Source organism: Schistosoma haematobium, chromosome 4 (genome assembly GCF_000699445.3).
Source record: "Schistosoma haematobium chromosome 4, whole genome shotgun sequence".
NCBI classification, from domain to species: Eukaryota; Metazoa; Platyhelminthes; class Trematoda; order Strigeidida; family Schistosomatidae; genus Schistosoma; species Schistosoma haematobium.
The window spans coordinates 7,126,182-7,198,270 of NC_067199.1; the positions used below are offsets into that span (position 1 = coordinate 7,126,182).

Sequence of the window (72,089 nt, forward strand, 5' to 3'; positions counted from 1 at the left end):
GTAGAATCTGGGATACGTAAACGGACCCATTTGGGACTCGTCAACCGGATGTTGCTTCATTTCAATTCTGACGTTGACACTTACACTTTAACTACATATTTGTTGCCAGATGTAGTGGACAGATAACTGGTAATTAATAGAAATTAAAATAATTGACATCTGGCCTCATACATTGTTACCGTTCAACCATCAAATGATAACGAACAGTGCTCTTCGGAAATGTATATACATCTCTACTCTATAATAATTCACATAAGTAATTTGTTGAAGTCGTTGTGAAATTTCAGTTTCGTCTCCATCAAACATTAGGTGGACCCAACAAATGTCTCTCATTTTATAAATTTTAGTAAGCTGAGTAAAACAATCATTCTGGAACAACTGAAATTCATTCATCTCACATAGTCTACACATCTGTTGACAATTTAAAACAGTTGTACTGATTAGTCGATATGTGAATATCACGTGATTCATATCACGTTTACGTAATAGGAAGTTTGAGATGACATAGCGGAGGGTCAATAAACGTGATCCAATAGGGAGGTGCTCTCCGTGTTGGTAATGTAGTGGGTAGTTCATGTGATGAATGTTTATTCTAACATATAAAGTGTTGAAAACTGACGGAGACAAGTGATGTTTAGGAATGAAAATTTGGCGTTATTGATTAAGTGATTTCTTCTGTTAGAATTTCGACTTGAGGTGGAAAGTGAGTTAGATCGTTAGACCGTAGCTGCTACCTTGACACCATGGTCGGGCATGCTTGTCGTGATGACCCAACCGAGCTATATTGGCTGGAACATATGTTCCTGTAGGTCCTACCATGCCAGACAGGTCGATTGGAGAACGGTAAGACTAAAAGCAGCAACTCAAGGTCTGAGGGCGAAGTCGTACTGCTGACTAGAGAGAGGTGTGACAGCAGTAGGGTGTTTATTTCGGACAACCAGCATCTGCAGCGATGCTGCCTTCTCACAAGGAAGGAAGGGGTTAGAAAAGGTCGACCCTAAAAATGTCACACCTCACCTTACCCCACAGATTTGCGTCTCCGGCGGTAAGGCCCTTCGAAGAACGGAGCTAACACATTAAAAACCTTCCACGAAAAGGCCGTGCGCGACCGGCCTCAAGCAGTTGTCCTTTGGACTCTGCAGTCACGCTCCCAGGTTGTTAAGACCGACACTAATCCAATTTCCTCTCCAGGTTCTTCAAGCAATACCCTTCCACGGTGTGGGCAACCGGAAAGTGACATCAGCCCTCATACCCTAAACAGCACATTCAAATCCTTCCCACACCTTCTAATACCACTCTTATCTCTACGACTAATCCTTCTCACGTCCCTTTATAACCTCCACTGCTAGGGCAAACGATTTGGGTACGCGTAACGTTATTCCTGGTCTCCTGAACCCACGCTCTAAACTACACGTATTAGCTTTCAACGTCCGAACACTGTGACAAATAGAACAACAGGCTTCCTTAGCTAGGACTTCAGGATCTCGCGCCATCGATGTGTGCTGCGTTTCCGAAACGCGCAAACAGGTTCCAAGTGGCGTCATTCACTTGACCTCACCATATCAAAGTAACGAACCGACTGGATTTACGCTTCGTGTATCTGGAAGTACCGGTGCTGCTTTCCGTGGCCTCGCCGGCGTAGGTATAGCACTGAGTCCTAGGGCAGAACTGGCTCTCTTAGACTGGATCCCAGTAGACAGTATACACTAAATGTGCACACGTGTGACTCATAGAACGTAAATCCATAATTTTATCGAATGTAAAACAAGATATTTGAAAATATCTTCACATACCTTTTTTAAGTTTATACCCTGAATCCCCTTTCATTAATAATTTCAAGCAGTTCACATCTAAAATTCACCAACGTCATTGAAATACTAATATTTCGTACACATACATTTGTTGATCGCTCTACGATCCACTGGGGAGTTCTTGATAACGGCAGCTAAAATTTAATATAGACAGGAAATATATAATTATCTATAGAGATGGTGGTCGGGTGGAAATGAAGGAAGCTTTAAGATGTCCAGAGAGCGCCAAAGACATTCCATCCAATCATCTTTTGGGAGACCAGTTCACAGTCTAGATATCTAGCTTCCTTAAACACCACTGTGTGCAGATTGGAAGACTGTAACAGTCATCCCTTTTTTACTTGAAACTATGAATGCCTGAGAGTTTTATACCAAATTTGAAAATGTAAGTATTATTACCAAAGTCTGACTTGATAATAAACTGAGCATTAGGTAGATTGTTATAAATGAATAAAACAATATATTTGTAGAATCCCATTGAGTGAAAAATTATATTTTCTGACGTTTCATGACTCCTTGTAGGGCTCTCCGTCAGAGAGTAACATTTGTTATTGTGAAAGAGGTAAGTTGATTTATTCACTGAACATGTGTCCAGGTAGTCGTCGCAACCTACCATTAGAATTTCACTGTTCATCTTAATCACTAGTGCATACCAAATATTGTGGTGAGTACAATCAACAAACAACTACAATACAATGTTTATCGAAATCAGCTTATAAATATGAACTATCTATTCTGAGAAATGCAACATGTTATTAACATGGATGAGTTCGTGAATAAATTACTTGTTAGCTTCTTTATTTCTTTGTTAATTCTGGAAAGACCCAATTCATCTCTCTTCAAATTCTCTAACAATTGAACACAAGATACAGTTGAAATAGACAGCGATTACTCAAATGAAAAGTGTGCAAGTTCAAACAGGTGAATGTACATACATAATGTCTATCAAGCGATTCAAACATGGTTAGAAGTTAAAATGCGAACAATAAAAACTGGACACTTTTTGCACAAATGCAAAGATCATAAAATCCGCAAAAACTATCGACACACTATCTATCTACACATCTATCTATCTGTTTATCCACTTATCTATCTATTTACCTATCCACAAATATATCAATCTATCTATCTATATTTCTCTCTCCCTATCTAACACTTAGTTATAAATTTATTTCCTTCCTTACCTATCTGCTAGGCATCCCCATTGATGTACTCATATTCATATTTTAATTGAAATCTTCCTTTTATCAATTCACACAAAACGTCATTCCGTACTTGCCCATTCTCTTCATACATTCCTTTAATCTTTCGTTTCATTCCATCAAATTCAGTCATTTTAAATATCTGGAGTATTCGGGCCTTGTCATCTCTGCATATTCTTATTTATTCGTAATTTCAATTGGATGGGAACAATGAACTCAGTTAGAAAGTAAACATGAATTCTCACTTGTGTATGCAATTTGCTCATTCACATATGATAAACTAGAATATCAAATATTTATGAGTCCAGTGCACAGTTACCTGTTAAACTTTGTGAACTATCCATAATATCATTCAGAATAAGTGGCTGCTCTTCTGTACTATCTACACTGCGAACATAATTACGTTTCGTTGAAAGTGCCAACAAATACACCAGGTGAAAGTGCGAAATCAGGAACTGTTCTGTGTTTTATGTTTCATCGTTTACGAATACGTTATAGAGCGCAATTCGCATAATGCCAGTCCAAAGATGTGTTCAATATATTCCAGTTTATTTGTAAAATCAATGAAAATTTACAAGATGCAGACTATACTGTTACTATCAAAGAGTTCTCGTCGAGAAACACGTCTATCCTATTTTTTCTTCACACTAACATACGATGATCAAATTATCATTCTGAATTTTACATCGGACCAATATATTTACTTTCAATTTTAGATAATTCCTTTGTCATCGTATTAAACTAACTGTATTTTAAACAAATCAGATGATAAATCATCAGACATCGAGAGCTTGCATCAACCCATACATCGATTAAGAAGGGTTTTCACAGCCATTCACTAAACTTTAGGCGTGTATTTGTTCCGAATCGTTATCTGCTGACTTCACGGACTTAAACACTCGAGTCCAAACTTACATTGCAAATGAAAAATATCAATGTGGATCTGAATGTTAACTATGATATATATTGACATGCATTCGATTGTTTCAACTCAACTATCAACATTTTCATTCATTCCCATTAATTGATATTGATAAAATATATGTACCATAGAAATGTAAAAAAAATCGCTAAAGATATCGTCAATAGTATGCACATGAAAATCTAAAGCAAAATGTAGAACGACTTACGAACTTGCATGGAGTCATGTAGAAGTAAACACAACACGTTTATATGAAATAAGACGACAAGCTTCATACTTACTGCTGCTGTTCGCTTGAATATTTACTCCTTATATATTGCAAATTATTCAATGAAAAACTGTTATTATTAATGATTTGCTTAGTGTCGACAAATATGATAACAAAAATAACTAACCATGATTTCTTTGAAATTTTGTGGAATTCAAGGTATTTTAAGGGCGTGATATTAAATACTCTTTTGATTATTACTGAGTTCATTTCCGTCAAGTATGCATTTACAGTTTTAATAGACAACATCATTATCTACAATTAAATTTGTGTTGGCGTTATGAACTTGAAATAAATTTGAAAAATGGAGAAAAATATTCAGATTCCACTGTAATGATTATTTTCACATTCAAGGTTCATCAACAAAATAGATGTTGTACAAATACAAAGTGAACAGTGTCAGCTATAACTATTACTACAATTATTACGATAGGCGTTAACACACCTACGAAGACTATTACCACTACAACCACCAATATAATTTCTACTACTACTGTGGTGTGTGCAATTTATATTGATATAAGTAGTATATGTCACGAGTTAAAACGTAATATTTGGCAGCAGAAAATGAGGTGAAGATCAAGGAAGGAAGAGCGAGAGCACAATGGAATTTGTAAGAAAACGCATGTAAAATGGAATGGGAGACAATGGATTAGTGTTTGCAACGGAAACAGTCTAGATTAATATGATGCATCAATATTTTGCAAATTGACGATTGACTTTATGGTATTCAGATTTTATTTAGGCAGTCTGTAATTTTGTGCTAAATACATTCGATTGTCCCCACCCGTGTTCTTGTTCACTACACTACTTCTGTTACTAACACTCCTACGGATGCTTATGGTACTATTATGACAAACAGACATTCAGTATCTTACAAAGATTACTGTTTATACGTATTTGTATTTCTTTGATGATGGTATTTTCACCGTGTTGTATTTAAGGAACTTGCTTTTTCCCAGGTGTGTGTTGAGACCTACTGCCGCAAAGGCTTCTGCTATACTGTTTTTCATGACCTGCACTCTTTGATGTGCAAAGAATAGAAGGATCAGGTCACCTACAAAGTCCGAATCGTCTAGTTGCATCCGACCTGTCTTTTGTATTCCGTGCTCTTTCTCAAATGTTGAGGTCTTCATAATCTTACTGATGACCAGAAGAAAGAGAAAGGAGGGGGCTGAGCAGCCTCGTTTGACTGTAGTCCCTAATTGCAGTCCGTCTGTCATCTGTTCTCGATGAACTACTTTGCAGTGTAGTCTGTCGTGTGAACTCCGTATGTTGTTGACATTTTTCTTGGCTACGCACTCCACAGCGTTGAAGAAGTCTCTGTGAGATCCTCGTATCCGCACTGTCAAAAGCTTTCTCATGATCAAGAAAATTGGTGTATGGCGACGCTTCGCACTCAATTGACTGCTGAACAATGACCCGTAATATCACGACTTGGTCTGTATACGACAAATGCTTATGGAATCAGGTCTGTTGATCTCGATGTTGGACATCTAATGAGTCATTCACCTTTTTCGGCAACACTCTGCTAAGTATTTCCCGTGACACTGACAATAGAGTGATTCCTCTGCATCTAGGTTCTTACATTTGCTCAGATCTCAGGCCCTTGGTATCTTGGTGAGGTATCCTTCCTCGCAGTCCATCGTCACTTGGTCCTCCTCTCCAATCTTCCTGAATAAAACGGGAAGAATTTTCGCAGTTACTTCTATGTCTGACTTGGGTGCTCCTACTGGTATATTGTCGGGTCGTGCTGCTTTCCCACTGTTGATTTGTCTGATAGCCATCTTGATTTCACCGGTCGTTGGTGGAGTGACATCCATAGTTAGATCTGCAAGTGCTGCTTCAATGTTCGGCAAATTCAATGTAGCTGGCCTATTCCTCGAAGTGTTCCATTCGTCTGTTCCTCTGTTCTTAAGTTTCAGTTGTTATCTTATCTTCCTTGTCATTGACCTATCTCTCTGGTTAACCAAGTTTCTCTTCGTTGCGTCCTATAGTTGTCTAATATTTCCTTCTTTTTAGCTTGTTTCACCGTTGATGATAGTTATTCAATGCATTTCCGCTTGTCAGCTCGAATTCTCCTCTTCATTGGCTTGTTTGCCTAGCACTTCCTCACACGTCAAAGTTAGCGCTATTTGATCCCTTTCCCGTTGTCCTCCGAAGTAGTTTCTTATTCTTTAAGTTGATCCTGTAAAGCCTGGTGTTTTGAATTTAAGTCCGTCTAATTATCATTTGATTTATTCGCCCATCGAAGTACGATTTATTCAATCTTAGTACTGTAGCAAACCAATGACGTTCGACAGGTATGAACAACCTATCGTCCTTATTGGTCTTTTGTTCTCCTAGACCGTCCAGTTGGGTCCAGAACGCCAATAACAGCTCTCATTATGGGAGTAACTAATTTAGAACATACGTGGTTGATACACCAGCCATACAGACTGCATCACACCACAAAACAGGAAACAAAATTTATACAAAATCGGGTGGCTGTGAACCTCGGAGACGGCATTTGATAGACTGAGTATAATTTAAGAACAGTAATAATTTTATATTCGGAAAAATAATAATAATTACAGAATTCACGCCAGTTTACAGGCATGATCAATTTGTTATAAATATCAACGTTAGACGTGCAGAACAAACATGTGATAAAAGAAAGTTTTAAGTATACTGGTTCAGCAGTTGTTTAAGTAGTAAATATATTACAGCGATCCAATGCATCAGCCGGGAATTTTTAATATTTCTTAAATGGACAGCCTGTTGATTTATGAACGGTGTAATTAAGGTCAATTCGTGTGCCAGACCGAATGAATGATAATTATCTACAACTAGAGAAGTTAAAACGAAAACAGAGAGCACGGAACAACAAAAAAGTAATCACCAAAACATATCAATCAGGTCTACGTAAATGCGTGTGTCATGTGACACAGTGATATACTGTTTATGTTATTCAAATTTTACTAAGGGAATTCACTAATAAAGATGGCTAAACATTTAAGGTTCCTAAATTATCACTTGTGGAATGAGATACACTTAAAGGCGCTAGAACATTCAATGCATTTTCAGAGGAGCAGTATGCATTGATGCAGCGAACAAATAATGGGAGTGATTTTATCGTGTGGATAGATTGTGGTAGGTTACTCCAGAGTCTAGAAAATTTACAGGTGAAGTAATTCATATAAAGAGATGATTTAGGGTGAGTTTGTTTAACTAGTGCCAAGGGATTACGGATGTCATAATGAGAGGTTTCTGCATATTGAATCGCGTGATCGGATGTAAACGATAGTTTATGAAGTAGTTTGAAGAAAAAGATAAGATTTAGTTTGAGTCTCGTCCCCTATTAAGGGTCTAGCCCAAGTTTATTACATCTAGAATTATAAGTTAAGGTACAATCAGCTCCAAGAATACTAAGTGTAAATCGTCTCTCTATTGATTCCAGCCTTAATTTATCCATTATGCGCGCACTGATAAGAATAAACGTGCAATATTCTAGAAGAGGTCGAGTATAAACTTTGTACATTAGAATACGTGACTCAGTGTTGTAAGGATTTCGAGTTATGTAACCTATTAGACGTTGAGACTTAGAGGTCTGTTTTAATATATGTTCTGTAAACGACAAGTCTTAGGAATATCTAAGTCCTAAGTCTACTACTGTATGTAACCTAGATAACACTTCTCCATTTATGGTAATGTCTAGGTTGAGTGATGTATCGCCGAAGCACATCCATCCACATTTAGCCGTATTCAGCTCCAGTTGCCATTTTAAGCACCACTGTGCTACCTTTTTAAGCTCCATGCTGATGCAATTTTGCATATTTTTCAGGTCATGTGGAGAAAATGAATATACTACTTTAAGATCATCTGCATATAGAAGGGGCTTACCGACACAAAAACTTTCACAGATATCATTGATAAACACTAATAATAGCAAAGGACCCAAGACACTACCTTGTATTACACCACTTCTAACAGGGACAGCGTTAGACAATGAAGAGTTAATTTTATCTATTTGATGTCGATTGCTGAGAAAGGAATCAAGCCAAGCAAGCAAAGGATTTTGAACCCCATAAGATGCGAGCTTACCTATAAGAAGTTGGTGGCTAACCATATCAAAGTCGTATAATGATAATAATCTGCAGGCCAAAACGAAACTTATAATAAGAGAAATATAGATATATATAATTTAATTATTGAACAGTCATACAATCGGAATATATGTATTATAAGTCCATTAATAGTTCTCAGAAGTTAACCATAATTTATTCTACACTAGTATATAACACTTGTTTAAGCATCCGGTATGGTATCAATCTTTAAGATTTATTATTATTCGATTAGATTTTTGCCGATGCGTTTCGACCACCTTGGGAGTGCTGTCTATGACGTCCTATCATTCGGGTCTTTTTCGATTTCATTATCCGACTCAGTTAATATGTTCAATGGTATATCCGGCAATTTAGCATTTCCCTTCTCCCACTCTTGTCTGGTTGGCTGTATCTAGTTTTCACTTCGTACCCATATCCTTTGCTCATATTTTACTTCACAGATGACTTTCTTTTTTTCGGATTATGATACCGAGCTTCCAGGTTGGCTTTGTTCTCTGGAAATCTCCTGTTGTTACGGTTCGCCCCACAATGAACCTTCTGGGTAGTGCACCATGTCACTTTTTGGGTTGTTGATCCATTCTTTTATTTTTACAGGGGCCGGTTTTAGATTTTGGTATCATTTGTTCCATAGATATCCTAATTTTTCTTTTAAAAATAGCCCCTGCGGGACTTTCTTCATTATTTGTTGCTAGGTTGGGTGTTGCGCAATGGCTTAGTGAAAATCTTTAAATTATATCTTTTTCTCCCTCTCCCTCAGCTTTAATCATTGGAATTTTCAACGTGCATACAATTATTTCAAGCTTAGGATTGTAGTGAGTCAGCAGCAGTATAGAAGATGAAGTCCTTTTCCTTTCATCGAAACAATTTTGGCATTCTTTTTTCCAGTATCGTATTGCATCATCCTTTAAAATGTGATTTAATGAGTGTCGCATTTAATACATCTAGGGTACGAACGTACCATAATAGCCAATCAGCTCCAAAAATGAACGAATGATTGTAAAATCAGTCGGTTTGAACATATTTTTGATGTCATTTATATTGTCTGCATCTGGCCGGCGACGATCTTTATCAAATACATGTCCAAGGTAGTTAACGGACCCGAGTGGAACTTCTAACTTCTCTTTTCGCAACCAAGATCCAGCTTGTGATATCTTATTAAGCAGAACTTCCAACCGGTATATCAGTTCCTGAGTAGAAGAACAAACAACCACAATGTCATCCATTGATTTTAGACATCGTAGTATCTATCATCTGGTGGAAAATTTAATGAAAATTCCCATTGTGACATTTGGTAAATAAAGAATGAATGGATTGAGCGAAGAAATTTCTTTTCAATTAGTTTTTCACCGTGGCTCTGCACTAATATATATATATATATATATATATATATATATATATATATTAATGTAGAGCCACGGTGAAAAACTAATTGAAAAGAAGTTTCTTTGCTGAAAATTTGCTGGAGCTGGCTTTACACGAAACGGTGATCCGTTAAACTGATAGAGCCCACGGTGAGTATTAGTGGTTAATAAGTCCTTTGACTCATTGTCAACTTCCACTTGTAAGTAGGCTTCGTTTAAATCCAGTTTAGGAAAATAAAGTCTACCGTTTAGGTTAACAAATAGGTGCTCTGGTGAAGGTAGTGGATATAAACGGCTTTGTGAAGCGTCATTTAACTCTGTTGAAAAATCTCCACAAAGGCGAATAGCTCCGTTCGCTTTCTGAAATGCTTCAATTAGTGCTGCCCATGCTGAATAATTAATAAGTTGTATAACATCGAGCTTCTCTAGTCGGTCTAATTCTTTGTCAACTTTGTTTATAGCTGCGTATGAAACTTGACGTTTTGGACGAAAAACGGGTTATACATCCATCTGTAAGTATGATTTTGCCTTCCCAAATGTGCAGCGTTCTAACTTATCCCGGAACAAGGTTTAATGTTTCTGCTTAAGGTCCTCTACCGTTTTAGTTTTCATAGTTACATGAACGACGGTTAGATGGCTTGTACTACTACGTGACTACCTTCGCCTTTTACTCCTCGTGAAGGAGCATAGGCCGCTCACCTGCGTTATCCATCCAACCCTGTCCTGGGCAGTCCTTTCTAGCTCCTTCCAGTTGTTATTCATCTTTTTTCATATCTGCTTCTATTTCTCGATGTAATGTGTTCTTTGGCCTTCCTCTTTTTTGCTTCCCTTCAGGATTCCAAGTTAGGGCTTGCTTCGTGGTGCAGTTTGATGATTTGAGTAATGTATGTCCTATCCATTTCCATCGTCTTTTTCTAATTTCTTCTTCAGCTGGAAGTTGGTTTATTTTCTCCCACAGAAGGCTGTTACTGATGGTATCCGGCCAATGGATGTTGAGTATCTTGCGTAGACAGCTATTTATAAATACTTGTACCTTCTTGATTGTGGTTGTTGTAGTTCTCCATATTTCAGCTCCGTACAGTAGAACTGCCTTGACGTTCGTATTGAAGATTCTCACTTTGATGTTGGTTGAAAGTTGTTTTGAGTCCCATATGTTCTTCAATTGTAGGAATGCGACCCTTGCTTTGCCGATCCTCGCCTTTACGTTTGCATCTGAACCTCCTTGTTCATCGATGATGCTTCCCAGGTATGTGAAGGATTCTACATCTTCCGGAATTTCGCCGTCAAGAGTAATTGGATTGCTGTTCTCCGCTTTGAATTTGAGGACCTTAGTTTTCCCTTTGTGTATGCTGAGGCCTACTGATGCAGAGACTGCTGCTACACTGGCTGTCTTCATCTGCATCTGTTCGTGTGTACGTGATAGGAGGGCTAGGTCATCTGCGAAGTCCAAATCGTCTAATTGATTCTGAGCTGTCCATTGTATTCCGTGTTTTCCCTCAGATGTCGAGGTCTTCATAATCCAGTCGACCACCAGAAGAAAGAGGAAGGGAGAGAGTAGACAGCCTTGTCTGACTCCGGTCCTTACTTGGAATGCATATGTCAGCTGTCCTCCATGCACTACTTTGCACTGTAGTCCGTCGTATGAGTTCCGGATAATATTGACAATCTTCTCAGGAACTCCGTAGTGTCGAAGAAGTTTCCATAACGTCCTCCTGTCTACACTGTCGAGTGCCTTTTCATAATCAATGAAGTTGATGTATAGTGATGAGTTCCACTCAACTGATTGTTCGACGATGATCCGTAGTGTTGCAATTTGGTCTGTGCACGACCGATCCTTACGGAATCCAGCTTGTTGATCTCGAAGTTGGGCGTCTACTGCATCCTTCATCCGGTTCAGCAACAATCTGTTGAAGACTTTGCCTGGTATTGACAGTAGTGTAATGCCTCTGTAGTTTTCACATTTGCTCAGATATCCTTTCTTTGGAATCTTGACGAGGTGTCCTTCATTCCAGTCCATCGGCACTTGTTCCTCCTCCCAAATCTTTTTGAATAGAAGATAAAGCATGCTTGTGGTTGCTTCGATGTCTGATCGCTTGTACTACTCGAGTTTTTTAACGTACATATTATGCTCAGCGGTATATCTCATAAATTTAGTTTTTCTATCTAATCTATACCAACACGGTCTCAATCATGTTCGTTCGTTAAATAACAATTTCCTGTGAATTACTTATCTCGGAATAACAGAGTATTTTATTATTTCGACGAGCTTTAATGTTTTCGGATGCATTCCGAGTTACGTGCCCAGTTGGCAATACATGTGGACAGCTAGTTAAGCGCCATGTTCGTTTAGAGATCAAAGTGATATATGATGCTGTATCTAGTTATAATCGAATATGAACACCATTAACCATTAATTCCACATACTCTCTTTTATCTATTATGCTTAGTGACAATGTGTCATATATACTGTTTATATACTTGTTTTGACACTGGTAAGGACGCTTCGTTGGCTTTGATCTAAAGCGTTCTCTAGTTTGGCAAATTGTTTCTTTATGACCCACTTTATTGCATGTTGTGCATATAGGGTTTCTAAACCAGCAAACTTTTGAGAAGTGCCAGGCACTACAGTACCAACATTTAGTTGAAGGTTTCACATTTCATTCTCTTGCAGATTATCTTGTTGTCGTCAATAGGTCATCCATGTATATCCGCTTGTCAGCTGGAATGCTCCTCATCACTTAGGTGCTTACTTCTGTGTATTCGGTTTATGCTTTGACTGTCTTTGTTCTTGTTCGGCTGTTGTTAATTGCTGTCTTCTTGTTTTCTCCTCCTTGAATCTTGTTCACACATTCCTTACAGATCCATCCCTTGTGATTGATGACGTAGGTTGTGCTTCTTGGATTTTTTTACAGTTGTCCTCCATAGTGGCTTCTTCGCGAGTCTTCGAAATGCTGGTTCTCCAGTTGTCCAGTGTTTCTTTGGCTCCAGTTTCATCTTGTCCACAACTGGCTAATGGTGATTCGAAACTATGTCAGTGCGTCTTCTGGTTCTCACGTCCTATATCGAGCTTGTGAATTGTTTACCGATGCAATATGATCTACCTGGTTCTCCGTAGTGTGGTCAGGTGAGTTCCATGCAGCTTTGTGCATATGTACAAGAGTGAATTTTGTGCTGCCTATAACTAATTTGTTGAGTGCACATAAATTGCTGAGTCTTTCGTCATTCTCTTCCCGTTCCCTCATTCAGTCCATGTCATCCGATGATGTCGTCAGAACCCTTATTGTCCATTCCGACTTCGATGTTTAGTTCTCACATCAAGATTGTCACGTCGTTTATTTCGCACTTCGCTATCATCGATTAAGGCCTTTCGTAGAACCGATCTCCATGGTCGTCATTGTTTTCATCGGTGTATGCACAACATTTTTGTTTCGAAGGATGAATCAATGATCCTGAATCCATGAGATCCTCATCCCATGAGCGTATTTGATGCTTTTTGTACGGAATCCGAGCACATTCTAGAGCTTTCAGAGCATTGTCCTCTTGTGATCAGAGTACAGCAGCATCTCTCCTGAATGTGTTTTCCCTAGCAGTTGTGGTGGTCGGTATTCGATATATCCCTTAAACTTCGTATACAATTCGTCTTGATAACCGTCCTATTTAACCCCAACGGTATATTATTCAGAAGTCGAATACGAAGCGTTGATTACGTTTATTTCGAGACCACACACACAGATGTCCAAAATTTACAGATGCATTAAACGAGAATTAAGAGTTGTGTCGAACGGCAAACAGGCAAGCGAGCGACTGAGCGAATGTAAGTAATCGAGTACAATCAAGCGAGCGAAAAAGCAGAGTCAACCATATGAATAACATGGACATATATATAGCATGTGAAATTAATGAGTAATCGAATCAAATAAGCGGTTAGTAGTGAGACTAGCAGAGTTAATAAATGCGTAGGCCGTAAGCAATATTCAAGCATGCGTATTTCATACAAGCACAAAATAATAATAAGGGTACAATAAATTGTTATAGTGCGGATGGCTTTGTCCGCTAAATAAGTTAGCAAAAGGGCTTAACTGAGTTAAATGAGAATAAACCATTTGCACGTGAGTCGTTATAAAGTGTTACAGTCGGTGTTGTCCAATATATGTACTGTACAGATGTTATCTTATCACTAATGATCTGCTCAGTTTCGACAAATTGATAACAAAAATAACTATACATTCAATACATCATTCCCACATCTCAACGTTGTCCCTTACAGATCACAATATTCCTCTTAATTTGCTGTTATCTTGATTGCCCACATATTTCTTTTCTATTCGGTTGATTTCAATCTTGTGCTTGTCGGTACTCCGCGTCCGATTGCTGCTACATACTACCACTCTGTGAGAGCAGTTGAAACTAACCCATTTGGAACTCTCAACAAGTGTTTTCTGGCCTTTCTCATTCCCATTTCTTCTCAGGACTCCAAGTTATCATTTGCGTCGTGATGCAGTTTGATGATTTCCTCAATGTGTATTGTATCCACTTCCAACATCTTTTCCTAATTTCCTCATCGTCTGGAAATCGGTTTGCTCCCTCTCACAGCAGGCTGTTGGTATCCAGTCAACAGACATTCAGTGTCTCACGTAGGCAACTAATATTGAATACTTTGACTTCTTCGATGGTGGTGTTGGTAGTTCTGGAAGTTTCAGCCGCGTCCAGTACGTTCGCGCTGAAGCTTGTGGGTGTGATATTGGTTTATAGTCGTTTTGAGTTCCATATGTTCTTCAACCAACTTGGAATTCGAGTTAGTCACGGAACTATCTTTCCAAGGAATCGTCACTTAGTAGAAATGCCACAAAAGGTACAGAGTGAAGGAAATACCATTAGCTCACAGGTTTCCACATCTGTGCAGCTACACTTGGAACCAGTTACTCGTAGAGGTAGTTTCCATACCGTCAATCGATCCATTCAAGCGACTACGATGTCCAAAACATGCCGTCAGGCTTCCGTCTTGAAACACAAATTAATATCTTAATTACAGTCTGTTTCGCCACAACGCTTTGAGTTTTATTTGGGGATCTGAAGAGAATATGTTAAATCCACCGAGGCATGCAAATCACATAAGTGAAATACACGCGAAATCGAAGTTTACAAACACAGTGATTTGTATATAAACGTCGTTTTCAACTTGCGAGTTATCTAAGGCGACTTGACCGTCTGTACGTCTAAAATGAGAAATGCTTCGATAGTACAAATGACAGCTAATAGCTGTGTTTGATCTTGATAACTGTTTATCAACAAGCAGAAACTTAACCAACATCAAGTAATATGGAAAACGTTATGTTTGAATAAGAATTAAACGACCACACACAATTGCTAATAACTGCTACGAGAATTGAGGGTAAGTGAATATGATGATGAATACAATAAATGCTAGAAGTATGTGTGATTATTTTAGAATAATATACCATAAACTTGTGCTACAACATACACACTCAAATCGCTAGGAATACAACTGTTTACTAAATAATAATAAGTAGTACAAAATAATACTCAAAACAGTCGAATGGAAGTGAACAAGAACGGAGAACATGAAACAAACTTAACAGAAGTTAAAAAGAAACAGTTATTCTCTCAAAAACTCTTGATTTGTAAATCTAACACGATGCTCGATAATTTCCTTCATCTATAAAAGAACTATTGAGGAATGAGTGTACTTGTTCTTATCGTCAGACTATTGGACAATTTAATACTCCACAGGTTGCGTAAAAGCAGATGAAAGACTGAATTACGAGATGCGTGCTGATCACCGTTTCACCTCCAAAGAAATTATAAATACTTCCACAAGACTGACAGAACCACATTTCAGCGCATAGACAGCCTTCTTGAACAATTGGGCTACCTGTACCTGCCATCTAGATGTTTCAGCAAGTTATCTGTTTCCTTGTTTGTGTTAACAGGGCATTATGACAATTAACTTCAGGTGCGTCTGTGAACAGTTCACGACCTTTCGCTGTACAAGGTACGAAAATGTACAATCAGAGAGATCTTGATGGCCGAGAGTGTGCACTGAAAAGAGTGAATATTGTTCAGATGTCGACTTTGAAATTTTTTCGCCTGTTACTCCTAATGGAGCATAGGCCACCGACAAGCATTCTCGATCCCACTCTGTCCTTGGCCTTCCGTTCTAGTTCCATCCAATTCTTGTTCATCTCTCTCATGTCTAAATCCATTTCTCGGCGTAATATGTTCTTTGGTCTTCCACTTCTCCTTATTTGGTTCTGAGGACTCCATGTGAGGGCTTGACTTGTGACGCAGTTGGATGCTTTCCCCAATGTGTGGCTTATCAACCACCAGCGATTTTTCTTGATTTCTTCGTCCGATGGGATCTGGTTTGTTCTTTCCCACAGTGGGTTGTTGCTGATAATGTCTGGCCGACTGATCCGAAGCATTTTGCGTAGACAATTGTTAATAAACACCTGCATTTTCTGTATGATGGCTTTTGTAGTTCTCCAGGTTTCTGCCCTATACAGTAGAACTGTCTTGACATTTGTATTGAAAATCCCCACCTTGGTGCTGGCTGTCAATAGTTTTGAGTTCCAGATGTTCTTCAGCTGCAAATGTGCTGCTCTTGCTTTGCCGATCCACGCCTTTACATCTGCATAAGATCCGCCGTGTTCATCAATGATGCTGCCCAAATATGTAAAAGTGTTTACATCTTCCAAATCTTCTCCGTCAATTGTGACTGGATTGATGCATGCTGTGTTGTATCGGAGAATCCTGTTTTTCCCTTTGTGTATATTGAAACCTACTGCTGCTGAGGCTGTTGCTATACTGGTCATCTTCTCTTTCATTTGTTGCGATAGAAGAGCCAGATCATCTGAAAACCTAGCCTGACACCGGTCTTTACTTTGAACGAGCTTGTCAATTGTCCTCCATGCACGATTTTGCAGTGTAATCCATCAGATGAACTCTGTATGATATTGACTATCTTCTGAGGCACGCCGTAGTGTCGAAGAAGTTTCCATACTGTTGTTCTGTCCACGCTATCAAATGCCTTTTCGTAGTCAATGAAGTTGATGTAGAGTGATGAATTCCATTCAATTGATTGTTCCACAATGATCCGTAGTGTCGCGATTTGGTCTGTGCACGATCTATCCTTACGGAATCCTGCCTGTTAGTCTCGAAGTTGGGCGTCTACGCAGTCCTTCATCCTGTTCAACAATACCCTGTTGAAGACTTTTCCCGGTATTGAGAGAAGTGTGATGCCCCTGTAGTTATCACACTTGCTGAGATCGCCTTTCTTTGGTATTTTGATCAGGAGTCCTTCTTTCCAGTCTGTTGGTACTTGTTCCTCATCCCAAATCTTATTGAAGAGGATGTGGAGCATCTTAACAGTTGCCGCTACGTTTGCTTTTAGTGCCTCTGCTAGAATGTTTTCTGATCCCGCTGCTTTGCCACTCTTGATTTGTCTGATGGCCATGCTGATTTCTTCAATTGTTGTTGTGCGAAAACATTGATTGGGAGGTCTGTGGGTGCTGCTTCGATGTTAGGTGGGTGTAAGATCCATTTTGAAGGTTTTGTGTGTTGGTGAAAATCCCTCCATGTATATACTTGTACTTTGTTCCTATTGATCCCCTTAGTTGTATATTGTTGTATTTTGATTACATTTGAATTGTTAATACTTGTATTTTTTATTATAGCTTTTGTTTTTATTACACATTCACTAAGTTCGTGTTTCTTCCTGAACTGCATCTGCGTTGTTTTACTTGACACTTGTTCTTGGCAGTAGCCATACTGATTTGTTCCTCCTTTTGTGTGTGATCTATCCAGTCAGGATAGAATAACGTTCATTTGTCGTGACTGGTAATTTTTCCTCATCTTCTATCAACTTCTTTATTTATTGTAATCTAGATTTAATTGATTGAACAATCATTGGTTGAATAGTCGGGTGGTAATATTTGTTTAGGTAACGATTTACATTTAAATTTAAGATGAATTATAGAACCGCTATTTACCCGATTACTTGTTTTGATTTCGACGGGAAAGGGTGCGTGTCTAAAGTCCCCGGTCGGCTATTCTTCAACATCCAAACCGTAGTTTGGATTCTACAGTTCTAAACAATTATTACTTGGCCGAAATCCTTTGGTAATCGTTCGCGGATTTTTCGGAAATAATTGGTCGTTTCGTTTATAATGCCAGTTAATCGTCGAAGGAAATCAAGCTCAAAGTTCGTCGATATTAATGAAGAATCCCCTGTTGTCAAGCAAGTGCCTTTTGACGTCCTTAAGGGTCATGGTTCAGACTCAAATAGGGTTGATTATCATGGTAGTGATTCCAGTCTTAATTCGATGTCAGATGACGTAAAAAATCTTAGTTTATAGGAGAAGCAAAGGCCTGAATTACCAGGAAAGAGCATGTTGCCTATAGTTCATGTTGTTGGCCCAGAACTACCAAAGGTTGAACTGAGTTATTTCGATGGAGAGCCAAGAGGATACTGGAAGTTTATAAGGCAATTTGAGACGTATGTAGCATCAAGAGTCACGGATAATAGCCAGCGCTTGCTCTATTTGATACACTATTGTAAGGGCAAAGCTAAAACAGCTATTGAAGGTTGCGTCATGATGGAGGCATCCTCTGGCTATAAAAGGGCAAGGGAGATTTTAAAACGTTTTTTGGACAGTCTCACGTAATTGCTCGAGAAACACTAGAGGACTTATTCAGTGCTGTGAATTTTGAGTATATTGACGGGGACCGACTATCAAATTTGGCTATTAAAATGGAAAACTGTGCCATGGTCTTGGAACAGATGAATTATACTTCTGATCTAAATTCCTTAGTTACTTTGGAAAGAATAGTGAGACTCTTGCCTCAACCTATGCAAGCCCAGTGGGCGGACTGGGTGGATAAATTGACTGAAGATAACAGGGAACCGACCTTCGATGAGCTCACTCAGTTTATCGCATCGCCTGCGAGAGTGGCTTGTAGTAGATTTGGATGGTTAGCAAACCGTTCAAGAAAAGGGCGTAACGTAAAGACGAACTGTCACGTGCAATCAGAGCAAGGGAATAGTTCGACAATGAAAACTAAATGCAGTATGTGTTCCTACGACCATGCCATTGATAAATGTCCACAGTTCTTAGCGCTTACAGTGCAAGACCGATGGTCTCACGCTAAAAGCAAGGGTATCTGTTTCGTCTGTCTTAGACAAGGACATAGAGTTAAGGAATGTAAGCTGACAAAGCGTTGTAACGTTGAGGGTTGTGAAAAGAAACACCATTCTTTGTTGTACAGCGAGAGTGAGAAACCTGGTATCTCGAATTGTTGCGGATATACTAAATCACTAATCAGTCAAGTGTGTTTAGGCATGATTCCCGTACGGTTGAAATCGCGAAAGGCCGAGATTGTGGGTTATGCTCTGTTGGACAACGGTTCTGATGTGATACTGATAAAATCAAACTGTTTGAGGTCTCTCGGGCTGAGCGAAGATGAAGCATCAGTGGTAGTTGAGACTGTGGGCGGTAATAGAACAATGAAGGTCACGAGTGCGCCTTTTGAGGTATATTCTTTAGATCGATCTGAACATATTACGATTGACGGAGCTCTGATTGTGGCGGGTATACCAGGTCATAAGCCAACAAAGTCAGCAATGAACAACGTAGTTAAGTGGCCGCATTTACGTGATGTGCCAATAGATAGCCTAGATTCTGAAGAAGTTTTACTGTTGATTGGTTGCGACGTACCAGAAGCACATTGGGTGTTAGACCACCGGTGGGGTGGAAAGAAGAACCCGTACGCTGTGAAAACGTTGCTGGGGTGGACGGTTTTCGGACCTGCGTCGTATTCGGAATATAGGAAAAGAGTTGTTAATCATACTAGTAAATTAAAGACTTTGGAGAACGAAATACGTAAACTTTATGATGTAGAGTTTTCTGATGTTTATTCAAGTGATAAATCATTATCAGTAGACGACAAGGTGGCTATAAAGATTGTGGAAGGTGGCACGCGCTTCGACAACGGTCATTTTGTAGTTTCTATACCGTGGAAAAAGAATCCAGATATGAAAGTGGATAATTACGAAGTATCGAACCGTAGATTACAAAGTTTGAAGGGTATGTTGTCGAAGGATGTCAGTCTGCACATCAAGTATATCAAAAGTACTGAAAGTGATTTTACTAAGACTTATGCTGAGAGGGTCTTTGAAATATATCTGCAGTCTTATCATCGCCCTCGATGGTATTTACCTCATCATGCAGTATTAAACATAAAAAAAACCAGACCTTAGAGTGGTCCTTGATTGTGCCGCCCAGTTTGCAGGGGTTCCCCCAAATGATATGATTTATCAAGAACCCGATACCACCGCTGAGTTAAGGTGTATATTATTAAGTTTTCGCAAGGTGGCAGTTGCAATCCCTGCAGATGTTGAAGAAATGTTCATGCAAGTGAAGGTCCCTGAGTCTGATCGAGGAGCTTCAAGATTTCTGTGGTGGCGGGAGGGAGATATGTCGAGGGAACCATCCGAGTTTCAAATGACATTCCATCCATTTGATGCCACATCATCGCCATTTTGCGCGAACTTTGCCTTGAATAAGACGGCCCAAATATTCTCTCACAGTTATGATGGTTATATTGTAGATGATGTCAAGAATAATTTCTATGTTGATGATTGCTTGATATCCATTCCCACTTGTGATCAAGCAAAGAGTTTCGTTAAGCATATAAGTGAATTATTATGTACAGAAGTATACAAAAAATGACCGATCTTGAATCTTGGTTCAAATGTCCTATTTTATTGCATGGCGAATTTTATATAACAATCACTGACTGTACGGAACCTACTCTTGACGATATTGAGTTTAGAAAAACTGCGGTGGTTAACTTGAGTAGTATAAAGTACAACAAGACACCTGTTCTCTCTTATTATTCCGAGTGGTTGAAATTAGTCAGAGCTGTAACCTGGTTTACCGAGTTGTGAAGGATCCGTTCATCTAGGATGTTTAAAGGTCAAGGAGCTTGAAATTGCCAAGCGTAAAATTTTATTGATGGTTCAGAGAGAAGTGTATGGAGAATTAGTTAGTGAATTTAGAAACAGCGGTAAAGTAGCAAGTCATGATGATCTGAAAGGTTTATCACCGATAATGCTTGATGGGTTACTCTGTGTTACAGGTCGGCTAAGCTACTCAGAATTTTTAAATGCTTTTAAACATCCAGTGATTTTACCCAGTTGACACTTAGTGACGGAAATGATAATTAGATATTGTCATAAAGAACCAGGACACATAGGAAGGTCATTAGAAAAAGGATATAGATATGTGTTTACTTGTTTGCAAACATGAGCAGTACATATTGAACTGATGTATAGTTTGATTACTGGTTAATTTATAATGGCCTTATGGTGCTTTATTAAAAGAAGGAAACCTCCAGAGACTTACAGTGACCGTGCGTCAAGCCTCATGGGTGCAGTTTCTGAGTTAAGGAGGTTTTTGCGACAGTCGAATCAGCAGAAGATAAATATTGAATTGTCAGCGAGACACTCATCCAAAAGCATGGGTGGAGTTTGGAGAAGAGTGATTAGGTCTATACCACGACTGTTATTGTTGATCATCAGAGAACAGGTGAAGCAGGTCTTCTTGAAGCTTTGGATTGGTCTTTGTTGTTATTAATGTAGTTATGTCGAGTAGGCGTACTGCTGTAAGTCCTACTCGTTCCTATGGTGTGATATGTTATATAATGAACCATGACCGTAGGCATCAAGGTAGCTTGTGTGGTATGGAGGGATTTTGGGGGCCGGTGTAAGATCCATTTTGAAGGTTTTGTGTGTTGGTGAAAATCCCTCCATGTATATACTTGTACTTTGTTCCTATTGATCCCCTTAGTTGTATATTGTTGTATTTTGATTACATTTGAATTGTTAATACTTGTATTTTTTATTATAGCTTTTGTTTTTATTACACATTCACTAAGTTCGTGTTTCTTCCTGAACTGCATCTGCGTTGTTTTACTTGACACTTGTTCTTGGCAGTAGCCATACTGATTTGTTCCTCCTTTTGTGTGTGATCTATCCAGTCAGGATAGAATAACGTTCATTTGTCGTGACTGGTAATTTTTCCTCATCTTCTATCAACTTCTTTATTTATTGTAATCTAGATTTAATTGATTGAACAATCATTGGTTGAATAGTCGGGTGGTAATATTTGTTTAGGTAACGATTTACATTTAAATTTAAGATGAATTATAGAACCGCTATTTACCCGATTACTTGTTTTGATTTCGACGGGAAAGGGTGCGTGTCTAAAGTCCCCGGTCGGCTATTCTTCAACATCCAAACCGTAGTTTGGATTCTACAGTGGGTTCAGTGGAGCTGGTCGATTCAAGAGTTCTTTGAAGTATTCTACTCACCTGTTTCACTGTTCTTCAATGTTGGTGAATACATCGCCTTCCTTGCTTTTCACTGGTCGTTCTGGTTTGCGGCGATTTCCAGAGAGTTTCTTTGTTGTGTCATACAGTTTTCTCATGTTGCCGTCTCTTGGAGGCTTTTCTGCCGTCATTGCTAGATCTTCCACATATTTACGTTTGTCGGTTCTTATGCTCCTCTTCACTTATTTGTTTACTTCTGTGTATTCAGCTTGTGCCTTGGCTTTTTCTGCTCTTGTTCGGCTGGTATTGATTGCTGCCTTCTTATTCCTCCTTTCTTGAATCTTATCCAGTGTATCAACAGTGATCCATTCCTTGTGATGGTGCCTCTTGTGACCCAGAACCTCATGACATGTTGAAGTGATTGCCTCTTTTATTCCCTTCCAGTTGCCCTCCATAGTAGTTCCTTCTCCATTTAGTAGATTACGAAAGGCCTGGAATTTATTGTCGAGGACTATATTGAATTTGTTGAGTTTATCACTGTCCTGGAGAAAGGCCGTATTGAACTTTTGTGATATTGTCCAGCACTTCTTGAGTTTCAATCTCTTCTTGGCGACCAGTCCATGTGGTTTTGTGAATGCGTTTATGTGAGAATATAGTACCGCCTAAGACCAGTTTATTGAAGGCACATGGGTTTGTAAATCTATCAACAATTTCGTTCCTTTCTCCCAGTTCGTGTCGTCATATCCGGTGTTGTCCATTTCAACTTTGATATAGTGTTCCTCAGTACATCCTCGTGTCGTATTTTTCTTTATAAACCATTTACCAGAAACTAAGTCAAAAACGTGGAGACAATACCTTCAACGGTCTATAGAGATGGGTGGAAAAAGGAAGGGTTTACGATCACATTTGTGTCACTAACGCGCCTAAGTAACTTTAAAAGGCGTTCATCATGCAACCGAATATTTTCATCATGAACAACGATATCATGCTGATATGATTCAAGACCATGAAGACCATTGATGATCCGATTTCTGGCTATTTATACCAAAGCTTGCTGAGTGAAACTTCGTACGTCCCACAACCCTCGATAATTGAATTGGTACACAAAGAAATGCGTACGTTCAACAACCGTAGGCCATTTGTCCCAAGCAAAGATGGGCAACATTCACTAGGAGGAGAATATTGACAGAACTAACTTCTTTCTTCGATAGAAGATTAACTCTACTAGATGATGGAGTAATCATTCCATGTATACTAAGATGTGCAGTATCAGATTATCTTCCTACTCCCATCAGGCTTGTTGGTAGCCTGAGATGCAAGCAGATATAAGTTGGAAATGGAAAAACGGTCCTGCTTGTTTGGATAAGCTATTGAACAATAAATCAAAACGGTTTGCGATGAATTCACCATTGGGCTTACTTTTTACTGACCGTTTCACGGGCAATCTAGAAGATAAGGTTCTTAGATCAACAAGTGAGAGATTTCACTTACATAAAGGATATATGGATGTCATGGTCTAATTTTGTAATTTTAAATCGAAATCGGTTATTATTATTCTTCAATAACTTTTCATGATTATTATTCGGTCATTAAGTTTTTCATTTCTCTTCACACTTGTCAAGTGGTCAATCAACTTTCATAATTTCGACACACAAATTATTTTCATCTTTACATTCTTCTCTAACTCTGTGCTTCTTTCGCAACCTCGTTTTATAATTAGAGTCTCGAATCACATTGTGATGCAAGGATTTCCATCATTCTAGATACTTATCTATTAACCAAACAACTATAAAGAGAAATTTACAGATTTCAATTAAAATTACATCCAACGAGGATGTGGCTAGTGATACTCTGAAATATAGGTTAATTAAAGTAATCATTAGGACATTCTACTCAGCCAATCTTGCGTTGACTTTCTCTTGTCGACCAGCGATGTCTACCCAAACGAATGATAAGTTGCCTGAGTTGACCTCTTCAATGTGCATGCACAAATTCAGCTGCTCCTGTGGAGATAGCTATATCGGGCCTACTATCAGGCAACTTAAACAACGAATGAGTGAACATATACCAGCTTGGTTTATAAAGGGCTAGATAAAGACAATACGCAGTTTTATATTGGCACATCTTATTGATAGCGGTCATTCTGTAGATAAATTGAAATCATTTCGAGTGATCTATCATGTACATTCATCATTTCTCAACAGATTTCGTTCCCGCCTCCTACATATAGCTGAAATCATAGGAATGTGTGTTATGACTTGAAAGTTGAGGGTTGAAAACTTTTCTCCACCCCGTCGCCAATTGTTATGACCTTGATGTCTGACTTTTCTATCACACGATTTATCTACCAATCCGAATACGACTTATACGTATCTTCACACTAGGCCAACCAATGACGTTCAACCGGTGTGGGCAGTTTAGCGTCCTTATTGGTCCTATGTCCTACGAGCCCTTCCACTTGAGTCCAGAACAAGATACCAGCTTCCGAATCAGAGCAGATCGTTTATTTCAGGCATACTTGGTTTATATATCAATCATACAGACCGCAACGTACCATAAAATAGGAAATAATATTGTACACAAATAAGCCCGAGAAGTGGCTGTGAATGTGGGAGGCAGTAGTTAATAAACTGAGCATAACTTAAGAACCGTAAATCGTACAATAATAAATTATAGATCAAAATAAAGCTTATCATAAAAGGAATATAAATATCCATAGTGTAATTGTTGAGTAGTTATACAATAAGAATATTTATAGAATATTAGTCCATGAATAGTCCTTGGAATTTACCTGTAGTTTAATCTTCACCGGATATAACACCTCCCCCCTTTTTTTTGAAAATTCCAACTTTAGATTCTGATTAAAAAAAAGAATTATATGTGACTTTAAATTCCCCAACATTCTCCTCCTCCTCGAAATAATGTTGGGTCCTTATGGCTCCAAATTACAACTAGTAGCACTTTATTTAACCCATGTTTCTCGTATTGACTGGAGAATCCACTAAAAATGGCTAGATGATGATGAACGACCTTCGACTTGAGGTCATTACTTCCAAATTCATTATGAATCTCGTTAGCATATAACGAGTCATTAAGAAAGTCAACGTCTAACAGAATTAAATTAGATTTTTGGCCATCATTCGACTCAGCTGACATATTTCCCTCATTGTTACAAGAAGTTTCATCAAAATCATATGCATTAGTCTGAGAATCAATATCTGGTACACTGTCATTAGAAATGGGATAATTTGACTGAATATAAAATTCTGTCTTCCGGTGATTTTGAGTAACATCTGGTGCAATTTGGTTCATCGTGTTGCTCCAGTTATTTTCTGAATACGAGTCACTATAGCTTTCTCGACTAATAGCACGTGGACCACAGTTTTGTTCAAGCTGACGTTTATTTTCGCAGCTAGACAGTACCAGTAGTGTTTCATTTGATTCTGGACTCTGGGCATCATCTACAGGATCTGGCTCCTGATCATCTGATATTGTCACAACTTCATGTGCATTTAGCACAATATTTTCTTGCTCTGAGCTGGACACGTTACCAATATTACGTTTTCCTTCTGGTATAGAGGGATTTGAACCCTGCACAGGATATGCTTCTGAAATGTCCATTACTGCACCATTATCTGCATGATATATAGATTTCTTATTTTCTGGCTGAGTGAAAAGTCTGCCCAAAACTGTTTCAAATAGCTGTTGTTGGAAGGCCAACATCTTCTGCTGGTGCTGTAATATTAACCGCAACTCTTCGAAAGAAATCGACATTTTTTTGCCAATAATATTAGCTCCAAAAATCACCGGCAATTATACAGCTAATTTATTTCCAAAATCTGAGTCACCACTTGTATTATTATTATTTCTCTGTTGCCAAAATCCCCGTCGCCAATTGTTATGGCCTTGAAGTTGAGGGTTGAAAACTTTTCTCCACCCCGTCGCCAATTGTTATGACCTTGATGTCTGACTTTTCTATCACACGATTTATCTACCAATCCGAATACGACTTATACGTATCTTCACACTAGGCCAACCAATGACGTTCAACCGGTGTGGGCAGTTTAGCGTCCTTATTGGTCCTATGTCCTACGAGCCCTTCCACTTGAGTCCAGAACAAGATACCAGCTTCCGAATCAGAGCAGATCGTTTATTTCAGGCATACTTGGTTTATATATCAATCATACAGACCGCAACGTACCATAAAATAGGAAATAATATTGTACACAAATAAGCCCAAGAAGTGGCTGTGAATGTGGGAGGCAGTAGTTAATAAACTGAGCATAACTTAAGAACCGTAAATCGTACAATAATAAATTATAGATCAAAATAAAGCTTATCATAAAAGGAATATAAATATCCATAGTGTAATTGTTGAGTAGTTATACAATAAGAATATTTATAGAATATTAGTCCATGAATAGTCCTTGGAATTTACCTGTAGTTTAATCTTCACCGGATATAACACCTCCCCCCTTTTTTTTGAAAATTCCAACTTTAGATTCTGATTAAAAAAAAGAATTATATGTGACTTTAAATTCCCCAACATTCTCCTCCTCCTCGAAATAATGTTGGGTCCTTATGGCTCCAAATTACAACTAGTAGCACTTTATTTAACCCATGTTTCTCGTATTGACTGGAGAATCCACTAAAAATGGCTAGATGATGATGAACGACCTTCGACTTGAGGTCATTACTTCCAAATTCATTATGAATCTCGTTAGCATATAACGAGTCATTAAGAAAGTCAACGTCTAACAGAATTAAATTAGATTTTTGGCCATCATTCGACTCAGCTGACATATTTCCCTCATTGTTACAAGAAGTTTCATCAAAATCATATGCATTAGTCTGAGAATCAATATCTGGTACACTGTCATTAGAAATGGGATAATTTGACTGAATATAAAATTCTGTCTTCCGGTGATTTTGAGTAACATCTGGTGCAATTTGGTTCATCGTGTTGCTCCAGTTATTTTCTGAATACGAGTCACTATAGCTTTCTCGACTAATAGCACGTGGACCACAGTTTTGTTCAAGCTGACGTTTATTTTCGCAGCTAGACAGTACCAGTAGTGTTTCATTTGATTCTGGACTCTGGGCATCATCTACAGGATCTGGCTCCTGATCATCTGATATTGTCACAACTTCATGTGCATTTAGCACAATATTTTCTTGCTCTGAGCTGGACACGTTACCAATATTACGTTTTCCTTCTGGTATAGAGGGATTTGAACCCTGCACAGGATATGCTTCTGAAATGTCCATTACTGCACCATTATCTGCATGATATATAGATTTCTTATTTTCTGGCTGAGTGAAAAGTCTGCCCAAAACTGTTTCAAATAGCTGTTGTTGGAAGGCCAACATCTTCTGCTGGTGCTGTAATATTAACCGCAACTCTTCGAAAGAAATCGACATTTTTTTGCCAATAATATTAGCTCCAAAAATCACCGGCAATTATACAGCTAATTTATTTCCAAAATCTGAGTCACCACTTGTATTATTATTATTTCTCTGTTGCCAAAATCCCCGTCGCCAATTGTTATGGCCTTGAAGTTGAGGGTTGAAAACTTTTCTCCACCCCGTCGCCAATTGTTATGACCTTGATGTCTGACTTTTCTATCACACGATTTATCTACCAATCCGAATACGACTTATACGTATCTTCACACTAGGCCAACCAATGACGTTCAACCGGTGTGGGCAGTTTAGCGTCCTTATTGGTCCTATGTCCTACGAGCCCTTCCACTTGAGTCCAGAACAAGATACCAGCTTCCGAATCAGAGCAGATCGTTTATTTCAGGCATACTTGGTTTATATATCAATCATACAGACCGCAACGTACCATAAAATAGGAAATAATATTGTACACAAATAAGCCCAAGAAGTGGCTGTGAATGTGGGAGGCAGTAGTTAATAAACTGAGCATAACTTAAGAACCGTAAATCGTACAATAATAAATTATAGATCAAAATAAAGCTTATCATAAAAGGAATATAAATATCCATAGTGTAATTGTTGAGTAGTTATACAATAAGAATATTTATAGAATATTAGTCCATGAATAGTCCTTGGAATTTACCTGTAGTTTAATCTTCACCGGATATAACAATGCGTACATATAACCACAATTTATGTGTACAGAAGGAATTCGTAACCCTACCATCCCTTTCATGTAGAGTTATAACTTAAATAACGATTTTTCTTAAAACATTTTATATTGTTTGTTTATTTTATTCTAGTTTTGCTATCATTACCCTTATTTTCACATCCATTATTTGTTTGTAATTTTCCACCTCCTTCCGACTGTATCCTTCACTATCTAATTATTTACACACTTCTCAAAACGGAATGATTTTAATGTTTTACGATAACTATTCTGTTTACCTATGTTTGACCCTCTATTTTCAATGTTTAACTATTGATAAGACTTTTGTTATCGTATTTTATTATTCTTACTACTATCAGTACACCTGTTTTCCTACAATCAACTTGTACTTGTTCCTATTATGTGTGGTGGCCCATTCTATTTCGTTGTGATTATTGACCGAAATTGCCTTGATTGGTTTAACATTTTCGTATAAATATTCATGTATATTAGAGTAAAGCCTGATGACGATCTAACTGAAAACAATTGTTCGTTTATATGTGTTGTTCTAATTTACAAAACCATCAATCAGTCATGTTCTTTTTATTTAACACGTTTGAGTACAACATCAAAAAGCCATCATTTGGACGTAATCATCGCGTCCAGGCTAGTGGATTATACAAGCGAATGTTAAAATTATCAGAAATTCACTAGTCAAGCGAAAGATCGTCAAGGTCCACCTTGCTGTTACTGTTTACAATTTGCAGTAATGCTCAAAAGCGAAATCCATTGAGCATTTAAACGGATGATCAGTGATTGAAAGACTATTGATCAAGTTGCCATAGCACTTGACTTTCTATTACTCCGCCTTAACTATAACTGGATTTTAATAATTATTCTCACCACTCATATAAGATGCATGGACGAACAGTACAAAACTGCCGAATTATATTAATTTATTTTACTGTCCGAGAATGCTAACCTGGCTTCCAATTACCTAACAGTCATCATCGAAATTGTGAAAAATGTTTGTAATATCTGTTCATTATGAATTTACGTGGGTAGCTTCAACTAGACGGAATATCAACGATTTCTGTAGATAATCAGCTGCAGTGTATCGAGATATGCTGAATAAAAGAAGTGATAAGTGAAATCCATGCAGTCGTATATGTATCAAATTCATGAATATATTTCTAAATTGAGTAGTTCCCAGACTGTATTGTTAGGCGACGAATATGCATTTCAAACTTTGAAGTGGATATAATTTCATGTTTACTTAATTACTATTTACTCAGGTAACATAATTTTTGAACGCGATCTGACATATGGAAATAGATGTTAGCAACTCGTAAATGATTCCTGGAAATTCTAAAACTCCTATTAACCACCAAGATGATCACAGAGTGTCTTGAGAAATAACAAATCGACAACGACAGAAAAATTTGTATTCATTCAAGCAAGGTGTAAAAGCACAATTGTGATAATTGAACAAATAAAGTGGACTATTGAAGAGCAAGCAAATGATTGCATAATAATGTGCTTGGTAATCGAGTGCATCAAAATAAGGTTACAGTATTATTGCAGTATTCTCGAAATTTTACTTGCTTGTAAGTGCAACATATCAACATTAGAACGACTCAAAGAACAAGAAGAAGAAGAAGAAGAGCAATAGAACACTTGTTAAATCAGTTATCGCAAAGATTTCCGAACGAAACTAACTAAATAATTCACAATGATTATCATCATCATTTTGAAACGTGACTTCGACAACTTTCGACCATCATCTAGACTAAACAAAATCATTCATGTAAATTTATTAGAATCATGCAAACGAATCACAGTTATAAAGTGGTATCTGATTCGTGTAATCAATAACGAATGTGTTAAATTATTACTCGTTTCAGCGTATATAATCAAAATTAAATGTGTTCATGAACTGAGTAAAAATAAAATAAAATTCACTGTTAATTATCCATATTCAGTGTGCAATAATCAAGATTTTCATTGGATTACATTCTAGAATTATCCATGAATGTATTCACAATTCAGTTGATAACTTTCACTGATTATTCGATATTAATGGACGGACGTTCGGAACGTGGCTTATAACGACATTCAGGATGTGATTTCCATCTCATTTAGGACTGGTCATCTGGATGTATCTCTAATCCACTGTTGATGTTCACACTGAGACGTTAATCGCATATAGTTATCGCCACAAATACGATCAACTAATGTTTAACAGAGATGCTGTCATATGAATTGGTTTGAAGTTTCTCTTTGTTAATATAAAGACTCCAAATGAAGTGTATCCGTTTTACATTGTTCCTCCATACACTTGCATCAACCGAAATAACTAGTAAATTCATTTTTCATACTATATATCACCGATAATTACACGACAGTATTTAGTCTATGAAACAGATTTAATTGACTTACGATTCACTTTTTTGTGTTTCGTCGGATAACTTCATTGACAATATTTGTTAGAAGACGATATTTCACTGAAATGTTTGTCAACAAACACTGAGTAATTAATTGTAAGGTGGAATATATGATATAATTTCAGCAACTACTTTCGTAAACTTTTTTATGTAACATTCGATTCTAAATCGTAACTTGTGTATTTAATTGACGCGCTTTGTGTTCGTTATTTGGTGAATAAATGCACCATATTTTAATTACAATGAAACGTTTACAAAAACATCACGTTTTTCAAAGGGTACTGTTCATTAGGTCATATTTATTCTCCCTGTTAGGGTGATCCAGAAATCGCTTGCAAAATACAAGCAAGCATCAAGAAACACTAAGAAGTGTTTCGTCCACCTTGGCCAGAAATATCAAGGTAGCCAAATCTCACACGCGGAATTTCTGATTGGGTGGCTACTACAGTGCTACTATGTTTGGTAGCGTTCCAGGATATTTCAGCGACTGAAGGACATTTAGATATATTATAAAAACCCTATATTTTCTGTAATAAAAACGAACCTTGAGATGAAGTATTTTCTCTCATCCTTGTGCCTTCTCTCTGGTGTTTAAGTCGCTGTGCAGTTCTAGCGTGCGGGTCATCGGAATAGCTTAGAGTATAAATACGGCGTTCAATCGATAAGACTTATCAGTGGCGACGGGGATGAAAACTACAATGAATATTTCCCTAGAGCAATTAGAAGCCTATATGATGCGTCAAGAAAAGAGGTTTGAAGAGTCCCAAATTAGAATCATGGAAACCCTGATGCAGAAATTCTGCCTGTTTGAGAGAAACCCTGATTTTCTAGTGAATCACAAGTATCACATACTGATTCAGTCATTAACGCCATCCATTAATTTAATTTTGATGGTGTAGCAGGTGTAAATTTTGATTCGTGGTTTAAGAAGTATAAAGATTTGTTTTATATTGATCTTTGCAAACTGGATGATGCTTCAAAAGTCAGAATACTTCTGAGAAAACGTGGGACTATGGAACATGAACTTTATAGCAACTTCATTCTTCCGAAGAATTTACGAGATTTTAGTTTTGATGATACAGTCAAAACCCTGTCCCAAATCTTCGGAGAACAGTCATCTCTATTGAATATCCGTTACCAGTGCTCAAAGTAAACGAAATAACCAGGAGATGACTGGATGAAGCATGCAGGAACTGTGAACCGAGAATGTGAGAGGTTCAGATTGTCGTCCATGTCTAGAGATCAGTTTAAATGCTTAGTATTTATCTGTAGCCTGCGTTCACCCGAGGATGGGATAAAGTATTTCTCTCATCCTTGTGTCTTCTCTCTGGTGTTCAAGTTGCTGTGCAGTTCTAGCGTGCGGGTCATCGGAATAGCTTAGGATATAAATATAGCGTTCAATCGATAAGACTTATCACTCCCAAATAAAATTCTGTTGATTATAACTTACATAAATGTTTATTGTAATTAATTACAATTTCGTATTTCTCTTCAGCCAATGTAAATAGGCGGGAAATGTCTGGAAAATGACAAGCGATAATCATTGCATTATGGAGATTTATCAAAGGGATTAATTGTTTTAATTCTTTTTTCTTTCAGTTACTCAAGATTGGTTTGTTATCAAAGTGATGTTATATAATGATTAAGTAAATCAACTAATTGATGGGTATTAGTTCATTCTTGTACATTATGCATTGACATTAGTGTAGAGTCATGGTGAAAAACTAACTGACAAGAGATCCCTTCATTCGCTCTTTTTGCTAAGTCTGTCATCTATTCACAAGTCTAAATAACTGATAACAAATGAAAATACTTTCGACTGTCACAAACTGTAAAAGCAATTATCGGTGCGACTTATTAACAGATTGATGGTTCTACCATTTTCGAAATTAATATTTTGCTTCTTTTCAAGTGTTGGGAGACACAAGGAGAAGTCTATAGTTTGAATGGAAGTCACCTGATAAATGTAGTTCGAGCAATTTAATAGGTTGGAAGACTGTTAGTAACTGTTGTCGAGTTCTCATCGTTCATGTAAAATGCAGTTGATTAAGTATGAAAACTATTTGTTGTAAGTGGTTTCATGTGCACATTATGGTAGATTTACAGGATATAAAATGTGTATCATAACCCAAAGTGTGATTCACTTCAACTTACCTTCGTGAGTTTTTGGTTCAGGTATTACACAAGTTTCAGCTGTTAACACTGTTTAATTAGAAAAGTTTAAATTACATTTCAATATTCTACACGCTTCTCAAACATTTCTTTGATAAATGAGATGATCAACAGGTGAAGGCAGTTGCATTCAACTACCTTTCATGTGAATGAAAATATATGTGTTTTAAAATGACTACAGGATCAAAGCGTCAAATCCTGTCACTACATACTGAAAAGAAGCTTCGATCATTTCCAAAAAACCTCTAATCATTCAAAATAAAACAGTTATCATCTCGGCATTCAATCGTGTAAAATACTCATGTTCATAAGCAACTGATAAATTTGCAATAGGTTCAGACTTTCCAAACTATAATTTTTGAAAGAATTTGAATTATCGTATGAACTAGGAATCCCAGAATTAACGCAATTGAATCAAGAACTACGACACAAGCACAAACGAATGTATTGTATTTGTAATTTGAAATCGGGTAATCAACAATTACAAGAGTATCATTAGTTCGTTCAAACACCACATCCACCGCAGCTTAAATTGGAGTCTAGGTGTTTGTAATCAATCGTACGTCTTCTTCTCAAATTCATCCTGAGTCTGTCTTAAATTGTATTGGATAAGGTTTCTGTATTATCTGGTTCCTGAAATTGTATTTGATTATCATGTCGACTGTGTGTACTTAAGTCATTTATGTCTAGAATTCGCACGATTGATTTTTTGACATTCTTTAGAACAATACCCGTAGATGGTCGATGGTCATTTCCCCGAGAGTATGTAACTTCTGCAGACTCCAAACATCTCATATTCGACCGAAGAATTCGTCCTTTCAATAGCTTCGATGGAGTCTCGTCATGGAATGTCTGGCATTTCTATATTGCAGTGGAAAGGTATCTACTCCCCTCTCCAGCTCATCAAATGTTAAGGCGGCAATAGAATCAATAGCAGTCTTTAATGTCCTGTCAAAATTTTCTGCCTGACCATTAGAACACGGTGTCTGGGAGCAGTAAACAGATGTTTGCACCCTATACCGTTCAACCAGGTAGTGACTTCATCTGCAGCAAAATGGGAGCCATTATCGGTCATTAACACCATAGGAACCCCTTCTCGACTAATAATCTTTCTTAATGCTTGGAATGTGAAATCAGAATTTGGTGAAGTTGTGAAAAAAAATTCAGGCCACTTTGAAAAAGAATCAATAACTACTAGTGCATAGTTTTAACCAAGAAACGGACCACAATAGTCAGCATGAATTCTCTGCCAGGCCTCAGACGATACTAGCCATGGCACCCACTTCGAAGGATGATTTTTCAACTGATGACATTTCTCACAATTGTTTGCCGTATGACATATATCTGCATTGATCTCTGGCCACCTACATGTGAGCCTTGCCAAGGGCTTCATTTTCTCAACACCTAAATGACAACTATGAAGATCTTCAAGAACAGATTTACGCAATGAAGGAGGAATTACAACACGATCATTTAAACACAGAATACCATCAGGAGTAGTAGATAGCCCATCCCGCTTTGAAAAATAGATTGAAAATTTACGTTTTAAACCAGCAGTCCAGCCTTTCCATATAGCACTGAGTATACATCCAAAATATCTGCGAGTTTCTCTAATGAGATCTGAACGTCTCACTGGTAAAGGTTGCGCTAACAAACAGTCCGAAGTATTAATAGGTCTATCTTGTAATGGCTGTCGAGAAATGTAGTCAACCCGTTGAATTTGTTTGGCACTTCTGTGCTGAACCACATAGTCATATGCACTAAAATCAATACTCCATCGTTGAACCATAGCAGCTGAGGAACTTGCATAGGATTTTTCAGGATGATAAATAAACTTTAAAGCTTTATGATCTGCAACAATAGTGAATTTTTTCCGAATAAATATTTATGAAGTCTTTTAGCAGCCCAAAACACAACTAATGCTTCTCGCTGAGTCTGTGAATAACCTTGTTCAGTAACAGTAAGTTTGCGTGAAACACAAATAACTGGTCTACCTTCCTGTTCCAAAACTGCACCGATTCTCACAGGTGATGCATCAGTAATAAGCACAAAATGTACACTAGGGGAGTGTGTTCGAAGAACAGCATCACTTTGAAGGTACTTTAGTAGACTTCGCAAGCATGACTCTGGTTCCTCACTCAATTTGAATGAATTGGATGTCAAAATATTAAATAAATAATTTTCACGACAAGAAAAATTAGGAATAAAACGGGAATAGTATTGAAGAGCTCCCACTAGTGAACGTAATTCCGTAGGATTTTTTGAAGACGGTGCATTTGTCAGTGAAGCTAGTCGTTTCATATCTGGTCTAAAACCATTACCATCAACAAGGTATCCAAGACATTCAAAACTATATACACAAGATGAACACTTATTTGGATTCACTGTAATATTCTTCTCAATTAAACGACGTAATAAAGCAATAAGTCTCTGGTCATGAACTACCTTATTAGAACCATGAACAACGAGCTCATCTTGATAAACTTCAACAACTTCAAGATCACCAACTGCTTTATTCATAACTTCCTGAAATATGGCTTGAGAACAACCTAGACGAAATGGAAGGAAATTGTATTTGAACAGACCGAAAGGAGTGTTAATTGTCATCAAGATAGATGAAGATTGATCTAAAGGAATTTGAAGATAAGCATCTTTTAGGTCAACTTTCGAGAACATTTTAGAACCATGAAGTCGATTTAGAATATTTTCATCGACTGGATATCAAGTTCATTCACTGCCTCGTACGTAATACACGCAGTTCTCGCATCTTGAAAGGAACAGTTCGACATTCTTAACAGTTCTCTTTCCAAACCCAGTATGTTAATTCCTGCAATTAATCGATTTCTCAGTTTCACATGAAGTTGATCACCGAAATTGTTTCTGCAATTAAAGGATGAATTCCCGAACTTTTTAGTCATTTTTTCGAACCATCTTATGGAATTTCGCCATTTCGCAGCATTCAAAACTGGTGCAGTTCGCATGATTTAATAATAGCTCCTTAAGAGTTGCATAAGGAAGTAAGATAGGTTTTGCTGTATTTGCCAACGTTTTTATTAAGCTGTACTCTTCTCCCCCAATAAATGTCAGGAAATGTGCCAACATTTTATCGCCTTTAACATCTTTCTTGTCATGCTCTAGATTTCAAACCTTTCCAAACAATTCTCAAAGGCTTCAGAAGTTGAATAAATATCTAACTTTTCCATCGCAGGCTCCATCGCGACAGCAGTATAGTGTTTGGGAATAATTTGAATTATCGTATGAACTAGGAATCCCAGAATTAACGCAATTGAATCAAGAACTACGACACAAGCACAAACGAATGTATTGTATTTGTAATTTAAAATCGAGCAATCAACAAGCACAAGAGTATCATTAGTTCGTTGAAACAACACACAAAAACATACAGATTTTTGCCTCCACGTTAACATCAATCCTTAAATAAATAATTTTGAATTCAACCTTACATGAAGCTTTTAGGAATAAAAATACGAGAAGTGAGAATCACTAAGTTTCTAAATTGTCGTGAGCAATATAAACAAAAAAGGTCATTTAATTTTGAAAACAAAGGTATAATTAAATTACGACGAATAACTAAATAGTTATGAATACCAACTCTTACCTCTATAATTGGTCATTTCTGTGTTCAGACACTCTTGTAGAATGGAAGATTCGGACACCTTTATATCTACATATACAGCAATCAATTAATAGATAGACTTCATAGTAAGTCAGGCACAAAGTTACATAGATATCATTCTGTATGAAAACTGACTTCACCATCATGATATATCAGACTGAAAGTAGATTCCATTCACCATTAATAAGTTTATACATAATTTGAAAATGAAATAAATAAACTGAAATATATAACAAAATTGGATCAAATAATGGTCTTCAATAATAAAAATTATTCAAGTAATTCAAATACATACCAAATGAATTTATGTCGGATATTATGCTCTCAAACTCTAAAATATTTCAAGGGAAATCAATACCACAATTTTATATGTTATAAACCAATATGAAATTCTACATTCTGTATATGTTCAGAATATTGATTGTAACTAGTAACCAGTGAATCCGTTTTGTCAACTTCCAAAATTGCTACAATAGACTTTCATCTACTTTTGCAGTTTATCAAACAGTAGAATCCGGGATACGTAAACGGACCCATTTGGGATTCGTCAATTGGATGTTCCTTTGTTTCAATTCTGACGTTGACACTTACACTCTAACTACATATTTGTTGCCAGATGTAGTAGACAGATAACTGATAATTAATAGAAATTAAAATAATTGACATCTGACCTCATACATTGTTACCGTTCAACCATCAAATGATAACGAACAGTGCTCTTCGGAAATGTATATACATCTCTACTGTATAATAATTCACATAAGTAATTTGTTGAAGTCGTTGTTAAATTTCAGTTTTGTCTCCATCAAACATTGGTCGGACCCAACAAAAGTCTCTCATTTTATGAATTTTAGTAAACTGAGTAAAACAATCATTCTAGAACAACAGGAATTTATTCATTTCACATAGTCTACACATCTGTTCACAATTTAAAACAGTTGTACTGATTAGGCGATATATGAATATGTATGATTCATATCACGTTTACGTATTAGGAAGTTTGAGATGACATAGCGGAGGGTCAATAAACGTGATCCAATATGGAAGTGCTCTATGTGTTGTTAATGTAGTGGGTAATTCATGTGATGAATGTTTATTCTAACATATAAAGTGTTGAAAACTGACGGAGACAAATGATGTTTAGCAACAAAAGTTTGGCGTTATTGATTAAGTGATTTCTTCTGTTAGAGGTTTGGCTTGAAGAGAAAAGCGAGTTAGTGACTAATGTTGATGGACAATGGGAATGTTGCCTGACAGTAATGAGTACGTCATCAAAAGTGTTTTTATTCCTAAACTATGTTGTACCGTAAGTATACACCAAATGTGCACACGTGTGGCTCATAGAAAGTAAATCCATAATTTTATCGAATGTGAAACAAGATATTTGAAACAAGATATCTTCACACACCTTCTTTAAAATCAAACGCTGACTGCTCTATCATCATTAATTTCAAGCAGTTCACATCTACAATTCATCAAGGTTATTAAAATACTAGTATATCATACACATACATTCAGTGATTGTTCCACGATCAAGTGATAACTCCTCGACAACTGCAGCTAAAATTTATTATAAACAGTAAATGTATAATTATCTAAAGGCACAGTGGTCGGGTGAAAATTAAGGAAGCTCTAAGATGTGCAGAGAGAGCCAAAGACATTCCATCCAATCATATTTTGGAAAACCAGTCCACAATCTACACATGTAGCTTCCCTAATTGAAAAATTCTAAACACAACTGTATGCAGATTGAGAGACTGAAACAATGATCCCCTTTTTACTTGAAATTATGAATGCCTTAGATATTCGTACCATATTTGACAGTGTAAGTATTATTATCAAGGTTTGATTTGATAATAAATTGCGCATGAGGTAGATTGTTAGAAGTAAATAATACAATATATTTGTAGAATACCATTGAGTGAAAAATTAAATTTTTTGACGTTTCGTGACTACTTGTAGGCCTCTTATTGAGAGAGTAAGTGGCCTGGTTATTTATTCTCTGAAGAATGGGCTTACAGTGCGTCACGAGATGCCATAAAATATAATTGTCTACTCATTAGGATATTACGAAAAATTGATTTATTTATCATATTTGACACTGAAATGACAATTCTTCGCACTGATCTTCTATAATATAACAAACCATTACGAGTGACAAAGAAGTCGAGTGCTAAAGTAGTATGTTGAATTCCAAGAAACTAAGTTCTAGATATAAAAATGCCAAGTACAATCACTGAGAATTGGTAAAAATTGTTTTCTTAAAAATTTGAGAAAATGTAGAAAAAATGATACATTTAGACGACCATACATTGACAAATGACAGGTATAAATAATCAAAAGTGAATATAATCTACATGTAATGGAATATCGCATGGAAAGTTTAACATGATCTGACTGTTTCACATTTATTAATTTGAAAAAGGGTAAGTTGATTTATTCACTGAACATGTGTCCAGGTAGTCGTCACAACCTACCATTAGAATTTCACTGTTCATCTTAATCACTAGTGCATTCCACATATTGTGATGTGTACAATCAACAAACAACTACAATACAATGTTTATCGAAATCAGCTTATAAATATGAACTATCTATTCTGAGAAATGCAACATGTTATTAACATGAATGAATTCGTGAATAAATTACTTGTTAGCTTATTTATTTCTTTGTTAATTCTGGAAAGAGCCAATTCATCTCTCTTCAAATTATCTAACAATTGAAAACAAGATACAGTTGAAATAGACAGCGATTACTCAAATGAAAAATTTGCAAGGTCAAACAGGTGAATGTACATACATAATGTCTATCAAGAGATTCAAACATGGTTAGAAGTTAAAATGCGAACAATAAAAACTGGACACTCTTTGTACAAATGCAAAGATCATAAAATCCGCACAAACTATTGACACACTATCTATCTACACATCTATCTATCTATTTATCCACTTATCTATCTATCTATCTATCTATCTATTTATCTATCTTTCTTTCTGTCTATCTTTCTGTCTATCTATCTTTACCTTATCACGATGTGCACTGCTGACTAGTGTGTGGGATTGTTGGGAGAACGTTAGAAGTGGCCAAACCAAAACGTGGCATCAGTGCTTCAAGTCACCAACTTCTGTTCATAGCCACGTTGGTAGATTCAGACTGCTTGGTTGGTATCCGTGCGACTATCGTGACCAATGTTTGGAGACTTCGGGTGACATGGCTCAGAATCGATCACAGTGGCGTCGGCGAATACATTCTTTGCCTTTCCTTAAACTTAAGAGCATTCCATGTGCATAAATTAATGGTTGCTCTGGATGTCGAGTGGGGCATCAGTCACGTCTCTGGTAAGCGTGTTTCATGGAGAGAAAGATTTCTACGAGATGGGATCGTTAACCCCATGTCGAACCATGCTTGTTTATCCGTTCCTGGAACCGAGAGTAGCCCTCGAGGGGCTCCAAGGGAAATTCTTGCCTCCTACCAACCAGATATTTCGTCCTCTACTATATCCGTATACACAATCTAGCTTTTATACATTACTACCATTGAAGTAAATAATTCTAAGAGTTTGGTGTTCATCATGTTGTGTTAATGAGGTGTGGCAACGTGGAAGAAGCAAATATGTGCCTGGTTCTGCGTTGTAGCAGACTGACTACCCGATATAAATATACTACCGTCAGGCGAAAATAGTCAGAAGGAAATCAACCCTACATATCGTTGAATATCGCATGGCTAATTTAACATGTTCTGACTGTTTCACATTTATTAATTTGAAAAGAGTAAGTTGATTTATTCACTGAACATGTGTCCAGGTAGTCGTCACAACCTACCATTAGAATTTCACTGTTCATCTTAATCACTAGTGCATTCCACATATTGTGATGTGTACAATCAACAAACAACTACAATACAATGTTTATCGAAATCAGCTTATAAATATGAACTATCTATTCTGAGAAATGCAACATGTTATTAACATGAATGAATTCATGAATAAATTACTTATTTGTTTCTCTATTTCATTGTTAGATATGGAAAGAGCCAATTCATCTCTCTTCAAATTATCTAAAAATTGAACACAAGATACAGTTGAAATAGACAGCGATTACTCAAATGAAAAATTTGCAAGGTCAAACAGGTGAATGTACATACATAATGTCTATCAAGAGATTCAAACATGGTTAGAAGTTAAAATGCGAACAATAAAAACTGGACACTCTTTGTACAAATGCAAAGATCATAAAATCCGCACAAACTATTGACACACTATCTATCTACACATCTATCTATCTATTTATCCACTTATCTATCTATCTATCTATCTATCTATCTATCTATCTATCTATCTATCTATCTATCTATCTTTCTTTCTTTCTTTCTTTCTTTCTTTCTTTCTTTCTTTCTGTCTATCTTTCTGTCTATCTATCTTTTCCTTATCACGATGTGCACTGCTGACTAGTGTGTGGGATTGTTGGGAGAACGTTAGAAGTGGCCAAACCAAAACGTGGCATCAGTGCTTCAAGTCACCAACTTCTGTTCATAGCCACGTTGGTAGATTCAGACTGCTTGGTTGGTATCCGTGCGACTATCGTGACCAATGTTTGGAGACTTCGGGTGACATGGCTCAGAATCGATCACAGTGGCGTCGGCGAATACATTCTTTGCCTTTCCTTAAACTTAAGAGCATTCCATGTGCATAAATTAATGGTTGCTCTGGATGTCGAGTGGGGCATCAGTCACGTCTCTGGTAAGCGTGTTTTTTGGCGAGATAGTTTTCTACGAGATGGGATCGTTAACCTCATGTCGAACCATGCTTGTTTATCCGTTCTTGGAACCGACAGTAGCCCTCGAGGGGCTCCAAGGGAAATTCTTGCCTCGTACCATCCAATTAAACTCCGCCTTGAGTCCCTCCTGGAGCTACTCACGGTCACAAGCCCGGATAAATGAGGAGGGTTGGGCATGTGGTTTGCCACCCGATCCCGTAGAAAACTAACTCGCTAAAAATCACTATCCATAAAAAATCCTTCCAACTATTTAAACTGTGCCCTGGTATTCTGAAGGTCTTTATTTATAAGAATTATGACGTCTCATGATGAACGCCGAATTCCCTCGGAAGTTACGAGGGAGATGCCCCTTCTGACAACCAGGGCGACCATTTACTTAGGTACATGGAATGTTCGTACAATGTGGGACATCGGGAGAGCCTTCCAGATTGCTGCAGAAATGAGAAGATACAACCTAGATGTACTTGGGATCAGTGAAACACATTGGACGCAAGTTGGACAACAACGACTAACTACAGGAGAGCTCCTGTTATACTCCGTCCATGAAGAAGAAAATGCACCACATACACAAGGAGTTGCATTGATGCTGTCCAAACAAGCGCAAAATGCACTTATAGGATGGGAATCTCATGGACCAAGGATCATCAAAGCCTCGTTCAAAACAAAGAAAGAGGGCATTTCAATGAACATTATCCAATGCTATGCGCCTACCAACGACTACAATGAAGACGCTAAAGATCAATTCTACAATAGGCTGCAGTCAATCGTCGAGAAGTGCCCAACAAAGGACCTGACCATTCTGATGGGAGATTCCAACGCCAAGGTTGGAACGGACAACACTGGATATGAAGACATCATTTGACGACACGGACTGGGAGAAAGAAACGAAAATGGTGAGAGATTTGCAAATCTGTTTGCCTTCAATAAGCTGGTCATAGGCGGCACCATGTTTCCACATAAACGCATTCACAAAACCACATGGACTTCACCGGATCACACCACGCAAAACCAAATCGACCATATTTGCATCAACAAAACTTTCAGGAGGACCATAGAGGACGTGAGAACCAAGAGAGGAGCTGATATAGCATCAGATCATCACTTGCTGGTCAACAAGATGAAATTGAAACTCAAGTAGCACTGGACAATGTGGCGGACAATATCACAAAAGTTCAATAGGGCCTTTCTTCAGGATACTAACAAACTCAACAAATTCAAGATAGTCCTCAGCAATACGTTCCAGGCCTTTCATGATCTACTCAATGGAGAGGAAACAACTGTGGAGAGCAACTGGAAGGGGATCAAAGAAGCAATCACTTCAACATGTCATGAGGTCCTGGGTCACAAGAAGCACCATCACAAGGAATGGATCACTGTTGATACACTGGATAAGATTCAAGAAAGGAGGAACAAAGAAGCAGCAATCAATATCAGTAGAACAAGAGCAGAAAAAGCCAAGGCACAAGCTGAATACACAGAAGTAAACACGGAAGTGAAGAGGAGCATCAGAACCGACAAACGTAGATATGTGGAAGATTTAGCAACGACGACGGAAAAGGCTGCAAGAGAAGGAAACATGAGACAATTGTATGACACGACAAAGAAACTCTCTGGAAATCGCCGCGAAGCAGAACGACTAGTGAAAAGCAAGGAAGGCGATGTATTCACCAACATTGAAGAACAGTGAAACAGGTGAGTAGAATACTTCAAAGAACTCTTGAATCGACCAGCTCCACTGAACCCACCTAACATCGAAGCAGCACCCACAGACCTCCCAATCAATGTTTTCGCACACCAACAATCGAAGAAATCAGCATGGCCATCAGACAAATCAAGAGTGGCAAAGCAGCGGGATCAGAAAACATTCTAGCAGAGGCACTAAAAGCAAACGTAGCGGCAACTGCAAAGATGCTCCACATTCTCTTCAATAAGATTTGGGATGAGGAACAAGTACCAACAGACTGGAAAGAAGGACTACTGATCAAAATACCGAAGAAAGGCGATCTCAGCAAGTGTGATCACTACAGGGGCATCACACTTCTCTCAATACCGAGAAAAGTCTTCAACAGGGTATTGTTGAACAGGATGAAGGACTGCGTAGACGCCCAACTTCGAGACTAACAGGCAGGATTCCGTAAGGATAGATCGTGCACAGACCAAATCGCAACTCTACGGATCATTGTGGAACAATCAATTGAATGGAATTCATCACTCTACATCAACTTCATTGACTACGAAAAGGCATTTGATAGCGTGGACAGAACAACAGTATGGAAACATCTTCGACACTACGGCGTGCCTCAGAAGATAGTCAATATCATACAGAGTTCATCTGATGGATTACACTGCAAAATCGTGCATGGAGGACAATTGACAAGCTCGTTCGAAGTGAAGACCGGTGTTAGGCAAGGTTGCTTACTCTCACCCTTTCTCTTTCTCGTGGTGATCAAATGGATCATGAAGACATCAACCTCTGAAGGGAAGCACGGGATACAATGGACATCTAGGATGTAGTTGGATGATCTAGACTTCGCAGACGATCTGGCCCTTCTATCCCAAACGCAACGACAGATGCAGGAGAAGACGAACGGTGTGGCAGCAGCCTCAGCAGCAATAGGTCTCAATATACACAAAGGGAAAAGCGGGATTCTCCGAAACAACACAGAATGCTCCGATCCAATCACAATCGACGAAGGAGATTTTGAAGATGTAAAAACCTTTACGTATTTGGGCAGCATCATTGATGAACACGGTGGATCTGATGCAGATGTGAAGGCACGGATCCGCAAAGCAAGAGCAGCATATTTACAACTGAGGAACATCTGGAACTCGAAGCAACTGTTAACCAACACCAAGGTCAGGATTTTCAATACAAATGTCAACACAGTTCTACTGTATGAGGCAGAAACCTGGAGAACTACGAAAGCCATCATCCAGATAATACAAGACTTTATTAACAGCTGTCTACACAAAATACTTTGGATCCGTTGGGTGGACACTATTAGCAACAACCAAATGTGGGAGAGAACAAACCAGATCCCAGCGGAGCAAGAAATCAGGAAGAAGTTCTGGAGATGGATAGGACACACATTGAAGAGAGCATCAAACTGTGTCACGAGGCAAGCCCTCACGTTGAATCCTCAAGGCCAAAGGAAAAGAGGAAGACCAAAGAACACATTACGCCGAGAAATGGAGATAGACATGAGAAAAGTGAACAAGAATTAGATGGAACTAGAAAAAAGGCCCGGGACAGAGTGGGTTCGAGAATGCTGGTCAGCGGCCTATGGTCCATTAGGAGTAACAGGCGTAAAGAAGTAAGTAAGTGACCAGGGAATTATTTCTTTCTGTACTATATACAAATACACAATCTAGCTTTTATACATTACTACCATTGAAGTAAATAATTCTAAGAGTTTGGTGTTCATCATGTTGTGTTAATGAGGTGTGGCAACGTGGAAGAAGCAAATATGTGCCTGGTTCTGCGTTGTAGCAGACTGACTACCCGATATAAATATACTACCGTCAGGCGAAAATAGTCAGAAGGAAATCAACCCTACATATCGTTGAATATCGCATGGCTAATTTAACATGTTCTGACTGTTTCACATTTATTAATTTGAAAAGAGTAAGTTGATTTATTCACTGAACATGTGTCCAGGTAGTCGTCACAACCTACCATTAGAATTTCACTGTTCATCTTAATCACTAGTGCATTCCACATATTGTGATGTGTACAATCAACAAACAACTACAATACAATGTTTATCGAAATCAGCTTATAAATATGAACTATCTATTCTGAGAAATGCAACATGTTATTAACATGAATGAATTCATGAATAAATTACTTATTTGTTTCTCTATTTCATTGTTAGATATGGAAAGAGCCAATTCATCTCTCTTCAAATTATCTAAAAATTGAACACAAGATACAGTTGAAATAGACAGCGATTACTCAAATGAAAAATTTGCAAGGTCAAACAGGTGAATGTACATACATAATGTCTATCAAGAGATTCAAACATGGTTAGAAGTTAAAATGCGAACAATAAAAACTGGACACTCTTTGTACAAATGCAAAGATCATAAAATCCGCACAAACTATCGACACACTATCTATCTACACATCTATCTATCTATTTATCCACTTATCTATCTATCTATCTATCTATCTATCTATCTATCTATCTATCTATCTATCTATCTATCTATCTATCTATCTATCTATCTATCTATCTATCTATCTATCTATCTATCTATCTTTCTTTCTTTCTTTCTTTCTTTCTGTCTATCTTTCTGTCTATCTATCTTTACCTTATCACGATGTGCACTGCTGACTAGTGTGTGGGATTGTTGGGAGAACGTTAGAAGTGGCCAAACCAAAACGTGGCATCAGTGCTTCAAGTCACCAACTTCTGTTCATAGCCACGTTGGTAGATTCAGACTGCTTGGTTGGTATCCGTGCGACTATCGTGACCAATGTTTGGAGACTTCGGGTGACATGGCTCAGAATCGATCACAGTGGCGTCGGCGAATACATTCTTTGCCTTTCCTTAAACTTAAGAGCATTCCATGTGCATAAATTAATGGTTGCTCTGGATGTCGAGTGGGGCATCAGTCACGTCTCTGGTAAGCGTGTTTTTTGGCGAGATAGTTTTCTACGAGATGGGATCGTTAACCTCATGTCGAACCATGCTTGTTTATCCGTTCTTGGAACCGACAGTAGCCCTCGAGGGGCTCCAAGGGAAATTCTTGCCTCGTACCATCCAATTAAACTCCGCCTTGAGTCCCTCCTGGAGCTACTCACGGTCACAAGCCCGGATAAATGAGGAGGGTTGGGCATGTGGTTTGCCACCCGATCCCGTAGAAAACTAACTCGCTAAAAATCACTATCCATAAAAAATCCTTCCAACTATTTAAACTGTGCCCTGGTATTCTGAAGGTCTTTATTTATAAGAATTATGACGTCTCATGATGAACGCCGAATTCCCTCGGAAGTTACGAGGGAGATGCCCCTTCTGACAACCAGGGCGACCATTTACTTAGGTACATGGAATGTTCGTACAATGTGGGACATCGGGAGAGCCTTCCAAATTGCTGCAGGCATCCTCATTCATGTACTCATATTGATATTTTAATTGAAATCTTCCTTTTACCAATTCAATTTGAAAAGGGTAAGTTGATTTATTCACTGAACATGTGTCCAGGTAGTCGTCGCAACCTACCATTAGAATTTCACTGTTCATCTTAATCACTAGTGCATTCCACATATTGTGATGTGTACAATCAACAAACAACTACAATACAATGTTTATCGAAATCAGCTTATAAATATGAACTATCTATTCTGAGAAATGCAACATGTTATTAACATGAATGAATTCATGAATAAATTACTTATTTGTTCCTCTATTTCATTGTTAGATATGGAAAGACCCAATTTAACTCTCTTCAAATTATCTAACAATTGAAAACAAGATACAGTTGAAATAGACAGCGATTACTCAAATGAAAAGTGTGCAAGTTCAAACAGATGAATGTATATACATAATGTCTATCAAGAGATTCAAACATGGTTAGAAGTTAAAATGCGAACAATAAAAACTGGACACTCTTTGTACAAATGCAAAGATCATACGATCCAAGCAAACTATCGACACACTATCTATCTACACATCTATCTATCTATTTATCCACTTATCTATCTATTTACCTATCCACAAATATTTCAATCTATCTCTCTATATTTCTCTCTCCCTATCTAACACTTAGTTATCAATTTATTTACTACCTTACCTATCTGCTAGGCATCCCCATTCATGCACTCATATTCATATTTTAATTGAGATCTTGCTTTCACCGATTCACACGAAACGACATTCCGTACTTGCCCATTCTCTTCATACATTCCTCTAATCTTTCGCTTCATTCCATCATGTCCAATCATTTTAAATATCTGGAGTATTCGGGCCTTGTAATCTCTGCATATTCTTATTTATTTGTAAATTCATTTGGATGGGAACAATGAACTCAGTTAGAAAGTAAACATGAATTCTCACTTGTGTATGCAATTTGCTCATTCACATATGATAAACAAAAATATCAAATATTTATGAGTCCAGTGCACAGTTACCTGTTAAACTTTGTGAACTATCCATTATATCATTCAGAATAAGTGGCTGCTCTTCTGTACTGTCTACACTGCGAACATAATTTCGTTTCGTTGAAAGTGCAAACAAATACACCAGGTGAAAGTGCGAAATCAGGAACTGTTCTGCGTTTTACGTTCCATTGTTCACGAATGCGTAATAGAGCACAATTCGAAATAATGTCAATCCAAAGATGTGTTCAATGTATTCCAGTTTATTTGTAAAATCTCAGAACATTTGCAAGATGTAGACTATACTGTTATTATCAACCAATTCTCTTCGTGATACACGTCTATCCGATATTGTTCACACAACTATTCGATGATCAACGTACCATTCTGAATTATACATCGGACGAATGTACTTACTTTGAATTTTAGAAAATTCGTTCTGTTTAAACTAAACCTTTGCCATCTTATAAGACTAACTGTACTTTAGAGAATTGAGGTGAAATCAGATGTTAAATCATCAGATATCGGAGCTTGCATCAACCCATACATCGATTAAGAAGGGTTTTCACAACTACTTACTAAAATTTAAGTGATTATTGGTTCCGAACAGTTATCTGCTGCCTTTCCAAACTTTTAAAGAGAACACTCGAGTCTAAACTTACATTGCAAATGACAAATATCAATGTGGATCTGAATGTTAACTATGATATATATTGACATGCATTCGATTGTTTCAACTCAAATATCAACATTTTCATTCATTCCCATTAATTGATATTGATAAAATATATGTACTATAGAAATGTAAACAAATCGCTAAAGATATCGTCAATAGTATGTACATGAAAATCTAAAGAAAAATGTAGAACGACTTACCAACTTGCATGGAGTCATGTAGAAGTAAACACAACACGTTTATATGAAATAAGGCGACAAGCTTCATACTTACTGCTGCTGTTCGCTTGAATTTTTACTCCTTATATATTGCAAATTATTCAATGAAAAACTGTTATTATTTACGATTTGCTTAGTGTCGGCAAATATGATAACAAAAATAATAGACCATGGTTTCTTTGAAATTATGCGGAATTCACAGAATTTTAATAGCGTGATACTGAATAGTCTTTCGATTATTACTGAGTTCATTTCCGTCAAGTATGTATTTACAGTTTTAATAGACAACATCACTGTCTACAATTAAATTTGTGTTGGCTTTATGAACTTGAAATAAATTTGAAAAATGGAGAAAAATATTCAGATTCTACTGTGATGATTATTTTCACACTTAAAGTTCATCAACAAAATAGATGTTGTACAAATGCAAACTGAACAGTGTAAGCTACAATTATTGCATTGGACGTTAACAAAACTGCCAAGACTATTACCACTACAACTACAATAAGAAATACTACCATTACTACTACTGCTACTGTGGTGAAGGAGAACACAAGTGAGGACAACCGAATTATATTAAGCACAAAATTACACAGTTGCTTGGTAAAATAGAAAAACCATTTAGTAAATCCTTAGTTTGCAAAATATTAATTCATCATATCAAACCTGACTGTTTCTGCTGTAATCATCAATCCATTGTCTCACATTTAATTGATTATGCGTTTTCTTACAAATTGCATTGTGTTCCCGCTCTTCCTTTATTGACCTTCCCACGTCTTCTGCTGCCAAACATTACGTTTTTAACTCGCTTCATATACTACTTACATCAATGTAAGTAGCACTTAACACGCTACTACTACTACTACCACTGCTACTGATGATAATAACACTATTACGACAAACAAACATTCAGTATCTTACATAGATTACTGTTTATACCTACTTGTACTTTTTTGATGATGGTATTTTCACCGTGTTGTATTTAAGGAACTTGCTTTTGCTCTTGTACGTGTTGAGACCTAGCGCCGCAAAGGCTTCTGCTACACTGTTTTTCATGACCTGCACTCTTTGATGTGTATGCAATAGAAGGATCAGGTCACCTGCGAATTCCAAATCGTCTAGTTGCATACAATCTGTCTATTGTATTTCGTGCTCTTTCTCAAATGTCGAGGTTTTCATAATCTTAACGATGACCAGAAAATAAGAGAAAGGAAGGATGCAGGCAGCCACGTTTGACTCCAGTCTCTACTTGCAATGAGTCTGTCAGCTGTCCTCAATGACCCACTTTGCAGTGTAGTCCGTCGTTTGAATTCCGTATGATGTTGACAATTTTCTCACCTACTCATTCCATAGTGTCAAAGAAGTGTCCATGAGATCCTCGTATCTACACTGTCATACGCTTTCTCATAATCAAGGAAATTGATGTATGGTGACGAATCGCACTCAGCTGATTGATGAACAATGACCCACTGTGTCACGACTTGGTCTGTATACGATCGATGCTAACGGAATCTGGCCTGTTGATCTCGATGTTGGACATCTACTGAGTCATGCAGCTGGTCCAGCAACACTCTGCTAAGTATTTCCCGTGACACTTACAATAGAGTGATTCATCTGCATCTAGCTTCTTACATTTGCTCAAATCTCATTCCTTTGTTATCTTGATGAGGTGTCCTTCCTCGCAGTCCATCGGCACTTGGTCCTCCTCTCCAATCTTCCTGAATAAAACGAGAAGAATTTTTGCAGTTACTCTTGCCGGACCTTTTTGATTATTTGTTGCTGGGTTGGGTGTTGCGCAATGGCTTAGTAATGATCTTTGAATTATATCTTTTTCTCCCTCTCCCTCGGCTGAAGATGAAGTCTTTTTTCTTTCATCGAAACAATTTTGGCATTCCTTTTTCCAGTATCGTGTTGCATCATCCTTTAAAATGTGATTTAATGAGTGTCGCATTTTATACGTCTAGGGTACGAACGTACCGTAATACCCAATTAGCCCCAAAAATAAACGAATGATTGTAAAATCAGTCGGTTTGAGCATATTTTTGATGTCATTTATATTGTCTGCATCTGGCCGGCGACGATCTTTATCAAATGCATGTCCAAGGTAGTTAACGGACCTGAATGGAACTTCTCACTTTTCTTTTCGTAATCAAGATCCAGCTTGTTGTATTTTAGTAAGCGGAACGTCTAACCGGCTTATTAGTTCCTGAGCAGAAGAACCAACAAACATAATGTCATCCATTGATTTAAGGCATCGTGGTATCTATTATCTTGTGGAAAATTTAGTGAAAATTCCCATTTGACATTTGGTAAAGATAGAATGAACGAATTGAGCAAAGAAATTTCTTTTCAATTAGTTTTTCATCATGGCTCTGCACTAATATATATATGATTTACAATAATGAAATATTACTCATCGAGTAGATACGTTAAGTAATAATTACATATGACATTTCGATTATAAATTAACATTGAGTGATTAGAGGAAAGGGGATTAATAATATTCAAAGTAATTATTCGAAAATCAAGAAGTTGCTACGTTGCATAATATAAGAAAAATAGAAGGAACAGAATATAATAATAGGACAGTAGTTATGTAAGAATCAAGAGATGAGTATTATTTCGTTTTTGTAAATTATATATTTATTAGTGTAGATTCATGATGAAAAGCTAATTAAAATGAAATTTCTTTGCTAGAAAATTGCTGGAGCTGGATTTACATTAGACGGTGATCTGTTAAACTGATAGAGCCCACGGTGGACAGCTAATTAAGTTCCTTATTCGTTTAAAGATCAAAGTGATATATGATGCTGTATCTAATTACAATCGAATATGAACACCATTAACCATTAATTTCTCATACTTTCTTTTATCTATTATGCTTAGTGACAATGTGTCATATATACTGTTTATATACTTGTTTTGACACTGGTAAGGACGCTTCGTTGGCATTGGTCTCAAACGTTCTCTAGTTCGGCAGACTGTTTCTTTATGACCCACTTTATTGCATGTTGTGCATATAGGGTTTCTAAACCAGCAAACGTTTGAGAAGTGTCAGGCACTGCAGTACCAACAATTAGTTGAAGGTTTCACATTTCATTCTCTTGCAGATTATCTTGTTGTCGTCAATAGGTCATCCATGTATATTCGCTTGTCAGCTGGAATGCTCCTCGTCACTTAGGTGCTTACTTCTGTGTATTCGGTTTATGCTTTGACTTTCTTTGCTCTTGTTCGGCTGTTGTTAATTTCAGTTAATAATCTTCTTGTTTCTTCTCAGTCTGATTAAGTTGACGTGTGCTCGTAAATTTTTGTACACAGTTGGATGTTATATAAAGATGAAGATTCATTTGGCAAAATTAAATAAAAAAGTATGTTTAGCAGTTTGGCGAATTGCAGTTTAAGAGGAGCCCAAATATTTTCACCCTGGAACAACGTTTCTCCTCTAAAAAGTTAACAGAAAGAATATTTATCTTACTCTAATTTTTGTGATATTGGTCATTCTATCGTATTTATTTTCCACTTTCTTTAATACAAAGTCTTTTTAACCAAAAGTTATGCACTAAATTATGTCTAAAGCTTGTTATTCTTATTTACTCTCCTTATGATCTAAGTTTTTTCTTATATTTATTCATCAGTTCATATTTTTAAGATAGTGCTTTCATCGATTTATTGATATCAGCTTTAGGAGAATTAAAGAAAATTCAGATGTGCTAAACAACTGTTTCAGCATATTTTGAAGGATACTTAGCAGTAGCTACCTGTAATTTAATCGAATGCGGAACATCGAACATTCAGATCATAAAACACACATATACGAATATTTATTTTATGATGGTTCTAAAACTGCTGATTTTTCATGCTCTGTAAATTAGTTATAAATATTTAATTCCAATTGAATTTTAATAACTTTGCGCTACTCTGCTGTCGATATCTTGATCAAATATCAATCAGTATCAGAGTATATGGATCGTCTCGCTATTTTGATATATTCTTGCATTCCATCCTTTTAGGGAAGCGTCAAATGTAAGTACCTGCGTCTCAGAATTGATTTTCACTCGGTGATTCCAACGTAATAATTTTGTAGTAAACAAGAACACGAGTGAGGACAATCGAATGCATTTGGCGCGAAATTACGGAGCATCTGAGTAAAATCTGAGGACCATATATTAAACCGTTAGTTTGCAAAATATCAATCCATCACTTCTAACTTGACCGGTCCTGTTGTAAACATCGTTCCATTGTCTCAGGTTTGATTGTTCATGCGTTTTCATACCAATTGCCTTCCAGTCCCGTTCCTTCCTCATCGGCCTTCAACTGAAATACATTCTATGCCTGGCCAACGTCATATCCTACATGTATGGAGATAAGTAAACCACAGCACACTCTTTGCTCTAAACTTCAACTTGTCAGTCACCTAGCTACTGAGTTGAGATGGTCACATATTTATGTAACGGGTATGAATTTTTATCTAGTTTTGTAATAGTTTTGAACTCAGGATATAATGAGTTGAATGTTTAAAAAAGGAACTACTGAGTTCGAATTGCAGAGTGAGCATCAACACTCGCTTGTATTTATACTCAGTTGGCAAATTTTCAAAAGGATAAAATGTGAGTACTAAATTCTATTGCCAGCCATATTCCATACATTTCTTACAAATGTTTTTGTATTGTTTGATTATTTGTTACTATCCATGATCTCCATAATTTTAAGTCTTCTATCAGATGACGACGCTCAGATATGTAAATAATTTTGCATTCTCCAAAGATTCTCCATCAAATGTGATTCGAGTGATACATGCACACTGGTCGTCGTTGCCGGCATTTGTTGATGTGTATAGGATAAGAGGATCATGTCATTTACGAAGTCCAAATCGTCTAGTTGCATCCATCCTGTCCATTGTATTCCGTACTTACTCCCAGATGTCGAGGTCTTCATAGTCCAGTCGATCACCAAGAGAAACAGAAAGAGTGGTAGTAAGCAATCTTGCCTGACACCAGTAGTTACTTCGAACGAGTCTGTCAGATGCCCTCCATGGATGGTTTTGCAGTTTAATCCATCACAGGAATTCCGCATGATGTTGGCACGCCGTAGTGTCGAAGAAGTCTCCATAGTGTTGTTCTGTCTACACTATCAAATGCGTTCTCGTAGTCAATGAAGTTGATGTACATTGGTGAGTTTTATTCAAACGCTTTTTTCACAAGCGGCTAATTAAATAGTGTAAATAAAATGACATCTAATTAGTAATATAATAACAACCAAGAGATTAAGGATCGTTTTGAAGCAAGCAAATTGTGATAATGTGACATTTAAATACTCTACTGAGAACAGGACAACGCTGAGATTGAACCACGTACAGTTTTATTTGAATAACTAATACTTTGTCAAACGATATTTCGAGACTATCAAGGTGCGTTCTGTCAGTCAAAACGGTCACATGAGATTCAGCACAACAGAGATAGCTGTAATACCGATATGCTCGCCTCTGCATCTTATTAGAATAACAGACTGTAGAGGGAGACGGAATTCTATCGAATAGGTTCAGTTGTGTGGGTTACGCCTTATCTTTACCAGTAGTGATTTGTATAGGCACGTGGTAAATACAATACATTAAACACATTCGCCACTAAACAATGAAGACATGCTGACTATGGCAGTCAAAGCATAATCATCTGGTTGTGTTATCTTCAACTGGCACTTTCAGTTTCATGAAATTCGACATGTTCCAATGCTATTATGTCCATTGCCTCAGCCGATCTGTGAGCAGGTACGGATAATAAATGTTAAAATCGGAAGGCTCGTTCAGTGTTGTTTAACTTAGTTTAGTTAAAAGAATCAAAACGCAATATATTTGATAGTGTGGTATAGGTGAATATTTGGAGTGAGATTGTGGAAGATGTGCGTGGGATTTTTCATGATCTATTTACGAGAGGCGTGTAGGGGGATGTTTGTGAACTTTTACACTGGAAAGTGTTAATTGCGCTAGGTCATCTGTGAATATACAGTCGACAGAACAGTGCCTAATAGACTCAGAGAACCAGTTGACGACCGAGTGGGTGGGTGTTTCGTCCATCATGTTAAACATTTAAAATTCGGGTTATTTTAGCCTTGTGAAGACGCACCATAATGAATCGAGTGATCACAGCTCGCTTTATTGACGAGAGCTCACCTCTCATCCTATCGGACCAGAACACGATTGAATTCCATCACACAAACACATCAACTCATTAGTCGGTCGGGATTTCTACATGGGAGGTAGCCTCACTGTGCTCCTATTCTGCTACACACTAATTTGTATTCTGCACCTAACTGTCTGTGTATGCGTGTTCCGTCTATCTCTCTGCATATGCACAGTAGGAGTGGAATTTCCACCAGTGAATTGACTCATCCTGTGAGTTACCTGTTCTTTGGCAAGACACATTTATCCGACTTTCAATGTCAAACAACACAGCTATCACATTCGTCAACACATTTGGGGTGAGTATTCTATTTCATCTTAGTTAATAATGGATCACAAATCAACTTGTGATAATTGAACCATATCACTTATTTGTGACATCATAACCTATTGCATTACACCTTCCTTGTTATATAAGTTGGTAAATATATATTCAAACTACTGGGTACCATCAAGTTGTTATAATAATTAGAAGTATGCGAATAATTTTACCAAGTAGGAATTCCTGGAACAATGCAATTTAAGCTAGCAAGGACAAGATGAATACCAACGAACATATTGGGTTTGGAATACGTAATAGGCGGGTAATCAAGTACAAAGGAAAATTTGTTCGTACAAGTACCACAGATGTATAGACCAAAATATGAACGAAAGGAAATTGAACATCAGCAAAAAGTGTCAAAACAAGCTTTAACGTATAATCTTCATTGAATTACAGATTGGTATATAGTTCGATATATTGATCGATATGTAAATAGGTTGATTGTGAAGTTGGTTGATTAGTTGAGTGATTGATATTGCGAATTTTGTTTCATATGGTTAGATATTTAGATGTGTAACCCTAAAAAATATTAGTGTGATTCGGTTCACGGTTATTTGAATTAGTCTCACTTTTAAATACAATTCGATCAACAGGATTGATGTACTGAATTTTATATTTTGTTGCTTAGGCAGTTATCGTATTTCAAAATTTGTACACAGTTATGCTCATTGAACATATCTATATGAAATGACATGGACTTTGGCCGCATAAACCAACATATAGTACATTTACCTGAATTCTCAAGTTCTGTCAACACGTGCATGAGAATCACAGCATCACATGGTGCAATCAGGTTACTAGTAAAGTGATGAAATAATATTTAGTCTGAAATAAATTGGAGAATGGCACAAATTTTCTACATGAATTCATTCTTGAGACGAAAATGACCCAATGAACATTCATGAATTCCAGTGTGCATGTAACCAGTGAAAGTAGATCTCGTAAGCCCTATCTATAATTGAAAAACGGAACCTCTGAATACGGCCTAGTTTATTAAAGCGAGGTAGTAGAATCTGTTAATTCAGATGGAACAAAATGAACGGAAGAGTATTAGATTTCTCCTGTACTTAAAGAGATTCATCACTGGCAAATGTCTTAAAATTGAAATTACTATATTATAATGATAATAAAATATTCAGACAACAAATTATTTTGTTTTGTTGTCAGCTGCACTATGAAAAGTATAATCATAACAAATGTGTATCTTACAGATAATTTAGTGAGAGGGAAAGTACTGAACCATAAATCAAAGGAGTATAATGCGCATATATGGAGTCACGAAATCATCAGTGATAAATGATGAGTTGCATAAGCTGTACCTAATGAAGTAATTCTGAAAACTTATCTCGAATGAAAAGAAAGAAATGAAAAAAGTATAACTGGAGTTTGTAGTAGTCGTGGTAGTAGACGAAGAAATATTAGTAATATAGAGGGCAGTATTATTACTTGTGAAACTATTAGTAGCAGTGTACTATATACTACTTGTGTCGATAGACCTAAGTAGTATGTAACGCCAACCAGAAGTGCAATACCTGACAGTAGAAGGTTGAGAGGATCGAGTTGAAGAGAATAGGAATGAAGACGGAGAGTAATTGTAGTAACAACAAGAATAAAGGAATGATGAAGTTTCGAAGAGACAACTGATGGAAGATTTGCAAATGAAATATTTGTCGTATAATTTTTGTATTTTACGGAGACATTCTGTAATTTCACACAGAGTAATAAGTTTCCGTTCACTACATTAGTAGCAGTAATAATAATTGCCTTTGGTAATAGTATTAGTTATAGTGGTAGTATGAATTATAGTAGTAGTAGTAGTAGAAATGGTAGTAAATATGAATCTAATTTTCTCTTATTTATCTGTTATTAACACTGAGTTGATAATTATTTTCAAAAAGTATTTATGAGCATAAAATCATGAGATTTAAGCTTTCTAGTGGTGAAAATTGAACCTCTGTAGTTTCGTTACACACCTACGCATCAGTATTGATTCTAATGAGCTGATGCTTGTGGAACATATGAAAATCGGAGCTAATGAACTATGAAATACTTTCAGACGTCTCATTATTTTTGCACTGATCAGCAAATTCCATATAATTTCATTTGGATATGACAGGTATTGTCTATGTTTGTCATATTTCTTGTTTGCCTTTACTTGGTGACCTCAAAGCAGAAAATTAAAAAGAACTAAACACGTTTACACGTCTCTCCTAATTAACAGTAATAAATAGAATAGAATTCCTACTATAAATAGGCATCTTAGATCAGTACTGTGAGATGAAACACTTTCAATTCCGTCTAAATAAAATGGAATTTGGATAGGAACTATTGATACGAATTATCATTTTGCATAGGTTATTCATACTTTTTCATTGCAATTCACGAATTACTACATTGACGAAATTTAAATCAGAAACTTAGAATTGGTGACTGATACATGGTTCATGCAATTTTCCAACTGAATTAAAATGTCACTTAAATATATTTTCTCTCAGTAGGGCGATAGCAGATCAAGTACAATAGAGTTCGTTCAAACCTAATTCGGTTAAGCTCTTTTGTTAACTTATTTAACGAACAGAGTTACTCTTACTTGTCTGTACTATTTTACCTTTATTATTGCTGTGGTTATGTGAATATATAGGCTTGAGTACTACTTGTTGCCTGCGCACATATTCATTCTGTTAGCTTTAATGTTAGTCGCTGAATCGATTTGATGATTCACTCGTTTCCCTATGTATATATATGCACATTTTAATCCTATTCATTTGACTCGTGAAATCGCACGCACGCTCCCTTACTTTTCGGCATTAGCCTTTCATTCTTGTTTCACGTGTCTGTGGTTTTAGTGATCTGTGCGTCGTGCAATAATAAACGCAATCAACACTTCGTACTCGTCTTCTGATTTATACATCATCGGGAACATTAACTAGTATCGGTTATAGGACGAACTATTTACGAAATCTAATAATTATATCGAATACCAGTCACTTCAGGGCATATGTAAGTTAATGAGTAAGTGTCAACCGTTGTCACGTTTTTCCAATCCTTAGTGTTGAATGAACAAAGAATCCCAAAGAGTTAACCACCTGATGACAGAGTTCGTGAGGTAATTAGTAGGAATACGTGACTGATTAAATTGGTCACATTTAGAAAAGAGTATGTGTCGCTATCGATGTTAGACAGCAAGATACTAAAGAGCAAGAAGCTGTATAATGTAAATGGATACAAAAAATAGTTGAAGTAGTAGAATTGATAGCAGTAGTGATGGTAGTAGCAATGGTAGTAGTGGTAGCAGTCTTGTAGCGAACGAATACACCAGTGGGAACAACTAGATGTACTTTGATACTATACAGAATATCTTGCTAAAATCTGGAGACCATTCAGTAAATACTTCATTAGCAAAATGTCAATCAGTTGTCTCAGACTTCATTGTTTTTTCGTTTTTACACAAATCACTCTCTGTCCTCGTTCCCTTCTCTTTGGTTTTAACCTTCTGCTGCCATGGATTTCACTTCCGATTGATGATACATACTACTTATATTTGTCGACATCAGTTGCGCAGACCACAGTGGTATTAGTATAAATATTAACATTATTAAGATTTTTGGCATCCTAGTGCCAACAGGCGTAGAGATATAAGTAGTGGTGAAAGTATTAGTAGTACTGATAATAATTATACTGGCATTAGTATTGATAGTAGTAGATGTAATAGTAGTACTTGTAGTAATAATTGTTGTAGAGCCAATTCAAGTAATATTGATATTTGTATTACGATTAATAGTTGTAAGATCAGTAGTTCTTGTGATACTTGTATTTCTAAGTAGCTGTGGTACTAATAGTGGTACAGATATTCGTAATAGTAATGGTAGTGGTAGCAGTTATGGCAGAATAGTAGTAGTTACAGTGTGGTGTATGCTACTTACGCTGACACGTATAAGTAGTATATAAATGCAATCAAAATTGGAGTAGCAACAGGTAGAATATTCAAATCAAGAGAATAAGAAATAAGATGAGGAGTAATAGAGATAACAACACAATTAGAGGAATAGTGGAATATGTGAAGGAGAACGCGATGTGTGAATGACGTAGTGAATGCATGGTTTTCATATTTTACTAACATGCTGTGTTATTAGGTACCAATATTAGTGGTACAAATCTTTGTCATAATAGAATTAGTAGTGTCGGTAGTATTAGTGTGGTGTGTGCTAGTGATATACACGGCTATAAGTTTTATGTATCATCAATAGAAAGTGAAATGCGCGGCGGCAGAAGGTTAGGAAGATCGAAGAGAAGTGAATGACAACAGAGAGTGTTGGTGTGAAAATGAAAAAATAAAGCAGTCTAAGACACTTGAATGACAATTTGAAATGAAGTGTTTACTGTATGGTTCTCAGATCTGTTTAAGTCATCTCATTGTAATCGTTTAAAGATCCCCGTCATATTAAAAGACTAGTATTTGAACGAAGAATATTCTTCTCGATAAATTCTCATCAGGTTCTCCAGTTATATATCCAAATTAATAATCCGAAAAAATGGCCAGGTTAAGGGCAAAATACATCGTTTAGAGCATGTGAATTTAGGATTGTGATAAACAAAATACAATAAAATTGTTAATGTTAATATGACTCATATAGAATGTTAACTTGAATCTGCGTATATGTTCAGTAAAATTTTAAGATCCATGATCAGAATAAATATGGGTCAAATAGGGTGAGACAGAAATAATAGTGCAATAACAATTCGATCAAATAAGTAAGACGTAATACGGAGGGATGAATGCGAAAAGAATGAATCATGTATAGGAAAGATTAATAATGATTTTTAACCAATAATAATAATAATTCATTTTATTTCGTTAGGTTCTCATCAGCTGCTTACAACCTAAAATATTTGAAATTCAACGTTATTATAGATATTGACATACTTATACAACTGAGGGCGATGAAGGATGAATATATATAACATAATGTGGTAAAGATTTCGTTAGAGTTAATGAGGTCATAGAATTTTGTTTCGAATATATAGAGTTTGGGAGGGAAGGTTCCAGAAAATTGAAATAGTGATTAGAAATCATGGAATTAAAACACATTAGACGATTATGTAATGAAGTAACTGAAAATAGATTAATGTTAATAAAGAGAGATATGAATTGAAATTGGTCAGTTATGAATGATGTAAATATAAAATTCAGAAAGAGTTGAAATGACGTAATAAAAATAAATAAAATAAAAGGGGGTGGGGTGAATGTTACCAGGGCAAAGAAAGATTTATTACTGTTTCTTTTTGTATACAAAGATCTGGTTTTAAACGTTTGATTGCTATTGCTTCCGCGAATTTCAAAAGGTTTGAATTTGATTGTTTGTTGATCACCTTGAAGGACTTCAGTATATCGACTTCGTGTCCTGTGTCAAGGAGATGTCTTGCGACAGCGCTGTTAACGAAGGTAGGATATCAGGATGTTGACAAATTATGTCTATGGTTTCAAGAAGCGGTATTTTCGTAAACAATGATGTCACATCAAACGAAACCATAAACTTACCAGCAATATTCATGTGATTCATACTATCAGCAAATAAAAATGAATCCTTCAGTGTATCTGCCAAAGCAGTTACATTGGTAGAACAGAAAGGAGAGCCTACGTCCGATTCAAAGAACATATTCCGAAGAGTTTGAGATCAAACGGACTAAAAGCATTTAGCAGCGCTGTCGCAAGACATCTCCTTGACACAGGACACGAAGTCGATATACTGAAGTCCTTCAAGGTGATCAACAAACAATCAAATTCAAACCTTTTGAAATTCGCGGAAGCAATAGCAATCAAACGTTTAAAACCAGATCTTTGTATACAAAAAGAAACAGTAATAAATCTTTCTTTGCCCTGGTAACATTCACCCCACCCCCTTTTATTTTATTTATTTTTATTACGTCATTTCAACTCTTTCTGAATTTTATATTTACATCATTCATAACTGACCAATTTCAATTCATATCTCTCTTTATTAACATTAATCTATTTTCAGTTACTTCATTACATAATCGTCTAATGTGTTTTAATTCCATGATTTCTAATCACTATTTCAATTTTCTGGAACCTTCCCTCCCAAACTCTATATATTCGAAACAAAATTCTATGACCTCATTAACTCTAACGAAATCTTTACCACATTATGTTATATATATTCATCCTTCATCGCCCTCAGTTGTATAAGTATGTCAATATCTATAATAACGTTGAATTTCAAATATTTTAGGTTGTAAGCAGCTGATGAGAACCTAACGAAATAAAATGAATTCATATTATTCTGCACCAACCTTTGTTCTTACTCTCTTTAAAATAATAAAGGGAACTATGTGTATGAAATTTCTGAAAATGCGTCTCCCTGCACAGTCATTCAAGTCACTGAATCGTCTAGTGACAATACGCTGCAGAATATCGAGAGAAATTACCCGACTTAAGTTTTTTGATGAATGTCTCAAGTCATGCCGTTTCCCACGTCAATTCTTAAAATGTTTGCGCTCATGTAAACTTCCACCTTCTCTTAAAAACCTTCGACGCATCACAAAATCTCACATAGAATCTACAAAGTTACTGGTTGAACGTTTGAGGACAGAAACTAATGCCTTTGATGAATTAGTTAACGGTATGAGTATCGTATGTCGCATAAAATTTATCAATTTTATCCAAGCATTGCAAAACAAAATAAGCAAGAACTTCCTCGTAACTTTGTCCAAGACTCTATCAAAGGAACAACTTTGTTTTGGCTTCCCAGAAAACTCTGAAAATTCCCTCTACAATCTGTCAACAGTGAAGTTAAATCAGATAGAAACAGAAGCCTTGTCTCTTGGATTTAAATTTCATATCCCCAAAACACATGCCGAAAGAATCGACACAGAAACTCAATTTGAGAATTTATTTGATCAAATTAAAGAGTTGCACCCAGTTAGCGAAGAAAAGAAGGGCTGGTTTAAATCTAAACTAGTCGATATCGCAAACCAATACCTCGTCTCACCCACACCGCAATCTAAGCTTTTATCCAAAGAACACCTAACAGCACTACGAAATATTAAACGAAATGATGATATAATGATATTACGGTCAGATAAAGGTTCAAGTGTTGTCCTAATGAACACAACAGATTATGTCTCTAAGATGAATTCCATTTTGAGTGACCACACGAGATTCAAGTTGGAAAAAAGTAACAAAGACCTAACTGACTCCACCGAGAAAAGAATCACGAAAGTACTCAGAGACCTACTGAAAAAGAAGATGATCGACAATTCTACTTACAATAACCTACGACCTCGTGGGTCTCGTTTGCCCCACATGTATGGTCTACCGAAAATACATAAACAAGATAATCCTCTTAGACCTATTATGTCAATGATCAACTCACCATGCCACAAAGTTGCAAGATGGCTGGCAGATAAATTAGAACCACTTCGTCAACGATTAGCCACTTATACACTGAAGGATTCATTTGTATTTGCTGATAGTATGAATCACATGAATATTGCTGGTAAGTTTATGGTTTCGTTTGATGTGACATCATTGTTTACGAAAATACCACTTCTTGAAACCATAGACATAATTTGTCAACATCCTGATATCCTACCTCTACCAGCAATAGAATTCAAACGTCTATTACTCTTGTGTACAAAAGATGTTCAGTTCCAGTTCAACAATACTATATACCGACAAACCGATGGTGTAGCAATGGGAAGTCCGTTAGGCCCCGTCCTAGCAGACATTTTCATGGCTAACCTCGAAAGAACCAAGCTCAAAGGAGCGATTGATGAAATGATGTATTATTCGAGGTATGTTGATGATACAATCATCTTATGTAATAATCAACAACATGCAACAAATCTGTTAAAGTTTTTCAATGAAGCTCATCCAAATATTCATTTCACTATGAAACATGAAAAAGAAAACATGTTCCATTTCCTCGATATAGCGATAAAACGAAGAAAGGATGGCACAGTTCAACGCTCAGTTTATAAGAAAGACACATGGAATGGTAGTTATCTCAATTTCAACAGCTTTTGTCCAATCAATTATAAAAAGGCGCTTGTTAAAACACTGTTTCATAGGACAGAAAGAATATGCACTGCAGATACAATAGAAGAAGAAATTATGAATGTTAAAAAGTGTTTAAGAAATAACGGATACCCATTGAAATTCATTGAGAAATATGGAAAACGTGAAGATAAAATACCCAAAGAAACTACAGTAAATAAAAAACCTGTTTTTATTCAACTTCAATTCAAAGGCGATAATGTCACAGGATCGATCAATATGAGACTAAAAACTGCACTGACAAAAACATATCCTGCAGCTAAATTGATTGTCCTGCCCAAAACGACATGTTCTTTGACACAATCAAAGGTCGACAGGTATCCCTTTCATGTTACCACCAACTGTGTATACAAATTTACATGTATCTGCCAAAGCAGTTACATTGGTAGAACAGAAAGGAGAGCCTACGTCCGATTCAAAGAACATATTCCGAAGAGTTTGAGATCAAACGGACTAAAAGCATTTAGCAGCGCTGTCGCAAGACATCTCCTTGACACAGGACACGAAGTCGATATACTGAAGTCCTTCAAGGTGATCAACAAACAATCAAATTCAAACCTTTTGAAATTCGCGGAAGCAATAGCAATCAAACGTTTAAAACCAGATCTTTGTATACAAAAAGAAACAGTAATAAATCTTTCTTTGCCCTGGTAACATTCACCCCACCCCCTTTTATTTTATTTATTTTTATTACGTCATTTCAACTCTTTCTGAATTTTATATTTACATCATTCATAACTGACCAATTTCAATTCATATCTCTCTTTATTAACATTAATCTATTTTCAGTTACTTCATTACATAATCGTCTAATGTGTTTTAATTCCATGATTTCTAATCACTATTTCAATTTTCTGGAACCTTCCCTCCCAAACTCTATATATTCGAAACAAAATTCTATGACCTCATTAACTCTAACGAAATCTTTACCACATTATGTTATATATATTCATCCTTCATCGCCCTCAGTTGTATAAGTATGTCAATATCTATAATAACGTTGAATTTCAAATATTTTAGGTTGTAAGCAGCTGATGAGAACCTAACGAAATAAAATGAATTCATATTATTCTGCACCAACCTTTGTTCTTACTCTCTTTAAAATAATAAAGGGAACTATGTGTATGAAATAATAGTAATAATAATAATAATAATAATAATAATAATAATAATACAAATATTTATGGATAAAGATAACAGGGACAATTACAATTGACTACGAAAGGTCATAGTCAAATTAGTTCATTCAATACTTAAGATTACGATTGATTAATTGGCCTTGATGTTGGCCAGAGGAGGAGGAGTGGTTGAATATATTTCTTCTGTACGCAAAGCTCCGGTTTCTTCATTCGGATGGCTACTGCTTCAGCCGTTTGAAGGACTTTCACTCTGACCAGTTTTGGCAAAAAATTACTTACCTTATAAATAATTGAAAAAGATTGGTTTATACTGGCACTATGACGTGTTTGTTATAAATGGGCCAATATTGAGCTGTTCACCTTCTTCATCAAACCTTTATTTAGCCACGCTGGAAGGTGTTCACGAGCACGAAAATGTAAATTCCCAGAACTTTGACCAATATAACTCGCTCCACAGGAGCAGTTGAACTGATAAATACAAAATGAGGTGATCATTCTAGGTAATTCATCTTACACTGAAGCTAAAAGATCCTATCGACCATCAGAAGGAAGAGTGGAAAGGAGAGTACTTGATTCAATATTGTGACGGAAAAACATGAGCCTCTATCCTTCACTGTACGATACTAGAACCAGAGATAGATTATCGTCAGGCCCTAAGGCTTTTTGAGGAAACGTTTGACCAAAAACAAGTTATAGAACGTACGTTTATTGACAACTTGTTAAACTATCCCAATATAAGAAAGAATCAACCAGATGGTTTGAGAAGACCGTCTCGAAAAATGCAAGCATGTGGTTTGACTCTCGAACAGAGGAATTACGTTTCTGACCTGAATGCTTCCAGAACTACTGAAACTATGGTTCTGTAATTATCAACGCATGTTCAACAGAAGTGGCTAAAGGTAGCTTATAAGATTATCAGAGGAATTTGAGAGCCTCTGTTCGCCGATCTTATTCACTTTGTAAAGGAACAAGCTGACATAGCTGATACTAGATACAGCCTACTTGTCAAATGCGATAGTAATAGTGAAAATAGGTATGCTGGTGTTTTATAAAGGAAAACTAGTGCAAATTACATTACAGCAAGGATGTTGTATGCAAGTACTTGTGCTAACACTGTTCCTTTACGTAGTTCATCCCGTTTGAAGTGCCAAAGTAATCATTCTTTAGATCAGTGTCAGAAGTTTGAAGTCAAGAACGTTAGCGAAAGGAAAGAATCCGTTCCTAAACACAATTTATGTAATGTATGTCTGGAATCAATCCATGTGGCAAAGAACTGCCGATCACCGAGGTCATGTGGTATTGAAGAATGCGGTCGTAGACACTACACCTTTTTACACAGGAAGCAAGAAGAACAGAGAGATAGTAATGGTAATGCCTACATTAATACCCAGCTTTGTACGGAGGAAGGCGTTAAGAGTACACAGAGAGAGAAGTAGCATTTGCAGAACTGCCTGTATCGATACAAAATGGCGAGATTATTTAAACTTGCACAGTTCTAGATAACGGATCGGATACCTCCATCATAGTTGATGATCTACCTGATAAGTTGGACCTCCAAGAAAAACCAAAAAATGGCAACCCCAAAGACTTTTAGTTATGAATCGTCATTGGCATCAAAAGAGGTCGATGTAGAGTTGCACTCCATAGACCCTTTGTCATCCGTTAAGGTTCAGGAGGTGTTGACGGTTAAAAAACTACCGGCGGTTTAATGGAATGTACCAACGGCACATCAAATGGCATCCAGGCCATATTTAAAAGGCATAAGTTTTTCGAGAGTATGAGACGAGAATGTCAAACTGTTGATCGGGCGTAAGGCACTAAACGTACACGAGATGAAAGAGGACCGGAAAGGCGAATGAACCATCTGCGTGAGGACTTTATTAAGCGGGACTCTGATTGGCAAGCGTGTACATAATCACCTCTCAGGAAAACACGTTTGAACGATTGTACCCAAGTGAATTAAAAGATCGATTTGGTCGTACTACATCGATGTCAATGGAAGATCGTATAGCACTGAACTCTATATCAAATCAAGAGCAAAGGTCAAATGGGCACTATCAAATAGCTCTGTCTTAGAGGCACGGCCACAAGTTACCTAATAATAATAAATTAGCAGAACACAGACCTAGCTGTTTGAAAGGTTGACTTATTCGGGATACGAATTTGCTTCAAGAATTTACGAGCACCATAATTCGATATGCAGAACGAAAACCTAACCAGAAGAAATATTTTGTCGTACGTAGCATCTATCTTCAATCCAGGTAGGGTTATAACCCTAATAATACTACCGGCCAAAGTGATCTTACAAGATACCTGTCGGCAGAAACTAGACTTGGACACAGAGGTACCAATGGATTGTCAAGCGAAGTGGAATATTTGGTGTAGAGACATAAAAGAGTTGGACTACTTAAGAATACCAAAATGTCTGAATCCAATTTTTGAACCGTCATCTGCTCATATTCATTGTTTTACCAATGCTTCTGATTCTGTGTATGATGTTGGTACGTATAGTCGTTATGAAAGTGTTTTTGGTCTAATTCTTTGCTCATTTTTGCTATCTAAGTCGAGAGTTCCTCCTATAAAACCTGTCACTATACCCAGAATCGAGTTAACGGCCTGTGTTCTGTGTCGTAAGATTAAAAAGCATGCAAAGGAACAGTTAAATATTCCCATTTCGTCGGTCGTCTATTGGACGGATTCAATAGTTGTGCTTCATTGCATTAAAAGTACAACTAAAGTCTTTGTAAATTTTGTGAGTAACAGGTCAGCAAATATACATGTGTTGTCTATGCCGAACCAATGGAGATACGTGAAAGGCAAATTGAATCCTGCAGACCACGCGTCGCGTGGACTATCATCAAATGATAAAGGAGTAGTTACAAGGGCCAGGATTCCTGTGAAAGGAAGAGCATAAATGGCCTAGCCTAGAAAAGCATGAAAACACTGTGACCCATGTAGTAACAGAAGATTTTGAATCCTCAAAATGCAGTGATCAGTTTCTAGATCGATTTCTGACGTGTAATTCATGGTCCAGATTATTAAGGGTGATTCAAACTACAGATGGTTTATTGATAATACGTTAAACAAGAGGAATAAAAAATATCTAATTATGGGCGCAGTTAGTGTTATGGATATCAATAAGTCGTAGAGTGACATAATTAAGCTAGTCCAAAGTGCTGTATTCCCGGACGAAAAAAGAATTCTAGACAGTTCATCGTTAACGCTCGGAGACAACGCTAATAAACAGTGGGAAGACCGGGTAAGAATCAACGAGATGGTCAAGAGAAAAAAATTAATTCGTCATAGTTTGATAAGAGATCTCAACCACTTTATGTTAGAAGGCGTATGAGGACGTCTGCAATTATCATGTTTACTCTTTGAAACCAAACATCCGATTATTCTTCCTAGTAATCACTTCATTAGTGTTGTACTCGGTCGTCGCTGATTGTTGTGCCGGAAAAAGCCACTGATCACTTATACTCGGAACGAGAGACCCCTGAAATTCCCATGATGCGAAGTGAGAACAAAAGACTGGTATAATTGAAGATTTATTAGCCGCAAAACACGACGAAGAACGATGATCAAAGTAGTCTAAAATACACTGGATTATATATTGAATTTACACCCATTTTTGATTAACAATTAGAATAAAATGAAATATATGAAAAATAATTAGTTGTAATAAATCACAGACTGATTATAGTTCATGTCAACGGAATACAAGAATATCCTATATTATACAGAATAAAATATCATACGACAAAAGAAAACAAATACTACCGTGAATGATCAACACATCGAATTAGAATGGATGTAATGTTGAATAAGACTCATAATGAGTAAATCAATCACAAATTGATTTTTTTCTTCTCATCATATCAGTTACAGATATGATTGTAATGCATCATCATTTGATTAACTCACATGTCGGAGCTATTCAAACTTTAAGTGATATTCTTAAAGAGTATTGGATTGTTAGACGTTGCTCTGTCATCCAAAAGGTTTTAAAACGATGCTACTGACGTAGAAGACTTTATTCCATGCCATGCTCCCAAATACTGGCTCCGTTGCCGGAGTACCGAGTAGAGACTCGTTCGCCACCCTTTAGGTAAGTACTGTGGATTATGTCGGATCATTCTATCCCAAAAGAAGGAGAGTCGTTGAAAAACGTTGCGCCTGTTTATTCACCTGCATATCTTTTGGAGCTGTTTACATTGAAATGACTTACTCTCTCAACACGGATTCATTTTTATGCGCATTATCAAGGTTTATTGCGAGAATAAGATGTTCAAAGCGTATTTTTGGCGATAACCGTTCACATCTCCGAGGTGCAGATGTTAGTTTAAGACGGATTATATGCCGTCGGGATCAAAACAAAATAGGGAACCACTTCAAAGAACGAGGATGTGAATGGCGTTTCAGCCCACCTAGGGTAGGTCATCGTGGTGGTGTGTGGGAAAGCATCATAAGATCAATTGGAAGAATTCTAAGGACGCTTTTATTTCAAAACGTGCTGATCGATGAAGCTTTGCAAACGTTCTTAACCGAGGCAGAAAGATTAATAAATAACAAACCACTAGTTAAAATTACCGATGTACCTGGCAGCCTAGAGGCTCATACTCCGAATACATTGTTGTTGGTTTATAACGGATTATCATTCGACGATTTTTCTATGGATAAGTCTTTATTATACAATAAAAGATGGAAAGAAGCTCAGAGGTTAATTACCGCATTTTGGTATATATGGACTGACTCTCTAAACAAGCGATAAATTGTCGAACGTACGCAAGAATTTACAACCGGGCAACCTATTTCTCGTTAGTAGGAGTCTATGACCCTGACGGGCGAGTTCGTATAGCAAAGTTGAGAACTGCAAACAAAATAATCGTTCGGGATGTACGAAGCCTACGCTTATTGAAAGAAGACAGTTATCTGATGGCGGCATTGACCCAGGACGGCAGACATGGTGTGAGTTTCGGGAGGAGTGTAAGTTGTTATCGATAAAGTAACCCATTATTCATGAACTGAAACGACAACCACCACATCAGCTTACTTTGACCTTGTATGACTACGTCTTGTTTACTCAGCAATCACAATTTTATGTTCATTATAAAACAATATTTCTTATACTCCAGTTACTGTTCATTATGTTATCTAATTCTCTCCCTTTCCCTGTTTGATAGACTGTATCAATTATTTTGCATACAAAGAATGTCATTTTAGATTTTGGAAAGAGATAAAATTTACCAAGGCAAATAGCCTACTTGTTCTGGCTTCGGCTAAACAACGGTTAACAGTTCGATAGTTTAGAGAACAACTTAGAATTATACCCGTGGAAAATTGCCTCCTACACCGCATTTGTTGATGGGTATGGGATAGGAAGATCAGGTCGTCTGCGAAGTCCAAATCGTCTGGCTTCATCCGACCTGTCTGCTGTGTTCCGTGGCCCCCTTCGATATCCAGGCCTTCATAATCCTGTTAAACATCAGAAGAGAAAGCTTCCGTATCTGAACCCATTCTCCACTGGCAACGCGCCTGTCAGCTATCCTCCGTAGACCACTTTGCAGTGTAGTCCGTCGTATGAATTCTGCATGGTGTTCATATTGTTTATTCTGATTAGTGTTTTATAAACAAGGTTGTTTTCTACGGAGCGGAATTGCCGACCCCACCTCCAACCCTCCCACTTTGTGTAGTTTAGCGACCGGCAGTAACTTTAGAATAGCTACAGGAAGATTTCAGTAACCACAACAGACAAACCCGTAAATCATGTGGTAAATTTGATGGAAGATGGAGAATAATCTTAACCATTTCGTTTAAGTCAACGTAATGTCTCGCATCCACAAAATGAGCAGTAATAGGGCTCCTAATCACTCTTACCTGTCATTTATTCAACCATGACGGTGTTCTGATACATGATGACGGACTGGCCTAAATGTACGCCATATATAAATGGTTCAACATGAATAGTTGAATTGGTAAATAAACATGGATTTGGCAAATCTAAATGGTCTGTCTTCAATGTTTGCTTTCGTTGTCGGGCGGTTACGGAAGACAACATTCAGTTTGGCTGAAGTAAATATTATCTGCTTCTCATTTCTTAACTTCCGGGTTACAAAGTCCTTGATAACATCGTTAAGGAATTGTGATTCTTCGGAACCGTAGATCATCTCATCGTACTCATATGTTTGTTGATTAATTTCGTTGGATATCTCTTCTTATTATGCAGGTTACAATGTTACTCAATTCATATACAATGGTGTCGACAGAGCCGATCATTCTAGCACTATCAGCCAGAATGTGTACTGAGTTTCTTCTATATCCGACTGGTACAGCACTATAGAAATGAGTATACTGTTCAACTACAGATTTTCAATCTATCCCTCTTTTTGATGTTTCACCTACTCTTCTTGTTAGTTGGATATCTAGAAACGATATGCCATTGCTCTGTTCTTTCTCAAATGTGATGTAATAGATGAATGAATTTTGTCAAATATATTAAGTAAATTATCCTTCTCATATTCTTTTTCTCCCATTCGATGAAGGTATTACCTACGTAGTGATAGAAAGATATTATATGGATGACTACGTGCTTAATTGGTCCATTTTCAAGTTTTTAGAAAAAGCAGTGTGCCAGGACAGGGCTCAATGGTGACCAAATGGCTACAACATTCAATAGTCGATGGTATTCATTGTTAATTAGGACTTGGACATTTTCGGATTATTACGAGCTAAATGTTTCATTGCAGATACGAAAATTAAAGTTTGTATATGGCTCTCTATTAGTTCACTACAAATCAAATACAATGTTTCCAATAGTGGAATGGTACTGAATAAAGACAATACATCTAATTATATCACCGATAGAGTTTTCATGCTATCCACAAATTTAAAGGAGTCTTTGATACTACGCTCTACAATTTCTTTATGTAACGGTTTGTGAATTCGAACTGATCATTTTACTACAGCATGATAGGCGTAATTTGAGTAGAAGAGGCCACAATATTGGTAGTATTTTAGTGGTTATTGTAATCGTTTTAGTAATCATTACAGTTTTACACCGTTCATTTGGTACTTTCACAAAATCCATTTTGTTGATAAACTTTAAATGTGAAACTATTAATTATATTTTAGTTTTAATATTTTACTTCCTTTGTGAAATTTATTTCAAGTCCATCAAACTGACGCACATGTGATTGTAAATAATGATGTCTATTAAAAATGTATATACACACTTGACAGAATTGAACTCAGTGATGATTGAAGGTCTATGCAGTATTGCACCACTAAGACGCTGTGAATTCCACATATTTTCAAATAAATCTGAGCTTCTTTTTCATTGTGTTTGTTGACACTAAGCAAATCATTTTTCATATTAGATTTTCAACGATTGGTGGCAATATATAAAGAATAAAAATTCAAAAGAACAGCTATTGTAAAGATGAAGCATTTGATATTATTTCATATAAACGTGTTGCCTTTACTTCTATGTGCCTCCATGAAAGTTGGTAAGTCTTTCAACATTTGTCATTATCGTTTCATGTACATAGTAATTATAAAATCTTCGATGAATTGTGTCGATGTTTATGGTGTACAAAGTTTGTCAATTTCAAAAAAATTTGACTGAATGAAATTGTTGATATTTGATTTCAAACAAATCAAATACTTGTCGATGTATTTCAGTTAACATTCACATGCCTCTAGGCACTTTTCATTGATAATGGAAGTTAAGAGGAAGTGTTCTCTTGAAAAAGTCTATTAAAACAGCAGACAAATATTCAGGACCAATAGAACCGTAAAGTCGAGTGAATTGTTATGAAACCTCTACTTAACCGATGTAAGAATTATTTCAAGATTTCGACGTCTGAAGATGTGACATCTGAGTTGATCCGATTGGTTTCAAGTACAGTTAGTTTTATAAGATGACAAAGATTTAATTGAAACAGAACGAATTAGCTTAAAATGAAAGTGAAGGTGTTTATGTGATGATTAAATTTGGAAAGATACGCTGATCATCCTGTTGGTGTGTAAACAATATCGGGTGGCCGTGTATTACGATGTGAATTGGTTAATAATACCAACATAGTTTACATCTTGTTATTGTCCCGTGATTTCACAAATTATCAGAAATATTGTGAACGACTTACTCGATCGACATAATTGCAGATTGTGTTCTATTACGTTTTCGTAAACGATCAAACGTAAAACGAAGAACAACATCTCCTATTATCATTGTGTCACTTCGTGT

The 72,089-nt window shown here is 36.9% G+C and overlaps 3 protein-coding genes across 3 annotated transcripts; all 3 read right to left on the reverse strand.

Moving 5' to 3' along the window:
• Nucleotides 1-24,502: 24,502 nt before the first annotated feature.
• On the reverse strand, nucleotides 24,503-27,800 carry MS3_00007285 (uncharacterized protein). The gene has a single exon (XM_051215548.1). It carries the CDS (start codon nucleotides 27,437-27,439, stop codon nucleotides 26,552-26,554), a length of 888 nt encoding a protein of 295 aa, XP_051066078.1. The 5' UTR covers nucleotides 27,440-27,800; the 3' UTR covers nucleotides 24,503-26,551.
• Nucleotides 27,801-29,539: 1,739 nt separating this feature from the next.
• Nucleotides 29,540-48,154, reverse strand: MS3_00007286 (uncharacterized protein). Its single transcript, XM_051215549.1, has 11 exons — nucleotides 48,114-48,154; nucleotides 46,535-46,597; nucleotides 40,356-40,418; nucleotides 39,012-39,074; nucleotides 37,771-37,922; nucleotides 36,658-36,693; nucleotides 36,345-36,410; nucleotides 32,708-32,755; nucleotides 32,004-32,072; nucleotides 30,549-30,613; nucleotides 29,540-29,898 (listed from the first exon to the last, which is right to left on the reverse strand). The coding sequence occupies exons 5-10, from the start codon at nucleotides 37,805-37,807 to the stop codon at nucleotides 30,552-30,554; spliced, it is 318 nt and encodes a 105-aa protein (XP_051066079.1). The 5' UTR covers nucleotides 37,808-37,922; nucleotides 39,012-39,074; nucleotides 40,356-40,418; nucleotides 46,535-46,597; nucleotides 48,114-48,154; the 3' UTR covers nucleotides 29,540-29,898; nucleotides 30,549-30,551.
• Nucleotides 33,666-35,643, reverse strand: MS3_00007288 (uncharacterized protein; the record flags this gene model as incomplete). Its single annotated transcript, XM_035733501.2, has 4 exons — nucleotides 33,666-33,916; nucleotides 33,938-34,485; nucleotides 34,827-35,439; nucleotides 35,538-35,643. 4 exons carry the CDS (start codon nucleotides 35,641-35,643, stop codon nucleotides 33,666-33,668), a joined length of 1,518 nt encoding a protein of 505 aa, XP_035590113.1.
• Nucleotides 48,155-72,089: the final 23,935 nt, after the last annotated feature.

Coding starts and splice junctions, on each gene's coding strand:
- MS3_00007285 (XM_051215548.1), bottom strand. CDS start 27,439: ATGTCGATTTCTTTCGAAGAGTTGCGGTTAATATTACAGCACCAGCAG.
- MS3_00007286 (XM_051215549.1), bottom strand. CDS start 37,807: ATGATGATAGAGCAGTCAGCGTTTGATTTTAAAGAAG. Junction 36,694..37,770: donor AGCGTTTGATTTTAAAGAAG/GTGTGTGAAGAT, acceptor GAAATATTTTAG/AGTTTGAGAGCATAATATCC. Junction 36,411..36,657: donor ATCCGACATAAATTCATTTG/GTATGTATTTGA, acceptor CTGTATATGTAG/ATATAAAGGTGTCCGAATCT.